Source organism: Tenrec ecaudatus, chromosome 4 (genome assembly GCF_050624435.1).
Source record: "Tenrec ecaudatus isolate mTenEca1 chromosome 4, mTenEca1.hap1, whole genome shotgun sequence".
Lineage (NCBI taxonomy): Eukaryota > Metazoa > Chordata > Mammalia > Afrosoricida > Tenrecidae > Tenrec > Tenrec ecaudatus.
In genome coordinates this window covers 20,767,464-20,839,552 of record NC_134533.1, presented here as the reverse complement: position 1 = coordinate 20,839,552, position 72,089 = coordinate 20,767,464, and the positions used below count along the sequence as shown (strand labels likewise).

Here is a 72,089-nt window from a genome sequence, read left to right as displayed (position 1 = left end):
TCTCGGGGTCCACAGCACATGCTCTGCTCCTGACTCTGGCCACTAGTAAAATCTCTCTCTGCTTCTCTCTTATATGTGGAAATATAGAAATCAAGAAATCTATATTTGTCCACATTCCAAGGAAAGGTGACCCAATAGAAAGCTCAAAGTATAAAACAATATAAGTGATATCATATTCATGCGAAAATTTGCTGAAGTTTATTCAACAATGGTCCAACAATGGCTGCAGCAGTACATTGACAGGAAGCTGCTAGAGCTTCAGGCTGGATTTGGGAGAGGTCGTGGGTCAAAGTATAACATGGGTAATGTCAGATGAATCATGGCTGAAAGGAGAGAATACTAGAAAATGTTTACTTGTATTGTGTTGACACTGCCACGGCATTGAACTTTGAGGAGCATAACAAATTATGGATAGCTTTGAATAGAATGAGATTTCTAGAATACTTCAAGGAAAGAAGAAGATAAATTAATGAATTTGCACTATGGTGTTAGCGAAGAATTCTCAGTACCATGGTCTGCCAAATGAACAAACAAAACTGCATTGCAAAAAGTACTGTTGAACATCTCCAAAGAAGCAAGGATGTAAGACTTGGCCTCATGTAATTTGAACATGTTGTCAACAGGGTCCATCCAGCCCCTGGAAAAGGACATCATGCTTGGTAAAGTAGAAGGGCATTGAAAGAGACTAAGTCCCTCAACAAGGAGTTACACAGTCACTGCGGTGGTGGTTATAATTTATATCAACTTGAATTTGTAGGAAAGTGTAGGGGTGTGGGTGCAACCTGTCAGTCAGGTCAAAGCCTGATGATGCCTATTGGGAGATTTTGCCTTTTTCACAAGGAGACACTGAGGCCTGCTCCCTTCTCTTGCGGTCCCTTCACATTTCTCATGCTAGGGCTTCTGGTATTGTCTCCAAGGGCAGTTCCATGTGACTGCCTCATCCTGACAGCTGTAAGCACCCTGACATGTTCACACCCACCTGGGACCCATGGCACTCTGCACCCCCTACCGTGTGATCCTCCTGCAACCAGATTCACCTTGTTGCACCATAGGCTTGCAGCTACACGAGTACAAAGGGAGCTCCAGCCACACTGGACCGATGAACTGAAGTTGAGCTAAGCTAGGATGCCTTACTTATAGAAGAATCCTTCTGATAGAAAGCTCTTTCTTAGACTTATGTGTTTGTGAGGATGGTGCTGTGTGTTGATGTTTGTAGGGCCACAGTGTGTCAGAACTGACACAATGGCACCTAACAACCAAAACAGAATCATTTGAAAAGTATGTGCCCAATGTAAGGACACAATTATTTATCCTGTACATGCATTTGGTAATCTAAGAGGTAAATGTTAGTCTCTCCATGTCTGAAGGAAATATAATTGACATAATTAAAGACACATGGAAAATATTAGTCCAACAGTCTAATGGAGTAAGCCAAAGTAAGTCCCCTTGGTTCTTTGTTACCATCACCAAGTTCTCGGGGGAATAGAAATCTTATTAGAAGGAACTCTACGGGAATGAACATGAGAATTCTGGTGATTGAATGTACCTGAAAGCAAATAAATAAAAATAATGTCATATAATACACTGAGCATTCAGGGGGTGATAGAGTCGGGGAGGCAGAGGACAAAGGGATAAAGGGAAGCTGATATCAAGGAGTTCAAGAATAAAAGAAAATTTATTGAAAATGAGCATGGCAGCAATTCTTGGAATTATGCTTGATTTAATGGAACAATTGATTGTAATAATATGTGTAATAACTCCCCATAAAATGTTTAGTAAATCAATAATAAAGACTATTATACTTTTTATAAACGAAGTCTTGGATATATTGGGGAAAATGTTGAACAAACGGCAATATCATTTTCCCCCAACATATAGCTTTATTAGGGAAGCTCCTGAACAAAGTTCCGTGACCTAGGCCAATAGTTCAGGGAAGTCATTCTCTTCCTTCACTGCCCCATATCCCTCCAGAGACAACACTGCAGAAACAGTGTGGGAATTGCACCCGATCTGACCCCACCACACCGAGGCAAAACACTAAGGGCGCGCAGCAGAACAGCAAGGGGACCAGAGCAAGGTATTCTGGAAGGAGTATGACCAAATATAGACTTTGGGGCCATGTGGCACCCCATCACACTCGATCGGGAGACACTCCTAAAGGTCAGCAAACAGACCTTAAACTATTTACAGGCTTTTCTGGGATTTTTCTGTCATAGTTTTTGTTTTGCTCTGTCTTGTTTTGGGGTATATATTATTACCTCTGCAGGAATATCTAGGTAAGATAGGCTGGGTAAACAATCTGGAACAGAAAACAACAGGACCGATGGTTCCAAGGGGACATGGCAAAGGGGAGGTGGGGGGAAAGATGTGGTGTTAAACAACCCAGGGACAAGGGAACAACAAGTTATCCAAATCAGTTGTGAGGAGGGTGTAAGAGGCCTGGTAGGGATTGATCAAGGGCGATATAACCAAGAGGAATGACTGAAACCCAAATGAAGGCTGAGCATGATAGTGAGACAAGACAAAAGTAAAAGGAAATAGAGGAATGAACTAAGAGGTAAAGGGAATTCATAGAAGTGTAAATATAGGCATGTACATATGTAAATATATTTACATATAATGGTGGGTAAATAGATCTATGCACATATATATAAATATAAAATATATTTATATTTTGTATTTATATATAAATATATTATATATTTATATTTAGTATTAAGGTAGCAGATGGACATTGGGCCTCCACTCAAGTACTCATTCAATGGAAGAACACTTTGTTCCATTAAACTGGCATTGAATGATTCCTGCCTTCCCGAAAGAGTCACTGAAGACAAATGTGTGCATAGCAAATGTGGTGAAGAAAGCTGATGGTGCCCATCTATAGCGTCAGGGATCTTAAATACTTGAAGGTAAACAAGTGGCCATCTAACTCAGAAGAAATAAAACCCACATGGAAGAAGCACACCAGCTTTGTGATCATGAGGTGTTGAAAGAATCAGATATCAGGCATCAAGAACAAAAAAATCATACCATTTTGAATGAAGGGGTGTGCAGATTGGGGGCCCAATGCCCACCTGTAGGCAACTGGACATCCCCTAACAGAAAGGTCACAAGGAGGAGATGAGCCAGTCAGGATGCACTGTAGCAAGGATGAAACATACAACTTTCTGTAGTTCTTTAATGCTTCTCCGACCACCCTCCCCAATATGATCCCAATTCTACCTTACAAATCCAGCTAGATCAGAGAATGTACACTTGTACAGATATTAACTGGAAACAGAGACTCCAGGAGAGATGATTCCTTCAGGACCATTGGTGAGAGTGGCAATACATGGAGGATGGAGGTAAGCTGGAGTAGTAAGTGGGAACCAATTACAAGGATCTACATATAATCCCGCCTTTGGTGAACAGACAACAGAAAATTGGGTGAAGGGAGATGTCAGACACTGTACAATATGACAAAATAATTATAATTTATATATTATCAAGGGCTCATGAGGGAGGGGGAGCAGGGTGGGAGGGGATAAATGGGGAGCTGATATCAAGGGCTCAAGTAGAAAGCAAATATTTTGAGAATGATGAGGGCAACAAATGTACAAATGTTTTTGACATGCAATGTATGAATTGTGATAAGCTTTGTATAAACCCCCAATGCAATTATTTAAACAACAAAACACAAAATCATGGAATGACCAGGTTATTTGTTGATAGAGACTGGCAGACTCACCAATACTGTGGGCCTTAGCCACCTTTGGGGCCTAGATATGAATTCTCTCAGTTATTTTTCAGTCAAACAATAAACATTCTATATTAAGAACAATAGCCCTAGGAAAATATGTACCACCTAGAATATTCAAATATTTGAAATTAAAAGTGCCTCTTGCAATTAACGGTTGAACACATACCAAACGATTCCAGCAGGGTAAAAACACACACACACACACCCGTAAGTGCATACCTGAGCATTATGTGTATACGCATAAGTGTATGGGCACATAGAGAGCTATATACACACTGCAGGCTTCAGAGAATTCATGGGAAAATATAGACTTTCTATCTCCTGGTATAATAGCATAATGGTATATGCAAAAACTTCAAGATCAGCAGTTAGAACTAATACATGATCTATGGAATAAGATAAAGCTATCTGCTCCCTGAAAGATTGTAGCCTGGAAAACGTATGTATGGTTTCAATGAGTCAGTATCAACTCTGAGACAGTAGGCATATATTAACACACACACACATATATTGTGTGTCACATGTAATCACTGGTTCTGGTTCTACAGAATACCGATGGAAGTTAGACTGAGCCTATTACTTTTAAAGGAAGATCATAATGATAAATGGCCATGGTTGTCTCATTAAATGAAGGGTGCATACTATCAATATGAGTTATTGTTGTGGACGCTAACCTTAACACCTGAGAGAGGGAGTTTACCAGGTTGTTCCACTACAGTCACTATGTGAACTCCGTTTCCATAGCACCAGGTACAGCCTACACTCAGGACAGAAACTACGCTCTGCCTCCCAGAGGACGGAGTAGCTAATAGTGCAGGTACATTTTTAGAAAGGAACTTTGCTTCTCCTTTCTCTTTGATTGTTATATTCCATCACTCATTTACATCAGCTTGAACTTAAGTATATTCATTTCCTGCATACTCAAAAATCAATGCTATTAACTGATGCCAATTAATAGGCACACTATAGACAGGAGAGAACTGCCCCATGAATTTCTAAAATCATAACTCGTTACAGGAATAGAAAGTCCTATCTTTCTCCCTCAGAGTTATTGGTGGGTTGAAACTTCTGACCTTGCAGTTTGCAGCCCAATATGTAAACACTAAGCCAATAGGGCATCTCTTGATATCCTATTAATAACAAAGACAAGTAAACCCTCGCCATGGAGTTGACAGTTACTATAGCGACTGTAGTTGACATTTACTCACAGAGTAGAAATGCCTCTGTAGTTTTTGAAAGTCATTTTGATAGGGAGTGAAAGTGCCGTCTTTCTCCCTCAGAGCCGGGGATGTTTCCTGTAGTGTGGCTCTCCATCACTACTCTGTTATTTACTGACTTGTCTAAAGCTTTCCAATGACAACCAAGAGTTCCTTCCAGTAGTTCCTCTATCTTGCTGCCCTGATCACAGTGAATAAAAGAAGTATTTATTTTAAATCATAAAAAACAACCCAACCGTTTCTCCAAAAATGATGGTTCTAATATGAGAATGGTATTGGGAACCAAGATAGAGAATCTAGAAATCCATCATTTTAATAATAAACCATTTGTGGCCAAAATACCTTTAATTTTAATATTAAGACACATGCCACACCCAATCCCTCCATAATCTAAGAAGACAAACTGTAGATAAGTTCTGTATCACATCTGGCTCATGCTTCTTAATTGGGAGGAAAGGACACTTCAGGCATGATTTTCCCCAGATGCCTATATTTTGCATCATTCAGGTTAAATACTCCTCCAGGGAAGACAAAAGAGCAGCATTTCACAGTCAATTTCTTGCGTGTGTTTGGGTTTCAGAGCGTGTGGGATGACATTGTGACCAATGTAGATTGGCTGCTCGTGACCAGATGAGAACATACGCATCTGAGATTAAAAAAAAGATACTGGATTCAGAACAATCCAAAGTTGAGAAGCTCATCTTTTTCTTTTTATTGTTGTTCCTCATTTGGGTGTGTCTTCCACGTAAATATGGCAAGAAAAGGAGCAACTGTGCATTACACGTACCTCTACATGAAGTCTGGTGAGGTTTACTGTAGAACGATTTAGTTGTGCTTACTACGTGGAGAAAACTCATCTGTTCCATGCCATTAAAATAACTTACAGTATATAGAAGGTGCATATGGAAGGACGACAGTGCAGGGACTTTACTAGATGGGATCCATAATCTAAAGTAGCAGGTGGAAATAAAAGATGGCATGATTCTTCCATTTTACTGTTTGGTTAACAGAAGCTAATAAATCATTAAATATGATGTGGAAGAAGGCGTGGGCACTACAAGGTAAGGGACACTGGTAGATGGAGGTGAAGTAGAAACAAATAGAAGATTTGAGTGTTCAGAAGCACTGCAAACGGGATGATTTTGTCATGGGTAAAGTAGGCTACAGGCTTCGCATCCCAAGGCAACTGAGCGCACTATCTTATGGGGCGAGGTAGAACTGTAAATGTGGCAAATGCCTCTGAATTCTTTTACTCATTCAATACATTTTAATAAATATATATTTAGTGCTCGCTTTGGCGGCACATAAAATAAGTGCGTATTCATTACCTACTACTGTTTTCTAGGCAAGCAATTTCTTTATGAGCAGACAAAAATCACTGTTTTTGTGTTGTTTTATTTAATGTATATCACTTGGGTATACATCAGTTACATTAATTAGGAAATATGTGTGCATCTCCTAACCTGTGTGTTCATATATTGCTATTTAGGTTGCTAGTTCCCATTGGATCGATTCCTACCAGTGCATTCACATACGTACAGATTAGAACTGTGTTCCACAGAGTTTGCAAGGCTAGTATTAGAATGATTAGTGCTTAACCCTCAGCGCTACCCAATGGCCTATTTACATATGGCAAGTTATCAAGGATTTCATTTCACTTAGCTATATAATTAACACTTGTATATGGAAACAGCAGTCAATGCATCAGCCAATGTATTGCATGGGAAAATCTGCTGCATGAGATCACTAGATAAAAAAAACTTTAAAATACGCCAACGTGTCTCCTAAGGACTGAAATATGCCTACCCGATGGCGTTGCATTTTCAATTGCTGAAAATGAATAAAGAAGAATTGGTGTCTTTTGACTTATGTCGTATTACGAAGAATCCTGAAGGTAGCAGAAGATGAAAGTAATCTGTCTTGGGAAAGACTAGCCACTGCTCTCCTTATAGGCTTAGAAGTAAGGATGGCAAGACTTGGGCTCAAGAGTTTGGACATTATGAGAAGAGATCAGCCCCTGGAAAAATAAATCATCTCTGATACAGTACGGAACCAGCAAATCAGAAGAAGGTGCTGGGCTAGATGGATTAACAGCTGCAACAATGTGCTCGAACATACTGTGAGGATGTGCAGGATGGACCGGTGCTTTGCAATGTACCTAAGGTAACTGGGAGTTTGAACTTGCTCAAAAGCACCAAAGAATAACGCCTATATAGCTCATCTCACTGCAGTTAACTTCCCCTTTCAATCATATCAACACTATAGAGGATTTCTGAAGCTCTACATCTTTACTGCTGTGAATTGACTCATCTTTTTCCAGCAGAGGCTGGTGGGTAGGAACTCCCAGCTAGCAGTTAGCAGTCTGTTTACTAGAGAGTGTCACCGGGGACTTATTTATGTATACATGTACGAGGCACTTGAAAAAGTTTGTAGAAAAATATTACTAAATATTATGCAACTTTTCCATATACTACTGGAAGCCCCCTTCTGTGTGTGTATGTGTGTGTAAGCCCCCTTCTGTGTGTGTGTGTAAGCCCCCTTCTCTCTCTCTCTCTCTCTCTCTCTCTCTCTCTCTCTCTCTCTCTCTCTCTCTCTCTCTCTCTCTCTGTGTGTGTGTGTCTGTAAGCATTAAGAACTTGGCTGTTCACTGAAAAGTTGGAGTTTGGAACTCATCAAACTTCTCTGAAGTAGAAAGGACTGGGTGACCTTCCCCATAAAGTTGACAGCCTTGCAATCCCCATGGAAAAGTTCTGTTCTACCTTTACTCTTTAGAGGGCTATGAATTAAAATACATGTGAGGGTATATAAGAACAATGTGTATAGGATATGCCTATATAGAGAAATAGAACTCAAAATATTAGATTATATGTATATAACATACAGTGACACATATACATAACATATGGAAAGGCATAGTCTCATTTTTATCTCTTAACTGTTAGAAACTACAAACAAATTTTAATTTCTGCCTACCTCAGAACAGTTATTGCTGAGTGATTTGCAATTGTAAATAAATTAATCATATTATCTATCTCCTATGGTAGAATTTTCAAAAAATTTCTTCTATAATCTCAACCATACTTAAGGCATATTTTCAAATATCACCAACAGATATATCTTTTAAATTACTCTACTTCTGTCACTGATGGCTAGAATGCAGTTTCTTTCTCTAGAACCAACAATTACTATTCCTTGGCACTCTTGAAAATAATTTACATAAAAGCTCACATGGATGATAGACATTGTCCTTATTTTGCTATGGATATTTTTATTCTAAGTTTATGCATATGTCTTCAGACGGTTTGTTTCACAGTATATTTTAAAGAGACTTGCCTCTATGTCTGCTTTTTAACAATTCCCAATTCCATGAAAGTTAGGCTTACTGCATTCATCAGCCTTCTAATGAGAATTTATGTTTTTCTCATTTTTGACTATTACAGAAAAGGCCATGATACTCTGTATTTAGAAGTAAATGTAAAGGAAATTGAACCAGTGACTGACAGAGATATAATATGTTGTCTGTGACACTCTCAGAGATTATACTTACTTAAACTGCTACCCACAAAGGCATTTATTTGATGATACTCCATGATGAGCAAGCACTATATGTTAATGATTATTGATTTTAGTTGTTCTTGAAGTCTATAATATATCCAATATTCTTCAACAACACCCTAGTTAAAATGCCTCAAGTCTTCTTTAGTCTACCGAATTTATTTTCCTGTGTATTCTTTGTCCATGCATATGAGGCATTTTAAATATCTTGCCCTGAGTCAGGCATGTAGTTTGATAAAACGAATAGTACAAGTTTCCTTTTTAGGTCTACTTCTCTTAATTAAAGTTAGGTTATAAGAAATAAAGAATAAATGCTACAAGAATTACACTGAGAATAAAAACAAAAAACAAAACAAAAAAAAGAATTACACTGAGAATCGTCTGCTATAATTTAGAGCTTTTTGAGATCCTCACTGTAGAAGCTGTGAATTTAAAATACCAAAAGATGCCCTGGTGTGTACCTAACACTCCTCTCCTTTTCCTTTCACTTCATCCATAGTGTTTTCCTCTTTCCTAAGAAAAGATATTAAAGGACCCAGGAAAACTATGACTAAAGAGAACACTATTTGAGAACATGGTAGGATCAAATTTTGTAATTGGACTATGAGGCTCAAACTATGAAAGAGGCTCGAAGTAAGTCACATTCAAATTTTCTCTATTTTTTTCCAGCACACGGACTCCGCAAGATGCTTGTGGGAAACTGAAAATACACATCACACTCGGGAAATGATCCACTCATGTCAAATACTTAATATTAATATTGATTGTTGATAGAGTCGTTTTCTTTTTCATGATTTTCCTATTACAAACTCTTTGTAGCAACTTAGATATAGAAGTATTAGGAGGTTCACTTTATTCACAAATGAGAAACAAACATGTAAGCAATTACCTCAAAGTAAGTGGCAGTTCCCTCATGAGGCACAGGGATTCGAACTACATGCACAGTATTCATTGCACAAAACTCTGTATGTCTTCCTTTCAGATGAAGGCTTCCTCACAACTACATCTCCTGAAACAATGCATCAGAACAAAAGCATCACTGAATTCATACTGCTAGGACTGACACAGGATCCTGTGAAGCAGAAAGTGGTGTTCATAATTGTCTTGATTTACTACACTGGAAGTATGGTGGGAAATTTGCTCATTATTACGACCATCAAGTTCAGTCGATCTCTAGGGAGTCCTATGTATTTCTTTCTCTTTTACTTATCCTTTGCTGATATGTGCTTAACAACTAGCACCGCCCCGAGACTACTTGCAGATGCTCTGTCTGCAAAGAAAGCCATGTCCTACAATGAGTGCATGACGCAGGTCTTTACGATGCATGTATTTGGCGCCATGGAGATCTTTGTCCTCATCTTCATGGCTGCTGATCGCTATGTGGCCATCTGTAAGCCTCTGCACTACTTAACCATTATGAGAAGACAGGTTTGCATCATCTTGATTATTCTTGCCTGGGTTTGTTCTTTTATCCATTCTACAGTTCAGATTTCCCTGGTCTTGAAACTGCCTTTCTGTGGACCCAATCTGATCGATCATTACTGTTGTGATTTGCAGCCCTTGTTGAAACTTGCCTGTATGGACACTTATGAGATCAGCCTCTTATTGGTGTTCAATAGTGGGGCTCTTTGTTCGACTAGTTTCTTGCTTCTGATAATCTCATACTTTGTCATCTTGCATTCACTGAGAAACCACAGTGCAGAAGGCAGGAAGAAGGCACTTTCCACCTGCACCTCTCACATCATTGTAGTCGTCATATCATTTGGCCCATGTATATTCGTCTATACACGTCCAGCAACCACTTTCTCTGTGGACAAAATGGTGACTCTCTTTTATACCATCGGGACACCTTTACTCAACCCTCTCATCTACACATTAAGGAATGCAGAAGTAAAGAGTGCCATGCGAAAGCTGTGGAGAATCAAATTTACCTCACAAAACAAATGATGAATGAGAGTATGATGACGTATTCAGTAATAGAACATTCTGTACAGACGTCAAATACAATGATACTTATTATTGTATAATGGTAATGATGTATACGGGTGTGAGTAATTGAGCATTCTTTCTACTTACCACATAATATGAATGTCTATCCTAATTTTTGGTATTTCAACCAGAAACAATGTCAGAATGATTTAGATACATATGGATAAGTTTGCCTCAGTCTTTCATGGAAAGTTCAATTCTGTCCCGCTGGCCGTGAACTAGACATACTAGCTCTGAGTCTTCACTCCCACACAATCACAGCTGTACCACCTTGTGAAAATCTGCAAATGTATTGCAATCAACTCTCTTTGGTCTTAAATTCTACTTAAAAAATCATTTTATTAGGGGCTCATAGAACTCTTATCACCATCCAAATACATTCCATTTGATTCTTCCAGGTCAATTGAATTCCCTCTATCAGATCATCCATTCTATGTAGCTTCTGTTCTATCTAGACCTGTTGTATTCTATCTAGAATATAGATCTATTCTCTCTAGATCGTCCATTCTATCATCCATTCTATCTAATTCATGTTTGAAGAGGCCCATGTTTCTGATTCAGAAGTTGTGCTTTTTTGTAGTGCTTGTTTTCATTCTGATAATCTAAGCTAATTCTGATGTTAGTTATCATTGTTTCCAATGGATATTGAGATAATTAGAGAGATAGTAGATAATAGATAAACTGCAAATTTGTCCCTTTAAATATAGCTGTTTGAGGCCATTCCTACAGGTACTGACTGGGGAAGTTCATTGTTTGCTGACCTTCTGGTTTACCAGCCATGATTTGCTTCTCCAGGGACTAATCCAAGATATATGATATACAATCTTACTATCCTCACTGGCATAATGGTATTCTGAGTAACAAAATTTTTCAGAAATTCTTGAAAATTAGAACATGTATATTTAATCATAAGGATAACCTGTTTCACGTGTATATCCGAAGGAAATGTCATTAGGCATAGCAGAATATAAATATATGTGACAATGTAAAAATGAGTGGGTCTTTGAACAGTCCATAAGGGGTCAAATTGACTGAAGCAGCTTCAAAGATGAAGTAGGAAATTTAGGAGGTAGTAGATCTATGTTAATGGTAGAAGAACAATTAGGTAAAGGAAGCTAAGAACAGTTGCACAAATTGTAACTGAATAACACATGTAAATATTCTCAATTGTAATTGAATCATACATGTAAAAATCTTTAATCAGTTTGTGTTATGTTATTCATATTCTCAACAAAATAATTCAAATAAACTACTAAAAAAGTAATTAATACGTGTGTCAATTTCACAAAAACCGTATTCCCTGATGTCTTTTTGTAGAGATCGTTACCGGATGATACCAATTTTCTATCTATCTTAATGGTCCTGGTGCTTCTGAGATATTTCACCCTCAGCGTTCCTTTTTATCTTGGCATTTGCCTAATTCATGTGCTATTAACTGATGAACAGTAGAAAAACTTGTTAACCTGCATTAGTTTTATGTCAACTATCAGGAAACTTAAGATGGACAAAAAGCAACATAGACAGGCATTTACAGTCAAAATACACATCCCTGTCCAGAGTGACATACGTGTGTAGAAGTAGGTAACAAAAGGAAATAGGTGACTTGTAAGTTCATGATTGTTGTGTTAGTAGGTGCTGTTGAGTTGTATGGAGCCTATGTATCTAAAAAAGAAATAATGCCCAGTCTTGTCCCATCCTCAACTGCTCTTTTGTTTGAGACCTTCGAAGAAGCTGCCTCCTCAATCCAACTTGTCAAAGGCCTTCTTCTATTGTGCTGCCCCGCCATGATAGTTATTAAAGAAACAAGCTCCCCACTTTTACATGCAACTTAAATATTCACTGTCATGTGCTGAATGAATAAAGCATGGCATTGTTGAATAACGAAAATAGCACTATATTTGCATATATAACATTTCTTTTCAAAAGATGTGATTTGATGGGAAATGGCAGAGAAACACACACATTGAATCCATCTCTAAAAGGATCCTCCAGACCCCTGCGGTTCCTATCATGTTGCTGCCTCCCTTTTTAAACCAACAATGGTGTTCCAAGACCTTCTCATGCTTAAAATCTCTTTGACCTCCCTGAAATCCTGAGAGAAAAATAAAGAGTAGGTCTGAGTGGCACAGGGGTTGCCTATCCTAGACTTCAATTTTATCACATCCAGATTCCTAATCTTGCTTTCTTTGTGACCAGAGATGGACTAGCCACAGCATCCCCTTACCATGATTTTGAGGTACTACAGGTCAAAAGGCCTCCATGAGCCTTTTCATATCTTCTAGTTCACTCAAGGACATGACTTAACAGCATCTTGAGGCATCCTCATAAGGAAGCTTCTTGAGCCCTTTTCTAGAGGTTGATGCTGACAAAGAGGTAGATTCTGTGGTGCATTATTGGGGTCCAAACATGCTCACTGGCTTTCCCACCAAGCTTGCCTAATAATATAATCCACGTCCTTGACAGTGATTTATATGGGCTATTTTAAAAAGATGAGAAAATGAGTCAAAAGAATGCCATTTAAGAAAGATAAACCAAGAGAATGCTCAAATTATGGTACAACATAATTAATATCCCATGCAAGTAAAATTTCACAGAAGATCATTCACCAATCGTTACAACAGAACATTTACAGGGAGCTACCAGTTTCAGCTGGAGTGAGAAGCTATGGGACAAGTGATACCATGGCTGAGGCCAGATCGATTTTGGCTGAAAGCGGGGAATACCAGAATAATGTTTATTTGTGTTTCACTGACTATGCAAAAGTATCTGACTGTGTAGATGATAACAATATATGAGCAGCCTTCAAAAGGATGGGTATTACAAAATACTCATGCAGACCTTGTACATGGATCATGAGGCAGTTGTATGAACAGAACATGGGAATACTGCATGGTTTAAAATCAGAAAACGTGTGCGTCAGATTTATCCTATCACTATATTTATGACGGGCAGATAATCAGAGAAACTGGATGATATGAAGAAGAAAGCTGCGTTAGATTGTAGAAAGGCTTCTTAAGAACTTGCAATATGGAGATGACATAACTTTGTTGGCCCCAAGTGAGGAGAACCTGAAGCACTTGCTGATGGAGATCAAGGATGGCAGCCTTCTGGAAGGATTAGAACTCAAAATAAATAACTCCAAACTTCTCATAACAGGGCCAGTAAGTAACATCAAGATAAATGGAGAACATTTGAAAATCATCAAAGATTTTGTCTTGCTTGAATCCATAAGCAATACTCAAAGAAGGATCAATCAAGAGAACCAAGGATGCAGTGGATATTTCTGCTTCACAAAATCTCCTTAATGCGTTGACAAGCAAGAAGGTTACTTTGGAGACTAAGGTGTGTCTGGTTCAAATTACAGTATCTTCAATCTCTTCGTATGCATACTAAAGTTGGACATTGACTAATGATGCATTTAAATTGTGGTGGTGTTTAAGAATAAGGAAGGTACTATGGACTGCCAAAAGAACAAACAAATCAGTCTTGGAAGAAGTACAGCCAGAATGTTCTTTAAAGGTGAGAATAATGAGGCTTTGTCTCATGTACTTTGACTGTTACCAGGAGAGCACAATCTCTGTAGAAGGACACATGCTTGGTAAAGTAGAGGAACATCTTGGACAAGATGGATTGACACAGTGGCTGCCACAATAGGCTCAAACATGAGAACAATTGTGAAGATGTGGCAGGATTGGCGGATGATTATTTTCTGTTTTATATGAAGTGATTGTGAGTCAAAACAAAATTGATGGTACCTGATTAAAACAACTCTATATTTATTTGGGGTTTTTTTTTTTTTTTTGCTTCGTCTTCATGTTGATGCCAATTTGAGCTTTGTCTTCTTCTCCTCTACTTGGAAGAAACCAGTGTTTTGGCCACAAATTGACCAGCGAAAGAAAAGCTAATGGATACATTTCCTGTCTTCTATCTACAATTATTAGGAAAGGCAATGTTTTCATTTAAAAGGTCCAGTGAGGTTCAGGGGGATAAGTATGGTTACTATCAAACAGAGGGTACCTCAACACATCCCCCGCTAATATTTACACTCTTTCCTCCTTGTCTAGTTCTGACTTAGGCCTGCACTCCCCAAACCATATTAGTGTGTACTTTTGCTAAGTATTTTCTAGACATTTTTCTAAAGAACCAGGGTCATCTTAAGTACATACTGTTTTGATTCATTTTGATCACCTATAAAAGCAGGTAAAACCAAGCAACGCTGTTAGAACAGAGGATAAAGTTTACATGTGAGTGTGGCTAGGTAGAAGTGACCACGAAAGAGCACAAGGTCAATTTTGGGAGTTGCTGAAAATTTTTTATTCTTTATTCAAATATCTGTGAAAATTCACACACTATAAGTATTTCCTTGCATGTGCTGTATGTTACAAAGCTATTGTTCTTGCTCTTACCTGTTGCTAATTTTGGTTTTGACTCATGGCAACATTATGTGTAACAAAAACAAACTTTGTCCAAACCTGGACCATCTCATGACCATTGGTCTGTTGAAGTCACTGGTTGATCCAGGTGAATTGACTCCTGGAAGTTGAATGGGTTAAACATTGGACTGCTGCCTCACCAGCTAGCCAGTAGTAGAGCTTGGCAGTCTCTATTCATGAAGACTTACCATCTCAGAAACACTAGGGACTTCAAAGAAAATAATTCCAATTCTTTCATTTTTCCCATAATTCTGAGGACAATGGCATGCAAATAAATTAAAGGTACTAACAGAGAAAAAATGGATTAGATAGACATTTTCTAATTTGTCCTTAAGGTGTTCTGAGTTGTAATCAACTCAAGGATATTGAATAGCCTTAGTTACTCATAAGAGTTCTTTAAAGCTGAAGAGGGAGGTGGATGAGGTCAAATAAGAGAGATTTCAAGGTGCTGTGCTCTGATTCATCCCCCAAAGCTGGAGAAGTCAAAGACAAGTGACTTTACATTGAGCAAAGATATTATTTTACAAATGTTCTTTAAGAGGTGTAAAGATATCTAGAGATTAAAGCTCATTCAGTTTGTGTTACAGTCTTAATTGTAAAGGAAACTGAGGTTGTTAGTTTATTGTGCCAACCTGGCCAATAAACACATGTGGGATTAATTGAAGGGCGGAGAGATAAATGGCTCGATGGCCTGAACAACCTAGCCGTCCTGTCTCTTGCTCTTTGATCATTGGACCAGTGTGTGGCTGCCTTGCTTGTTCTGTGCATCAATTTTCACTTTACACTACCTGCAGGAGAACTAACCAGTGGACTGTGGCACTGTAATTTGAGGCTCCTTCAAGTCCTACTTTGCTACACCATTGAAATTTACTTCTCCTGATCAGGGGAGTGTCAGACCCTTTCATCTGACTGACTTGGTGACCTGCCTTGCTGTTTGCTGCCTGTGCTGGGAGAGCCCGAATTGCTCTAGAGAGGACTACCTGGAGGCCCTCAAGACTTGGCGGGCTGCCAGTGTCTCACAACTGTCTCACGAGAATGAGTTGCACTGATACATTTGTACTGCTTTGTAATTTAATAAGCTATTTATTTCTTATGTTATATATTTATCTGTATAAATATATATACAATTATTAGCATTTCAGTTGTGTTTTTCCAGAGAACCCTGTCTAACACATGATTACAATGTTGACTAAAATGCAGATCTTGAGCCTTGTCTGCTACAAAAGTTAGGGCATGGATAGGAAAAAGTTGGGACCCTAAATTAAGGTATGGGAACTTATGGACTGCTGATCCAGAAGAGGAGTATATTGAGCCCCAAGATACAATTGACCCGCCCCAGTCAATATTTCCGACTTTTCCAGCTAAAGGTATTAATTTATTATCAATAAAACAATCCACACCTGAGCAGATTAGCCAAACTCTTCAAACTGAAATTCCATATGGGGCTGAATCCGTAACATTGCCTGAGGGAGATGCCTTATAAGATATTGCTGAGAGCACACGGGAAATACCTTCACCATGCATTATTTCCTCTACATCTGTAACTAAAATTAAGTCTCAGAAAGCTCATCAAGGTGAGGTTGAGATAATTACCCAAGAAGAAGTGCACTATACTCACAAAGATCTGCTCGAGTTTTCAAATAAGTACAAGAAGCAGAAGCCTGGGGAATATCTCTAGGAATGGTTACTAAGAGTGTGAGATACTGGTACATGAAATGTAATATAAGACCGGTCTAAGTTTCTGGCTATGTGATGCCTAAGGTCAGATTCTTCTTTCAATGTCTCTGCGAGAGAGGTTAAAAGAGGATCTAATTCTTTATTTGGTTAGTTCGCTGAGGCATGGACTGCCAGATAGCCTAGAGTAGACCAACTTGAAGTACCTGAACTGCCTTGATACACTGTAGAAGAAGGCATCCAAAAGCCTAGGGAAATAGGTATGTTGGAATGGGTCTGTCAGGATGTTCCCGTAGACCCCAAAAGAAGGTGTCCTAAGGATACACCCTTTACCAAACCATAGGGAACCAGTTTCTGAAGTGATCCCCAGCATCTCTTAAGACTCCTGTAATTGCTATTTTATGTGCACGAGAATTAACAGTGGAAACTGCCCTGAGCAAACACCAACATTTGACTACAATGTGACTGATTGGGCTCCAGGATGGTAGAGGGCCGGTGTCAGCACTGAATCGACAGAGACAGGGTGGGTGTAGTTATAATAGACAACAAGGTTTCCATAGTAATCAAGGCAACCTGTCTCATGTGGAATTATGGCACTGGCTACTTAGCCACATTGTCCATAGGAATGAAATAGATGGGACCCTACTAAATATTTACATGATCTATACAGGCACAAGACTGGTAGATCAGGTGAATAGCAAAATAGACAGTCATGATCACTCAATCAATTTCCAGACCTGAGCCAGTTTAGAGACCCACAACCCTTGAATAGGGAGAAGCAGGTAAGGCCCCTTTGAGGAAGGACCCTGCTACATCAGCGAATGTCTATACTGTTAGTCTTTCTCTTAGCCTTCACCAAACGGACATGTGACCTTTTACAAGAGTGACTGTTCATTGGGGAAAAGGAAATAATCAAACTTTTGGGGGATTACTGGACAATGGCTCAAAACTGACAATAATTCCAGGATACCCAAAGTGTTTTGAAGGCATGCCAGTCAGAGTGGGGGCTTATGGAAGTCAAGTTATCAATGGAGTTTTAGCTCAGGTATGCCTCACTGTGGCTGCAGTGGGCCCCTGGACCCATCCTGTGGTTATTTGCCCAGTTCCACAATGCATCATTGGCACAGACATACTTAGTAACTGGAAGAACCCCCATATCAGATCCCTGAAATGTAGGAATAAGGGCTATCATTGTAGGAAAGTCCAAGTAGACACCATTAGAACTGCCATTGCCTAGGAAAATAGTAAATAAAAAGTAGTATCGCATTCCTGGGAGGATTGCAGAGATCAGTGCCACCATCAAAGACTTGAAAAATTCAGGGGTGGTATGTTAGTCTGGGTACTTTGGGAAACAAATCCACAGCAACTCATGTATAAGAGAGAGTTTTAGATAAAGCTTAAGTACACATAAAGAAAACATCCCAACCCTGTGCTGCCCAAGCCCACAGTCCAACATTAAACCATTAACCCATATGTCCAACACAAACCACAGAAGCCTCCTCCATTTCACAAAACAGGTACAATGATGCCAAATGCAGGAGGAAAGCCAAGTCAGTGAATGTGTAAACATCTCAGTGCTGGCAGGGGTCTCCACATGACTGCTCCAGCATCCAGGACTATATCAGGGTAGGTCCATGTGGTTTCTACTTGTGGATGTCTTGCAGGAAGTGTGCCTTGCCAGCTGAAGCAGGGAACTGGCTAAGGCAAATGCACCCTGGTCCAACTATCAGAAAGCAAGAGACCTGAGAGCTAGACAGGCGAGGCTTACTGAACCATTTATCCCTCCACCCTTCAATTAACACCAGATGTGTTTATCGGCCAGGTTGGCACAATAAACTTTAAATGTATCAGGTGGTGATTCCTACCTCATCCTTGTTTAACTCAACTATTTGGCCTGTAGAGAAGACAGATGGACCTTGGAGAATGACAGTGGATTATCATAAACTTAACCAGGTGGTGACTCCAATTGCAGTGGCTGTTCCAGATGTGATTTCATTGCTTGAGCGAATTGATACTTCTCCTGGTACTTGGAATAAAGCTATTTATCTGGCTAATCCCTTCTTCTCCAAACCAGTGTCGAAGGATCACCAGAAGAATGTGGCCTTCAGCTGGCAGGGGCAAGAATACACGTTCACAATTCTCCCCCAGAGATATATCGACTCTCTGCCCTGGGCCATAACTTACTCCGAAGGGTACTTTATTGCCTGTCTCTACCATAAAATGTCACACTGGTCCATTTTATTGATGATATTATGCTGACTGGACCCACTGTGGAGGATCTATCAAAGACTATAGATTCATTGGCACAACATCTATGTACAAAAGGTTGGGAAATTAACCCAGCAAAGATTCAGGCACGCTCCACCTCACTACAAATTTTTGGGGTCCATTTGTGCAGAGCATGTTGAAATATTCCTACTAAAGTGAAGAATAAGCTATTACATTTCACCCTCCCCCCCTGCCGCCAGTGTGTATAAAGGAGGCACAGCATCTAGTGGTCCTCTCTACAATGTTGGAGGCAACATATCCCTCAATTAGGTGTTCCACTTTGACCTATTTATCAAGTGACAGGCAAATCCTCCAATTTTGAGTGGGTCCCAGAACAAGAAAAGACTTTTCAACAGGTTCAGCCTGCCATGCAAGCTGCTTAGCCACTGGGACTATATGATCCAGCTGGCCCAATAGTGTTAGAGGTGTCCGTTATAGATAAAGATGTAGTGTGGAGTCTTGGGCAGACCTCTATAGGTGAATCACAGTGTAGGCTGTTGGAATGTTGGAGTAAAGTCCTGCCATCCTCTGCAAATAACCACTCCCCTTTGAAAAGCAGCTGTTCGCCTGTTACTGGGCCTTGGTGGAAATTGAACACCTCATTATGTGCCAACAAGTCACCATGAGACCTGAACTATCCATCATGAACTGGGTATTGTCTGACCCACAGAATCATAAAGTTGGATATGCGCAGCAACACTCCATTGTTAAATGGAAGTGGGATGTACGAGGTCAGGCCAAAGAATAACCTAAAGGAACAAGTAAGCTGCATGAAGAAGTGGCCCAAATGCTCACAATCTCCACTCCTGTCACATTACCTGCTTTCTCCCAGTTTGTACCTATGACCTCCTGGGGAGTCCCTTACCATACGTTAACTGAAGACCAAAGAAGTCATGCTTGGTTTATGGATAACTCTGCACAATATTCAGGTGCTACTCATAAGTAGAGAGCAGCAGCACTACAGCCCGTTTCTTGGATCCCCCTAAAGGGCAGAGGTGAAGGGAAATCCTCCCAGTGGGTAGAATTTTCAGCAGTGCTCCTGGCCGTCCAGTTTGCCTACAAGGTAAAATGGCCAGATGAGAGACTGTATACTGATTCATGGACTGTGGCTAATGGCTTGGCTGGATGGTCAGAAATTGGAAGGAACATGATTGGAAAATTGGTGACAAGGAGGTGTGGGAAAGAGGTATGTGATGTACCTTTCTGAATGGGCCATGAAAGTAAAGGTAATTGTATCTCATGTGAACGCTCGCCAAAGGTTATCTCTGAAGAGGAGGACTTTAACAATCAAGGTGATGAAAGGACACTCACTGTGGAGACAGGTCGTCCTCTTTCCTCTGCCGCTCCTGTTATCACCCAATGGGTACATGAATATAGTAGAGATGGTGGCAGGGATGGAGGTTATGCATGGGTGCAGCAACATGGACTCCCACTCACCAAGACTGACATGGCTACTTTCACTGTTCAGTGCCCATTTTCCAGCAGCATAAACCAACATTAAGTGCAAGATGTGGGACCATTCCTTGGGGAGAGAAATTGGCAACTTGATGGAGGGCACAGCATTTTGTTCTTACTGGAATAGACACCTACTCTGGATATGGATTTGCCTGGCCTGTACACAATGCTTCTATCAAAACTACCATTTGTGGCTTTACAGAATGCCTCATCCACCAGCATGGCATCCCACATTGCATTGCTTCAGATCAAGGAACTCACTTTACAGCAAATGCAGTGAGGCAATGGGCCCATGCCCATGGAATGCTCTGGTCATATCATGTTTCTCGTCATCCTGTAGCTGCTGACTTGATAGAACGATGTAATGGACTCCCAAAGACACAATTACTGCACCAACTAGGTGGTAACAACTTTCGTGGCTGGGAAATGTTCTCCAGGAAGCTGTATGTACCTGAAACCAGCACCCAATATATGGTGCTTTGTCTCCAATAGTCAGAATTCATGGATCCAGGAACCAGGGGGTGGAAGCTGGAGTGGCACCACTCACTATTACTCCTACTGATCCACTTGCAGCATTTCTGCTTCCTGTCCCAGCAACCCTGTGTTCCTCAGGCCTGGAGGTCCTGGTCCCGAAGGAAGGAACTCTTCCACCTGGAAACACAGCACAGATTCCACTGAACTGGCAGCTGAGAGTGCCCCTAGCCGCTTTGGACTTCTCATGCCTTTGGATGAACAGGTCAGGAAGGGTATCACTGTACTGAGTGGTGTGATTGATCCAGAAAATGGACTGGTGCTACATAGAGGAAGAAAAGAAGAATATGTCTGGAATCCAGGAGATCCCGTAGGCCAACGCTTAGTGCTGCCATGCCCTGTGATTAAAGTAAATTGTAAATTACAGCAATCCAATCCTGACAGGACATATAATGACCCAAACCTCTCAGGAATGAACATCTTGGTTACCCTAACAGGCAAAAAACCACAGCCAGCTGAGGTGCTTGCCGAGGGCAAAGGTAATACAGAATGGGTAGTAGAAGAAGGTAGTTCTATGAGCAGTTACAACCACATGATCAATTACAAAAGTAAGATTTGAAATTGTCAGTGTATTTTCTTTATATGTGCTTATTGAATATCTTTCCTTTGTTTCTATATGATATATCCGATAAAATGGATTCAGTGTGTTTTCATTTATATGTATGATGGATGTTTGATGTTAAGTATAGGTGTGATTTCATTTTTTTTGGAAGTTATATAAGGCTAAAGAATTGTGTACAGGGGCCAAGTTGATAAGAGGTAGATTGACGTAGTTAGATTATTATGCCAACCTAGTGGATAAAACACATGTGAGATTAATTGAAGGATGGAGTGATAAATGGATCTGTGAACCTTGCATTTCTTATCTCTTGCTCTTTGATCATTAGATCAGCATGGAGCTGCCTTGCTTGTTCTGTGCCACCATTTGTAAGCTAAACTACCTGTGGGACACCTAATCCATGTATTTTGTCACTGTAATATGAGGTTCCTTCAAGACTTGCTTTGCCACACTATTGAAATTTACATCTCATGATCTGGGAGTGTCGGGCCCTGTCATTAAACTGACTGTTGGTGACCTGCCTTGCTGCTTGCTGCCTGTACTGAGATAGCCTGAATTGCTCTACAGAGGACTACCCAGTGGCCCTCAAGACTTGAAGGACTTCCAGTGTCTCACAATTGTCTCATGGGAGTGAGTTACAGTGAGCCATATGTACTGCTTTATAATTTAAATAACTTTATTTCTTATGTTATATATCTATCTATACAAATGTATATAAAATTATCAGTTTTCAGGTTTTGTTTCTCTCGAGAACCTGGTCTAACACAGAAACTTTGGGGAAAGGGTTTCTGAAATGTCATTAAACATTTGCATCTCCTTTAAAATATGCTATAAAGGAAAGAAAAGAGTATTTGTCATGAAAGATCTTGTGCCATGGTTGATTCTGAGAGTGACAGATCCGTATAGACTGACTTCTCTCAGCCATTGAGTTTATGAGGCCAGAGACTCTCTAGCACTATTTATTCCTAAGGAAGCTGCTCTCAAATTTTCTCAAGAAGAGATAGAAAAAGGAAAGCAAAACACAGACATACTGGTGAGATTTCTTTTTCTTTTAAAAACAATTGATCTATATAGAAACTCAGTGGAAGATAAGAATTCAATCAAATTTCTCTACTTCAAGGCACCATTGATATATTTGAATGTCATTTTTCTATGAGTTGGCATCAACTTGAGGGCAGTGAGTTAGGTTTAGTTTCGTCTTGGATTCTCCAAAGTATGGGAATAATTCAAGAATTAAGACACTGATTCATGACTATGAAATATGGTAGTATGATTAAGGAGGAGTTCATCCAAACATTAGCATTTCAAAAGGAAGTGAGTGATCCTTTTGTTTGAAAAGCACAGGAAGCAACAAAAGAACCCCTCCCCCATGGGTTTTGATCCCAGGAGAAAGCTGGAATCTGCTAAGACTTTTTGGTTTGGACAATGGCTACCTGATTCAGGCTTCACATAAATGCCCAGTGTTGGATGCAACGATGCAAAGAACATACTTCATAATAGTCAAAACTGCTATGATTTGACCTCCCACAAATCAGGCTCTCTCACGGAGAATCTGTCTCTTGCCATCAAGTAGATTCTGACTCGTCGCAGCCAGATCTGCCAGGATAGAGCTGCCCCTGTTGATTTCTGACACTGTAACCAGAAGCCCTTTCAGGGAGAATAGTAATTATTACTACTGAACTATTATTATCCTTTACTCAGAATAAAAAGAAAAAGATATCCGACATACAAAAGCAGGGGGAATTAGTAGAGCACGGAATCTGAATTATAATATTATTATTTTTATTATGTGTATCATCTTGTACTTCACACCTATAATAACTATTCCAACAATTTGACCTTGTACACAGCCTCATACTTTTCTAAGAATGGGTGGTCCAGGTGCTAGACTTACCACTTAGAAATAGCCTACACACTGTATGCATGGATCTTAGTGGAGGCTTCAGAAGTGACCTCATTCAGGTAAAATAGTGCTCCTAAATATTATCTAAGGAACTGGTTAAACCTGTAAGTAGAGGAATCATTTACAACTATGGTTTCATTTGAGGAAACATGGTAACAATCCTGTTACTCAAAATGATCCTATATAACCCTTTATGCCCTATCACCCCTGGGGACGCCCTAGAATGAAATTCCACCTTTGAAGATGCATCATTTATATTTAATATCCTCCTCCTCCAAAGCCCATAAATCCTCTTTCATTGCAGAGTTCTTCTTAAATATTGATTCTTCACTATTATTTGGACTCAACTTGATGGCGGTGAGTGAGTAGGACACAATGGTGCTATCACTCATACAAGGAGAACCAACATAAATATGATGAAAACGAAGAGTTATAAGAATATTTTAGAGGTGAATGTGATGTACGGGTGTATCTATATTCAGAAGGTAAATTGTAAGCTTTTGTTAAACCGTAGGTGAACTTCTCTCAATATATCCATGTGACTGTCAATATGCCTCCAAACACAGACCAACCAGTTGCCATACAGCTTATTTCAAAGTATGTGAGTCAGAGGGCAATTGTCATCCAAAGGATATTCTTTGCTTTTCATCTTACTGATTTTGTTTTTACTGTGGTTGCAATATATGCAGCAAAGCAAACACTAGCTCAAAACACATACTAGTAGAATGCTTGGAGTTGTGAGTCAATTTCCTAGTAAACAGGTACAGTCTCAGAAACTCACAAGGGAAGTTCTACCCTTTTCTATAGGATCACTAGGAGTCAGTGTCCATGGACTTGATGGCAATGAGAGTTTTTCTTCAGAATTGCTCCTCCTCTATTAACATAAAGTCACGGTACCCTGCGATTCCTATCTGATCTTTGAGTTGTTGTTTTCAATTCGATCCCATGATTATTAGTAGAGCATAATGCTCAAAGTAAATTTTTTAATCATTTTATTGGGGGCTCATACAATTCTTATCACAATCCATACATACATCCATTGTGTCAAGAACATATGTACATTTGTTGCCATCGTCATTCTCATAACATTTGCCTTCTACTTGAGCCCGTAATATCTGCTATTCATTTCCCCCTCCTTCCCACACCCCCTAGCTCATGAACTCTTCATCATTCATATATTATTATCATTTTGTCATATATTACACTGTCTGACGTCTCCCTCCCCCTCTTCTCTGCTGTCCCTCCCCCAGGGAGGAGACTATACGTAGATTCCTGTAATCAGTTCCCCTTTCTATCCTACACTCTCCACCCTCCAGGCATCGCCATTCTCATCACTGGTCCCGGAGGAGTCATATGTCCTGGATTCCCTGTGTTTCCAGTTGCTATCTGTACCAATATGCATCCTCTGGTCTAGTCAGATTTGCAGGGTAGAATTGGGATCATGATAGTGGGGGGAGGAAGTATTTAAGAACCAGAGGAAAGTTATATATTTCATCGTTGCTACCCTCCACATTGCCTGGTTCATCTCCCCACAACCAACCCCTCAGCAAGGGGTGTCCAGTGGCTAGCAGTGGGCTTTGAGTCTCCACTCTGCACTCACCCATATTTTCAATGATATGATTTTTTGTTCCTTGATGCTTGATACCTGATCCCTTCGACAGCTCTTGGTCATACAGGCTGGTGTGTTTCTTCCATGTGGGCTTTGATGCTTCTCAGCTAGATGGCCACTTGTTTATCTTCAAGCCTTTAAGACCCAGCTGCTATATCTTTTGATAGCCGGGCACCATTAGCTTTCTTCACCACATTTACTTATGCACACGTTTGTCTTCAGTGGTTGTGTCAGGAAGGTGGAAACCCACTGATATGGTTTTTAGCTCTTTGATGTCTGATAACCGGTCTCTTCTACACCTCTTGGTCAGCCAAGCTGGTGTGCTTCTTCCATGTGGGCTTTGATGTTTCTCAGCTAGATGGCCTCTTGTTTATCTTCAAACCTTTAAGATCCCAGATGCTATATCTTTTGGTAGCTGGACACTGTCAGCTTTCTTCACCACATTTGCTGATGCACACATTTTTCTTCAGCAATACTGTCGGGAAAGTGTGCATCCTGGAATGCCAATTTATTAAAACAAGGTGTTCTTTAATTGAGTAAGTGCTTGAGTGGAGACCCAATGTCCATCTGCTGCCATAATAATAAACCTCTAAATATATGCACATAGATCTGTTTCCCCACACTCATATAAATATATTTACATATGTACATTACAGTCTTGGACCTCTATAAATACCCTTTGTTCCCTAGTTCTTTCCTCTATTTCCTTTTACTTTCCTCTTGTCCCACTATCATGCTCAGACTTCATTTGGGTTTCAGTAATTTCTCTCGGTTTCTTTGCCCTTGCTGAATCCCTACCAGGCCACTCACACCACACTTGCTACTGATTTTGGATCACTTATTGTTCCCCTGTCCTTGGGTCGGTCAGCACTACCTCCCTGCCCCCTCATCCCCTTCTCCCATGTCCCCCCAGAACCATTGGTCCCATTGTTTTATCCTCCAGAGTATTTATTCAGTCCATCTTATCTAGATAGATCTGTAGATATAATAATGTGCACCAAAAATCAAGTCAATGCAAGATAGGCAATGAGAGAGAACACAGCTATGACAGTAAAAAGGGAAACCAATTACTCATAGAATAATAAATTAATTAAAATTTAAAAAGAAAGAAAAACCTGTAAATAGATAAAAGTATAATTATTTTATCTCTAGGCGTGTTCTTCAGTCAGGTCCAATGGGGTACCATGCTTTGGCCCCAGAGTTTCTCCTTTGTACTCCCTCGGTGGCTCCCAGCTCTGCTCCCACAGTTGTTGTGTGGCACACTTTTAGTGCATTGCCTCAATGTCACAGGGTCAACTGGGCCAGTCCTGGCCCTGAGTCTTCAGTGTTGTCCCCATTATGGCCCTGAGCCATCAAAGGATGATGTGTCTCCTAATGGGATCAGCCATATTGTCCACTCTGTTCATTGGCTGTTCAAAGCAGGGATATCATTCTCCAGGCTTGATGGGCCAGGGTGTGCTCCACTCCCTCTTCATTTCCCTTCTTTTGCTCCCATTTGTGCTCATCTGACATGCCCCTCTCCCCTAGATGGAGCTTCAGTGCTGTCCTCTCAAGTAAATTCTTCTGGGGTGAGGGCAGTTACCAGAAACATTTTTCCTAAAGATTTTCTGTATTCGTTTTTTAAGGACTTCCTCCCAAGGCACTTAAGGGTGGGTTTCTGTATTGCAACTGAGTATATTAACTCTTTGTAGTGTCTAATAAGCCCTAAGAGAGAACTTGTTCAAAAGCAGAGCTAGTACTTATATGGAATAAGAACTAAGCAAATGTTTAAAATCGAACACATAAATAACTCTTTTAAAATGGCAAGAGATATGGAATCATTGGCTTGATGTTTGGTTTAAGGGATTTGTCTGAACTCTTGGGACTATGGTGCCCCATCTGCAATGGATTGCTGGACGGTGATAAGTTTGTCAGAATGTATTTATTTGACTATGCATGCCAAACAGCAGTATGCATTTATTTTGAAGTACTATGATTATAAATTCTTTCCCTAAAATAGAAATACTGTTGCTGGTGCATTTTATATTTTTCAGCCAAATTAATTCTCTTTGGAGCTTGAACTGCTAAGCTAATTCCATGGTAAAAAGAAGCAATGTAACTGTCTTCATTTTCTTGGGACTTTCTCAAACCCAGTGGTAGGAGAAATTTGTTTTGTGAGTTTTTCTTTTTCCTATGCAATTATTCATCTGGGAAACTTTCTTATCATGCTGACAGTATGTGTGGGCAACCTTTTCACACCTCCAATGTATTTCTTTCTCACTATTTGTCTTTTGTGGACATTTGCTTCTCCTCCGTTATAATTCCCAACATGATTGTTGACTTCTTAGCAAAGACTAAAACAATCTCCTATGTGGGGTGAATGTATCAACTCTTTAGGGTACATTTCTTTGGCTGTACTGAGGTCTTCATCTTCATTGTCATGGCCTATGATAGTTATGTGGCCATTTGTAAACCTTTACACTATATGAGCATACTGGACCAAGGCAGATGTAATAAACTGTTACTGGGGACATGGGTAGGTGGGTTCTTACACTCCATTATTCAGGTGGCTTTGATGATCCAGCTACCTTTTGTGGACCCAATGGGATTGACCACTAGTTTTATGATATCCATCCTGTCTTGAAACTTGCCTACACAGATAGTTACATTGTTGGTATTGCTATGACAGCCAACACTGAGACCATTCTTCTGGGGAGCTTTATTGCCTTGTTAATCTCCTGCACTCTCATCCTGGTATCTCTCAGAAAGCAGTCAACTAGGACAAGTGCAAAGCCCTCTCCACTTGTGGCTCTCACATTGCTGTCGTCATCATCTTTTTTGGTCATTGTACTTTCATGTACATGTGCCCCGATACAACCTTTCCTGAGGATAAGATGGTGGCTGTATTTTACACCATCATCCCCCCCATGTTAATCCCCCTAATTTATACACTTAGAAATGCAGAAGTGAAAAGTGCAATGAAGAAACTGTGGGGTAGGAGGGTTTTCTGGAACATAATGGCAAGTAGTATGAAATAAAAATAGTTTTAATGGATGATTTTAATTGTTTTGTAAATTCAACTATGAGACGATGGAACCAATATCGTCCTTACAGGTGGTTGGGAGAAAGAACTGAAACACTAACTCACTCTACAGAAGTGCACATTAGTTATCATCATTAAATGTATTCCAATATTTCATTTTCAGTTGATTTATGATTATGGCTAGGCCAGAGAATTCTTATGAAACTAAAAATGCAATCATAATAATATTCAACATTGTTGTATTCTCCTCTACAGCTGTGCCTATTTTTCTTAAATAGTAAAAATAGTAAAAATCTATGTAGTGTTTAGAACTGTGATGCTCTATGAACAGCAAAAGTAATACTATAAGAAAATTAGTAAAGTTTTAAGATATAGCAGGCTGATAAAAATTCCATTAAAATTAATACTCTTGTGAAAACTAAACCTAGAATGCAAGGAATGGGAAGGGAATGGCACGGAGAATGAAAAAATGATCAAACACAAGTATAAAAATATGTGCTTTGGGCCTCTGCTTTTGGGGAGAAAAAAAAAGAACCAACACTTAATTTCTGTCAGACTCATTTTTTTTGCCGAAGCACTAATAATATTAGAGTAGTTTTTACATTTTATATAAGCCCTTCAATATACTGCTGCTAACTAATTCTAATTTTTACCTAAAATCTATAGCCAAGAATCCTAGTTAATATGACATAACTTAAAAGATCTGAAGGAGTTGAATAAAAATACACCATCTTTGGTTTTCAAGATGGTAATTTTCTTATTCAGTTACCATTTATTCATTGTCATCAATTTAGTCAATCAATAGGTGGATGTGATGCATCCTACAGGGGAAAACCATTATTTTAGGAATTCACACATTTTTCCATGTGACACAGCAACTTTACAGAAAGCAATGAGTCTTTTACCGCTACATTCTTGATTTAACTAACCAGATTCCCTCTGGAATTCCCTCTGGTCACCATTCTGAACAAACAAATAAATAGCTTGCTAAGGTGAGCAGGTAATTGGTCTTGGTTCATTATTTCTTTCTTCAGCTTGTACTGCATGGTAGAGGTTGTATATTATTTTTCTATTGCAAGTAAACATACCATTGACTATCTCTCTATTATTGTTTCATCTCCTTTTCCACAATTATGGTTATCCAGTTATTATATGTCTTATGCATACCCTTTTGACTATTTATGGTTGTAATATTTATGTGCACACATAAATATTTGTCATACATGGACCATATATTGTGAGTGTTTAAAAAAATCCTTGATGAACTATCCCTAAATATCAATGGACTGAACTCTGTTATTAAAAGGTAGAGGCTATCAAACTGGCTTAGAAAGCAACCCATTAATCTGATGCCTGCAGGAGACACATATCAAGCTTGCAGACAAAAACAGGTTCAGAATGAAAAGTTGGAAAAAAATATACCAAGAAAATTTCAAAGCAAAATAAGAAGAGGTAGCAATCTTAATCTCTAAGCAAATTGATCTCAAGATAAATGCCATATAAAGAGACAAGGACAGGCACTATATAATGCTCAAAGGAACAATAGAGCAAGAATCAGTGAGCATAATAAATATATATGCGCCCAATGAGAGACCTGCAAATTCGTAAATCAAGCACTCCAAAGATGGAGAAAGAAATCAAAGGCTCAGTAATTATAGTAGGTGACTTTATTAAATCACTCTCTGAAAAAGACAGATCGCAGAGAAATAAACTCAACAAGGAAGTTACACATCTAAACATCACAATTGAACGACTTGACCTGATATTCAGAGCTTTCCACCAAAATGAAATAAATTCACATTCTTTTCAAGTTCACATGGCACCTTCTCAAAGATAGGCCACATGCTGGAACATAACTCTAATCAGAGTAAATCCAAGCACAATGAGATTATACAGACATCATTTTCAGATTACTGTGCCATAACGCTGGAAATAAACAGAATAACAATAAAAAACAAGGGTAAAGAACTGGAGCATGAATAGTTCTCTATTACAAAAGTAGTGGGTAATGGCACAAACCAGAGATGAAATCAGGAACATCCCCAAAACCAATGAGAATGAAAATGGGAAACCCCAAACCTTTGGGAGGCAACCAAGCCATTTAGCAGAGTTGATAGTAATATAAGCACACATGAAAAGGGAAGAGAGATCTGTGGTGGATAGGCTGGCAAAAAAAATACACTAATTAGAGCAGAGTCAACAGAACAATCTCCCTAAAAGCAAAAGGAAAGTAGTAATAACAATCAGAGCTGTGATACTGGAGACGGAAAACAAGAAAACTAAGGGAAAAAATAATGCAGCTAAAGGTTGATTCATTGAATGGATTAACAGAATTCATAGACCATTGGCAAATGTAACCTAAGAAAGGAAGGAAGAAATTTCAAAAGTAAAGATGAGGGATGAAACAGGGGACATTACAATGGACCCTAATGAATTCAAAAGTATAAATGCACAGTACTATGAAGGCCTGCTCTCTAATGATTTCAACAACTCAGAAGACACGGACAAATACTTGGAAACAATCCCTCCCTAGACTATCCCAGATGAATGTCAAGAACCTCAACTGACCCATAGCAATGGAAGAAATAGACAAGGTTATCAAGGAATTACCAAAAAAATTCCCCAGGTCAGATGTCTTCACAGGAGAATTCTACCAAGCATTCAGGGAAGAACTGACATCTATCCTATACATACTATTACAGAACATAGAAAAAGATGGAAAACTCCCAGTCTTTCTATGAAGCTACTCTAATGCTTATGCCTAAATCGGACAAGGATCCCACAATGAATGAGAACTATAGATCAATATTCCTAAAAAGCATTGATGCAAAAATTCTTAACAAAATAATATACAATTGAATAAAAAAGCATATAAAAAGTTCACCATGACCAAATCAGATTCATACCAGGGATGCACGATTCATGCCGGGGAGTTCAAACCAGGGATCAACTTTATGAAAGACCATTGGTATTCTGTAGTAAATTAGTCTAATTTTCTGTATGTTTTTGGACTATGTAGCAGATGCTTGCTGAAAACTGAAGATGCCCATTCGGCTGGGGAAATATCCACTCATGCTCCATACCTAACAGTGATGCATAGTCAGTCACACGACTCTGATTCTGTCTCACCAGCACCAGACCATTTCAGTGCACTAACACCATTTCATCTTTCACAAGTTCCAGTTTTCAGAAACTCATGCTTCACAGCTCACAATTTTCAATTATCTATACATGTTTGTGATCATTTCTTCCCATGTTAGCTCCTCATCAGCAAATGATGGTCTCAATGTGTTTACACAGGCTTTACTCCATCCCCATCTTTATGCTCGACTCTCATTTGAGAAGGCAGCTCTTCCTCAGTCATATTTTGATATAAGGGCCTCATCCAGGACGATGTCTGATGATGGTATGTTGTTATTCTTCAGGTGGTCAGTGGCTTATTTGTAGAAGTGGATAGCTGATTACTTCTTGCTCTATGCTGTCTGGCAGCGTGGCTGAAACCCGTTCACGTTGCGTGACTCTCCTGGCCTTTCAAATATCAGTGAAATAGTTTCCAGCACCATTGCGACATAGAAGTCACCACAGTACAACAAAGTAACAGACATATGGTGTTTCTTATGTAACAAATGCATTTTATGTATTCAAGTATGAACGTAAAAAACACTTTGTCACAAGAAAATATATTAAGTTACTTTTTCAGTTAAAACTTTGAAAAATGGCATAAGTAAAAGAAGCAAACTATAATCACTAAAATAAAATAAAGAGAAATATTTAGAGTGCATGTTTTCATGTATTTCTTCATTTTTGTGTGTGTCTTATGTCTTTATGTTCAGTAGTTTTTTTGGTTTTTTTTGCATATATATCACTGCATAGTTGAATCACATCAAACAGAATCATGCAATTGATATAACATTCAGTCTCAAATATTCTTTTTCTTCATGGACTCCTTGATATCATCTCCCCTTCACCCTGCATCCACCACTGAATTCCCTCCCCACACCGCAAACCCTTAGCCTACTTGCTGTCTCTATAGGTTCATCAATCCTGGATTCTTATATTGAAAAACAGAAACACATGATAACAACTTCAAGAGGGTGACCTCCAGTGGCATGACACTTTTGAGAGACACATCCTGATATGGTCACTCAAAAGCCCAACACAGCAATACAAACCAAAGACATAGACCATTTAGGAAACCAGGTCAGGCACAGCGTGCATTGTAGGGGTGGTCTATTGACAAAGGTTTAACTGTACCAGCCAGATCTGTGCCTTTGACCATCTATCTTCATCTCACCAAAGCTCTCTGTTTAGCAACCATAACCCTTTCATGAGTAAAGATAGTGTGCTTCTTCCATGGGGACTTATTTGACATCTCACTTAGATGGCTGCTTGTTAGAAACAAACATTTAAGACTCCAAATACTATTTTATCTGCTACATATCTGTCTATTTTTTGTTAGTGATTATAGCCTGTAGGTCGAACGACCCTTTCACAGAGGTTGCCCAATTCAAAACGGTAGCAAATTATAGTTATGAAGTGGCAATGAAAATAATTTTGTGGTTGGGGTTGTGTCACCACAACATGAGGAATTTTATTAAAGGACCATGGCTTTAGGAAGGTTGAGAATCACTGAGTTAGAGCTAGGATTTAGTGCAAGCCCCAAATCCATTTCTGAATATATGGTTTTTGTTTTCCTTTTAATTTCTTATTACTTGGGGTTAATGCATATGGCATATTATCCCATAGTTCAATCTTGTCAAACAGAACTGTATAATTGCTTCCATAATCAGTTTCCCAACATACTTTTCCTTCCTGGTCTCCCTGATGTAATCTTCTTTTACCTCTCCCACCACAGGTACTAACTCCTCCCTCCCCTCCCCATACCAACCCACCTTGTCCATGTTCTGTTTGCAGTCCTGATAGACTCATCAATCCTGGATTTCATTTACTGAAAAACAAATAACAACTTCTATAGGGTGAAACCCATGACATAACACCTCTGAAATACATGCACTATCAACAGAAAATAATGAAATTGAATATCCATAACCTGTTTGCCAGAATGATACATATCTTAATATAGCATGTAGGGGGTTGATAAAGCGGGGCCTTGATAGTCCGGCTATCAACAGTTCTCAGCTGTTGGGACAGCTGTCTTCTGCTTCCTCAGACACCATGTATGTTCCAAGTAACTCCTCAGGTCACAAATGTGTCTGAGTCCATTTCATCCAGTGGAGTTTCTTGCTGAGATCCCACTGGCACACACCTCTGAAGCATGCTGTATGCACAGCAGATCCAGGCACCCAGCTTCCTTCTCCAGGACTCCCGAGATCAATGTAGCCCATTCGTTGCATACCACCAAAGTCACCCTCCCCCCTGGTGTCCCCAGAAGCATTTAAAATCATGCTTCCCCCTACATTCTTCCTACCAGCAGACATGCCTTGTCTTCCCCTAGACCAGTGGTTTTCAACCTGAGGGTCGTGACCCCTTTGGAGGTCGAATGAGCCTTTCACAGGGGTTTCCTGATTCATAACCGAAGCAAAATTACAGTTATGAAGTGGCAACAAAAATACTTTTATGGTTGGGTGGTCACCACAACATGAGGAAGTGTATGAAAGGGTTGTGGCACTGGGAAGGTTGAGAACCACGGCCCTACATGTTTTTTCTCCCTTTCTCTGAAGAGTCGTCTTCCCCATCTGTGTATCTTATCCCTCTGACAGGGCTTTCTACATGGGGTGGGGGCGGTATAGTGGCTTATCATAGATTTACATGACACCATTCATTAAAGAGGGTATCTGCTTCCTATTTAATGCTTTTGGGGGCTTTGTAAAAAAACAATTATCGGTATGCAGAAGTTTCCATTTCTGGGTTTTTCTGCCGTGATCCATTGGTTCTGTGTCTATCATTATATCAGTGCAGTTCGAGGCTACTCTGGCATCTGTGGCTTCAGCACAGGTTTTGAGGTCAGGTAGTGCACCACCACTTACTTTCTCCTTCTTCTCCAGGTGCTCTTGGCCCATCCTGGGCTTCTTTTCTCTCCACATGAAGTACATAATCATTTTTTTTTCCATTTCTTTGAAGAACATTGGTGGGATTTGGATTACACTGCTCCGGGAACATGAAATATTCTTCCATGTGTGTATTTCCCATGTGATTTCTTGTAGGAAGTTTCAGTAGATTTCTTCATACAGGTCTTTTGGGTTTCTTTGGTTAGGTTTTTTCCTTGGTATTTCAGTTTTTGCATGGCTTTTCTGAATGGGAATGTTTACTTGATATATTTTTTGAGTATTCCTGTCCCTGGTATATAAGGATTCCATTGATTTCTGCTTATTAGTCTTGTGTCCTGCTACTCCATGAAACTCCAGCCATCCAAGTGTGGACACCTAAGGGTTCTCCACATATAAAGTCATATCACCTGAAAATAGCACGTGCCCCTTTTTCTTTACCCACTTGTATTCCCTTGATTCTTTCTGTTGTCATAACGTACTGCCTAGGACTTCCAACACAATATTGAATAAGAGTGGGAATAGGGGACATCCTTGTAGGGGTACTTTGTTAAATGAGATGTTTTCAGTTTTTCTCCATTGAGTGTAATTTTGGCTATTGTTTTTTTTTGCAGATGGCCTTTAATGTACTCAGGAGTTCCCCTTCCAGGGCAGTCTTCTTGAGAGTTTTTATTATGGATGTTGGATGTTATCAAAAGCTTTCTATTCACAAATTTCTATGTTCATATGGTTCTTATCTTTTTCTTTTTAACATGGTGCATTATCTTAATTGTTTTTAAAAAGTTAACCATCTCTGCACAAATACAGGAACTCCAAATGGCCATGATGTTTCTGTTTGCTTTTTTCTGATATGTTGTTGGATTCTATTGGCCAAGATTTCGTTGAAGGACTTAGCATCTATGCTAATGTGAGATATCAGTGTGCAGGTCACTATCCTTGTGGGGTCTTTTCTCAGTTTGGAGATCAGGTTGATGCTGGTTTCATAGAATGAGTGTGGTCATTTGCTGTCTCTATGTCAGAGATTGTCAACATGTGGGCCACAGCCCCTTTGGGGGTCAACAACCATTTCACAGGGTTCACCTAACACCATTGGAAAACACAAATTTCCAATGATCTTAGGAACCAAGACACTGCTCCTCTATCTATCTACAAACATTTCTGCTCACATGCAGACATGCCCACATATGAGTACCTGGTGTGAAGACTGTTACTCATGTTACACCATGCTTTAAGATAAAATTTCATTTATTTGTAACTAGGAATAATACTTTACAATCTATAATTACATGTGGTTTTTGTGATTAATCACTATGCTTTAAGTATGTTAAATTTGTAACAATGAAAATACACCCCACAAATCAGGTAGTTACATGACTATTCATAGTTAAGAAATAGCAATGAAAATAATTTTATGGTTGGGGTCACCACTGCATGAAGAACTATATTAAAGAGTCATGGCATTAGGAAGGTTGAGATCCACTGCTCTATGTTCTAGAAGAGTTTGTGTAGGATTGGTGTTAGCTCTTATCTGAATGTTTGGTAGAATCCTCTTATGACACTATCTGGACTGGAGCTTTGACTTGGAATTCCTTGATGACCTGACCTATTTCTTCTACTGTTAGGGCTCTATTTAAGTTCTTAATGTCATTATGAGTTATTTTGGGAAATTGCTTTTCTAGGTATTTGTCCATGTCCTCCAAATTATTAATTTGTTGGAATATAGTCTTTCATTGTAATACATCATTACTCTTTTTATTTCATTAGAGTCTCTTTTTATTTCCCCTGTTTCATCCCTAATTTTATATAGTGACATCTGCTTCTTCCTTTCCTTTGTTAGGTTTGCTAGCCGTATGTTGGTTTTGTTGAGTGTGTTAAAGAACCAACATTGTGGTTTGTTCATTTTTCCCGATGTACTTCTCTATTTAGTTCATTTATTTCCATCCTAATTTTTATTATTTCTTTTCTTTTCCTGTTGAAAGGATTGTGCTGTGGACTCTGTTCTTGTTCTTGGAGATGCTGTGCTAATGTGCTGAACACAGTTATCTCCTCTTTTCTCATGTGTGCAGTTATTGCTATAAAATGATCTTTAATAGCTGCCTTTGCTGCATCCCCTTGTTGGGTATGTTTTGTTGTCATTGTCATTGGTTTCAAGGAACTTCCTGATTTCCTCTCTAATTTGGGTTACTCCCCAGTCTTTTTTGAGTAGTGTGCTTTTGAGTCTTCAAGTGTTTGTGATTGTTTTCTCCTTTCTATTGTTGATTTTCCAGTTTTATGATACTGTGACCAGAGAAGATGACTTGAATAAGTTCTGTGTTTGAATTTTCTCAAGCTTGATTTATGGCCCAGCAGGTGGTCTATTTTTGAATATGAGTCGTGTGCATGCAGAAGAATGTGTGTTTTGTTGTTGTTGTTGCTGTTGGTTGGAGAGCCCTGTAAATACCCCTCAGTTCAAAATTTTTTATTGTGCTGGTTTGCTTTTCCTTTTTTTGATTGAGTTTCTTACATGTTGATCTGTTTTTCTTTGAACTTGTGTATTGAAGTAATCTATAAATGTTGTTGATCTGTTGATCTCTTTTCATCTCTTTCAGTATTTGATTGATGAATTTTGATGGTTTTTCATTGGGTGCATATATCTTTATTATGTTTATGATTACTAGGTCTATTAATTCCTTGAGCATTTTGTAATGCACATTATTATCTCTGGTCTATAGGACAGGCAGAACCTCTGTGGGTTTCCTAGACTATAGCTGTTGCGAAAGTTTAAGGGGAAAAAGTCTCCGCTTTCTCCCCACAAAGCAGCTAGTGGTTTAGAACTTCAGAGTTTGCAAATCACAGGGCCATGTGTAATCACTGCACCACCAGTTACTACCAAGGCCATTAAAATAACAGCCAGGCACAAAGCCTCCCTTACTCTGAGGCTTAAGGAAATGGTGGTCTGGTAAGGCCAGGCCTGAACATGTCCTCCAATTATAGATAAACAGGATGCATGGGGCTTTAGGAGAGGTGATCTAATGGGTCCTTGAGAAATGCATGTGTAAATAAATCCCTAATAAACATTGAAAAACCTGCCTTTCAGAGTATGCATAGTATCCTGTGGTCATGGTGAAAATCTGCTAATCCCTTCCTGTGACATTGTAAAAGCCTGGGAATCCCTTCCTGTGCTTATTACAAACATCTGTTTCAATCACATAGTTTAATATATGTCTCTCTTTGTATACAACTTTCCTGACTTTTACTGGAGTATTTAAGCAATTTGGTGGTAGCAAACCCTATTTTTTTTTTCATTCTGTCTCAAACATCAGAAGAATCAACGTGATCTAGGTCTTTGATTGTAACAGTGACAGGAGTTTCTGGACCTTGTTTCCTGGTATCATGAACCCCTGGCATCATAGAGCAGACATCTATGGACCACAGTGAAAGGCCCAGATCCATGTGCACTACCCCTATGTGTATTAATCCAAGGCTAAATACCTTATGACTGTTAATTAGGGATCACAACAGTCTTGCTTCATGCAGAGTCCATTGGAAAATGAATATCCTCTTCTCCCTCTCCAACCACTCCAGAGAGGTGCAATCTTACTTAGAATATGCCTGCGTGTGTCCTTGATTATCCCATGGTTACCATCTTGGGGTGAGGTGTGGGTCATAGAGTCATGAGTCATACCTTAGTAGTCCTATTCTGACTTCCTTGATTAGAAAGCCCTGGACCAATCTGGTAAGCTCTTCTAACATTATTCATGTGTCCCCACCAAGATCACATTCCTGTTGCTATAGTCCTACCTATAACACTGATGTACTGATATGCCACTCTGTTAGACTGGACTGACTGGAGAAACAAATCCAGAGACACAAATATATGTGAAAGAAAGAGCTTTATATCAATAACCAATTATAAATCAAGATAACATCCCAGCAAGTCTAACTGAAATCCATAAAAACAACACTAGTTCCACTTCACACTCATGCAGCCACAGGTAAGGATGCAAAAGGCAGGAAGATCACAGCCTGGTGGGTGCAAAGTAACATGGATCGAAGTTCAGTGCAAACATGGCAGCTCTCAGGATCAGCAAGCAGGAAGGTGAAGGCAGAGATAAAGCAGGAAGTTTCCTGAGCCTCTCTTATGAGAAGGCCACACCCTCAAAGAGGTATTATCAGTTATGATCTGGTTGACAGTTTGGATATGACCCTACACCTTTATATATATTTAAGTTGACATAAAATGATCTAATAATTATAGACACCAGTCATGGTAACTATAATTTTGGTTAATTTCCTTTGTGTTCTGTCAGGGGAAGCCAGCCCCTACCACATCATTACGAGTCTGGTAGGCGCAATTGTACAGCGATAAGTAAAGATCATAGTAAAGGTACTGAGAGCATGAGAGATAGAAGTGAAGTATTGAAATAAATGGGAGTCAGACACATTTCATGGTAGCATGCTCACCTCTGCCCCACTAGATGGTCCACATGGAGGGAGAGAGAGACTTTAATGGTAGCCCCAGCCCCTTTTATATTCTCTGGGGACAAGCAAGCCCCCTAATTACAGGTAAGGACATTCGTCACTGGAAGGGACTGTCCTGTAGGTAATACAGTAATGAGAGGGGCATGGTCTAGGGACATACACGCAATAGGAAGGGGAGGGATTGGGGTTATACATGTGACAAGATGGGTGGACCCTAGATTCAAGATGGAGACCTAACCTTGATCATCCTTGGGTGGGTTTGACCTCTCAGGGGTCTCCTACAAGAAAACAGACAACCATTATCCTTATCAGAAGGGAGTGGGCCCTATTTATTGTGGTATAAACAGCGGTGACTACTTGCTCTAGATGGCTGATAGCTCTCAGGGAAAATAACCCCTGGCCTACTTCTGATGACCTCCAAGTATAGTCATTCTGAAGCAGCTGTCTGGCATATATTTGGGGGAGACAGCTTGGGAGAAATCCTTCTGTACCCCATAGTGTTCCATGCTTTATTTAAGGAAATGCCTCACTGCAAAACCTTGGGCAATATTATGACCCCATGCTGCAGGCTATCTTGATAATGTGTCTCTTCTTTGCCTTGCCTTTGAGCGAAGGTGCGCCAATGGTATAAAACACTGAACCCTTTGGAACTTAATAAATGCTCTCTTTAAATTATATGGAAGTTTTGTATCTCCTTTTTAACCCTAAAATAACTTTGCGGTTATTTCTCCTATGTCATTGAGTATTGATAGGTGTTTTTGTCATACATTGTCAAATTGCACACATTGAGCATTAATTACCTCTTCCCTTTAATACAAAACCTAGATCATTTTTAGATTTATGAAATCATATTATTATTTTAAAAAATCAGAATCACTTTAAAATTCATGTGCTCTTTCTAAGGGCTATATTATTGATCCTGCTATAACACATATGGTAATCTAAAGTGCAACTATTTTTCATTGTCCAGAGATAAGATGCAATTGAAGACAAGTAAAATCAATTAATTAAATGTGCTACTGGATTTTGAGGCTTAATCATTTTGCTTACAAGACTGATGCAAAGATCAGCTCTTTGAATTAGCTGATACAAGTGCAATACTTTTGTTTTTAGTATATTTTGTTTGTTTATTAATCCTCAGGAACCCTCGTGAGATAAGATATCACTTTCTCAGAGAGAGAAAAATGGGGCTTTCTAGTCCTGTAAAGAGTTACATTCTCAAAAACGCACAGGGGCTGTTCTATCCTGTCCTATGGGGTCTCTATGAGTCAGCATCAACTCTGCCAGTGAGTTTAATTATTATTAGTAGTATTATTTTATTGGAATAAACATATACTTCTAGGAACTTTCACATTACATGATGTTTTTTAAAATAGTAGTTTATATATTTATGGCTCTGAGTGCTTCTATACTTCCTAGCACTAACATAATATAAATTTCCATTCCTACCCCAACCTTAAAAGCAACAACCATTTCTCCAAGACCTTCTGGGTTATTTTAGTGGAAAATAGTATTATGAATCAAGATTTGACTCTAGATGATCATCACTTTGATTCTAATAAAAACTGTCATTTATGACCCAAATATGTCTAATTTCAACAATAGGCTACAACCCCCACTGTCCCATATAAAAAGATAAAGTGTAGATAAAAACTGTAGTACATCTGGCTCAGGCTTCTTAATTAAGAGGAAAGGGACACTTAGGGAATGATCTTCCCCAGACTCCTACATTTTGCATCATTCAGGTTAAATACTCCTCAAGGGACGGCAAAATAAATGCATCACAGTCAAAATTGTGTGAGTGTTTGGGGTTCAGAGCGTGTGGGATGATACTCTGACCACTTTAGTTTGCCTTCTAGTGAACAGAGGAGAAGCTAAGCTTCTTTGTGAATGAAATGTGAAATGGAAAAGGCCCTGGTTCCGGAATCATCAGAGGTTTACAAGAGCATCTTTCTGTTATTGTTGTTCCTCATTTGAGTGTGGGGCTTCCAAGTGGCTGTGGCAAGAAAAGAGAACACCTGAACATTCCAGCCATTGCACAGAAGTAGGTAAGGTTTATTGGAAAATAATTCAGTTGTTCTTAGTACTTGGCAAACTACTTTCTGGAATGTTAATACAATAACTCTGATCTAGTCCCTAAAGCTTACAGTCTAGTAAACCTTATGACACTTGGATTGCTATGAATTGGAATCAGCTTGAATATACAGCATAGTAACATCTATAATATGTTTCTGTATATAGTAATATAAATATGAATATTGTGCAATATTAATGAGTGATATTTTTAAAAAAACAAAATCCTCACTGAGCCAGTGCTAACTCATAGCAATCATATAGGGCAGTGTATAACTACCCTGTGAGTTTCTGAGACTGACTGGTGGTTTTGAACTGTAGACCTTACTGTTAAACCAAAGCATAGCCACTGTGCTGCCAGGACGCCAGTAGTCATATGTGGTAAGACACTCTCATTCACATCACTTTCTAGATACAAACTGAAAATACATGTCGTTGACCTACATTACTAAGTTACACTCAGAAAAACAATATGAAATGATAGTACGTACACTATGCGTATGTAAGCAGTATATGCTAATTTTAATTAATTTTTTTAAAAAACTTAACTTGTATTTGAAAACAAAATGTGGTTGGCATTTTTATTTTGTCTTGAAATATGATGAAATCAAATATATTTTTAAATGTTTAATTCTTTAAATAGAAAAACATAATTTATTTTTTAATTTTATAAATAAATAAATATATCTTTTTTCTTCTGTATTGATTTTAAAATAAAAGATATTGAAACACCATGACCTGGATCAGACACCTACACAGATGTATATGAATAGCAGAAATTACCTTTTTACTTAAACTTCTGTCACTTAAAAATAAGATTTAAGAAAATCATAAACACACACAACAAAAACTACATTGAAAAATTCCCACTATGACTTGGAACTTCTTGAGCTCTTTTCCAGACCCTTACTGTGTAAGCTGTGAACTTGACATTTTGAAAATATATTCAGTAATGTGGTTGATGTTCTTCTCCTTTTTCTTAACTGTAGTCTAATGGTTATCATGCTTCGTAAGAAACTACTTTCAAGGAGTCCCAAAATCATGAATTAGGAGAGGAATGTAATTTTTGTTAATGTGGCATGATGAAACTCTGTAACTGGACCATGAGTTTTAACCATTATGTACATACTTTAAAGTATGTCACATTCACAATCTGTCTCTCGATCTATCTCTCTCACTCTTTGTGCAACAGGCTAATTCTGATAAATGCTCGCTGAAAACTGAAGGAAAAGATTTAGCTCAGTGAACTATCCACTGATAGCAAACCCTTTACATCTATGTTAATAATTTTAATGAACACTTATATTGTTATAATTTTGCTATCAAAACTTTAAGCAGCAATTTCAATATTTAAGAGTTTTGTATTTTAAATAGTTAATAAAAAACAATAAACAGAGATGCAATTACTCCCAGGTAAGTGGAACTTCCATGATCTGGCACAGGCATTTGAACTCCAAATGCAGTATTCATTTTACAAACTACTTAATTTCTCATTTCAGATAAATTATTCCTAACATCTGCTTCCCCACGTCTACTGAAACAATGCATCAAAATAAGAGTGTTACTGAGTTCATACTGTTAGGATTGGCCCAGGATCCTATGAAGCAGAAAATTGTGTTCATAATATTCTCAATTTTCTACACTGGAACTGTGGTGGGAAATTTGCTCATTATTGTGACCATCAAGTTCAGTCGATCTCTAGGGAGTCCCATGTATTTCTTTCTATTTTATTTATCCTTGTCTGATACCTGCTTTTCAACTTCCACCGCCCCGAGACTACTCGCAGATGCTCTGTCTGCAAAGAAAGTCATATCATACAATGAGTGCCTGACACAAGTCTTTACACTGCATTTATTTGGTGCCATGGAGATCTTTGTCCTTGTCCTCATGGCTGCTGATCGTTATGTGGCCATCTGTAAGCCTCTGCGTTACCCGGTCATCATGAGAAGACAGGTCTGCATCATCTTGATTGTTGTTGCCTGGATAGGATCATGTGTACATTCTATTGCTCAGATTATCCTGGCCTTGAAACTGCCCTTCTGTGGACCCAATTTGATTGATCATTATTGCTGTGACCTCCAGCCCTTGTTGAAACTTGCCTGTATGGACACTTATGTGATCAACCTCCAATTAGTGACCAACAGTGGGGTCATTTGCACAAGCAGTTTCTTTCTTCTGATGATGTCATACATTGTCATCCTGCACTCCCTGCGAAATCACAGTGCGGAAGGTAGGAAGAAAGCCCTCTCCACCCTCACCTCTCATATCACTGTGGTCATCTTATTTTTTGGTCCTTGTATATTCATATACACACGTCCACCAACCACTTTTCCTGTGGACAAAATGGTGGCAGTGTTTTATACCATTGGCACACCTTTTCTCAACCCCCTCATCTATACCTTACGGAATGCGGAAGTAAAGAATGCCATGAAAAAGCTGTGGCGCATCAAAATTGCCTCGGAGAGCAAATGATGACATGAGGATATGATGACATATTCAACAATAGAATTAAGTCTGGACAGACATCAAATATACGTGTGTGTATTATTGTACAACAGTCAATCAATATAAAATGGTAATTGTCTTAATTGTAGACAATATACATGTCTTGCATTTTATGTCAGAGTTAGATACACTGCCAGAATAAGTGAGATCATCATGGACCAATGTTACATCACCTTGACTCAGTCTTTTCCTGAAACCTCAATTCTGCCATTGCTGGCCGTGAACAGTAAATCATAACTCCGACTCTATCCTCTGTGATAAGTAGTATTTTATTAGTTACAGTCAGGCAAACTTGGGAGAATCCATTAATTAGGGCATCCAATTCTCTATAATCATTCATTCTTTTAAAAGTACATTTAAAAACAATCTATTTTGACACCTGTAGGTCAATTGAACTCAGTGTATTAGATTTTCATTTCTATTTTATCACAGTTTTATGATAGTATATTTTCATGTTTGTGAATCAGAGACATTTTTGCACAATTTTCTAAATTAATTATTTCTCACTGTTACTTTTAGATATTAAAATAAATAAAGGATGTTGAATGTAAATGTATTTTAGAAATAGCTCTGACTCAAAGATAAACAAGAATATTTATGATCATTTTAAAAATTCCTTAGACTAGAACGCATTTCTTCTTAGATGTCATCTTCCTATTTAGAAGGAAAAGTCATTGTGAAGAGCACAATTTTAACTTTATGACAAATGTTAATAGATCTGTGAACTATCTATATGGAACCAAATTAAGAAGAGCCACTAGAAAGGGTGCATCAGAAATTTCGGGTCCACTGGGATTAGGAGTGTCGTGGAAGGACACTTAGGAAAGCAGAATGATAATGGTTGCATGATTTAAAGACTAGAACAGTGTATGCATGCATGATTCTGCAATCAGTATGTGGTTGACTGTGTACCCATATTCTCAACAATTACAAAGCAACATATAATGAATCAATGCCTTTGGTGCTCAAATGAATCATTCCCACCACGTATTTCTAAGCATATCTCTAGCACATGTCACTAGTCTTCTGTCCATAATAATGGTCTAGTGCATTTAAGAATGTTTACAGGAGCAGACAGCCTCTTCTTTCTCCCTAGAAATGACGGGGACAGACTACTGACTTTCTGTGCAGTTACCAGCAGCAGCTCAAGCTTACTCCACTGTGCGCCCAGGGCTCCTGATCCAAGCCTATGTGCTTCTTTTACTGGGTTTCCATGTGCTCGACTCCAATGAAGAAGTTTAAAGTCCAAGGCCTTTGTTGTCATCTGGTATAGCTCCCAGCCTTGAAAGCAGGTGTGTCCAATGGTCCTTGTGATACAGAAATGATAGTTTTTGGCACATTTATAATGAAATTATCAGAGCACAAAATAAAATAAAAGTATAAGTGTAATTTTAGATAAAATGTGTCTGTGTGATTTTTAGTGCAATCAAATGTATCTGGGAAAATATTATATTTGGGTAGAGAAAAATGGAATGTCTATTTGAAATAGATGATCCTTGGAAATATCTGGGGTGTGTTATGACCTTCTCACAGGTAACTCTCAGATTTTAAAGTAGATACAAAGAAAGCCTAAGCACAGTGAAACAAATCCAAAGTCATCGAGCTGACGCACAATGACTGTAGGACAGAAGAGAGCTGCCCCAGAGTGTCTCTGAGAGAGTGAATCCTTACAGAAGGGAATGCCACTCATCTTGTGTCCTTTTATGCCACAAGGGCTCCTCAGAGTCTCTAAATTGTTCCCTATCTGGAATTGCCCAGACCTAGATGCAGAGCTGAAGAAATGGGTCAAGGAAAGCAGCATCACTGATCTATGAAGTCATGTGGAAGAACTCTCCCACCCGCAATCTAATATGACCTTCAACCTCTCCTGCTGTCTTCACTCATGGCTTCTACACTTCCTCCAGCCGGTGATTACCTACCATCCTGCAATTCCAATGATGAGCCTATCCATATGCATTTTCATAGGGTATATCACAGTATTCTTTTATAAAAATGTTATTCCTTTAGTAAGTTTCTGTTTCTAATAACATCGTGTACTAAGGAACAGAATTTAAATTACACATTATACTCACTAGCTGAGCAAAACAACAGATCGCTTCTTTCATACATTTATTAAAAATATATATCTACAGCTGAGGCACTGTGCTAAAAGAATACTAGAAAGAAATCCTAGCAAGTTGTCTTGTTCAAAGATTTTCTTTATTGAAACAATATATAATTTCATCATATTTTATGCATATGCATAAATTAAATTTATGTCCTCTTCTAAATAAAATTCAATAGAAATGAAAAGCATGATGATTCTGCTGGGTGGCATTCGCTGATGTAATTGATTCCTTTCTTAACCTCTCCTCTAGATCTCCAAGTCCCCCAACCTTAATAATTACTAATCACCCTCTCCCCGCATACACAAAAATCATGCTTCTTTTATTTAAATAAAAGTATGACACAGTGCTTATTACCTCAATGACTCATGCAAATCTTTCTCTTTTTTGATTAATTATTTTATAGGGAGGCTCTTACAACTCTTATAACAACCCAGCATTCACTTGTACATATGTTGACATCAATATTTCCAAAACATATTTTTCGACTCTTGAGTACTTGGTATCAGCTTCTCTTTCTCTTCCTCCCTCCCCTACCTCCCCACCAGGTTGGAATGATGCGCATTGTGTATTTCATTGGTGCTATACTGCACCCTGGTTCAATCATCCCTTCCTTGTAACCATTCTATGGGGAAATGTCCAATTGTCTATGGATGGGCTTTGTGTCTCCACTCCAATCCTCCTCATTTATATCAATATCATTGTTTGTTGGGGATCTTTTGATACTGGTTTCTGTCAATACCTCATGATCACACAGGCTGATGTGCTTTCTCTATGTGGGCTTATTTGCTTCCCTGTTATGTGGCCAGTTTTTTTTTTCATGCCTCTTAGACAACAGACACTATATCTTTTGAGGGTCAGGCACTATATGCTTTCCTCACCACATTTGCTTAAGCATGCATTTTGTCTTGTGTGATCATGTTGGGAAGGTCCTCATGGGAAATGTCATCTCCACTTTCTCTGGGAATAGATTAGATTCTATAATAGATTAGCTTTCTCATGGGTCTGATCCCACTATAAAACAGATATTTTCTTAATCTTGTTCTCACGTCCAGCAGGGAGAACCAAAGTATAGATGAGTCACAAAAATAAAACCACAATTCTATGTGAGAACTACAGGTCAAGCTAGCTGTCTATTGCCTGACTAAGTAGTGGGTCCTAATGGTACACAGTAAGTATGTAAGAATTCATAGAACAACACCAAACACAACTGCCACCCTCCTGGAATTGGCAATAAGCTAATAACAGCAGCTATAACCCATTGTAGCTACACAATGAGCTCAAATATAACAATTGTGAAGATGATTAGCACCAAATAGTAGTTCTTTCCTTTGTACACAAGGTCAGTGTGAGTCAGAATTAACTTGGCATCATTTAATAATAAGACATTGACAATGTGACTACCTTTGCACATCACATAAAAAAGAGGGGACACCTTGTATATGCAGCAGGTTACTTTAATAGAGCTGCAGAAAGGTAAATGGAGAGTCATGAGCAAGAGATTACCAAAATCTTTCTCCCTGACCTCTGTGACCTGCATGGTCTACCTGTGATGGTTCTTGAGGACCATGTAAATAATGCTTGCTGATATGCAGCACAGCTGTCAGATGTCATGAACGCCAAAATACCATTTCCCCCTTACTAGTGAATGGGAGTGAGGACCTGCAGACAGTTGTTACAGGGGATATTTTCCTCTATCAGTAAGACCACTGATCAGTCAGAGGACCACAGAGATAGATTGGCACAAGTCTTTCAGGGAGAAGTGGCAGAAAATATAGCACATTTGTTGCTCAATTAAATGGTTGCAAATGATTATGAGTAAAATAATGAAGTTCCCCATTAAGTGAAACAACAGAGCTGGAAGAAGGCCAAGTGGAATAGCTCTATTCACTATTTTCTCTATCGGCCCCAAAATGCAAATTAATTTACCTTGTTCTGATTTTCCGTGGGGTTGAGTCCAGATTACATAGGAGAAATCTAATCCATCTGAAAGGTCACAGGACACAAAGCTATTTTTTTAAAATTCTGGGGATATTTAAAAATTGCACAACAACAGAGATCCTAGCACATTCATGAGCTTAAGCTTTTTTTCCCTTTAAATGGAAAGGTAGTTTATTATTTCATGAAGTTAATATTTTAATAAGTGCTATTAAAGAGGTACACAAACTAGAGTGTAAGAAATAGATTTAAGATATTAATAATCAAAGATTGAATAATACCTGACCAAAAGAAACTCAAAAAACAAAAACAAATTAACACAAACCTATTATTTAAAGTATACCTATATTACTTCTTCCTATTTTTAAAGCATTTTATTGGGGTTCTTACATATCTTATCACAATCCATACATTCATCTGTATGACTAGCACATTTGTACATATTTTGCCATCATCATTTTCAAAGCATTTTCCTTCAACTTTGGCCTTTTATATCATCTCATTTGCCACCTCCCCAACCCTCATATATGGTTGATAATTTAAAAATCCAAACCTGCCATGTCTTCATTCAACCACTTTTCTGTTGTTCATCCACTTAGGAATGGGTATATAAAGATTATTGTGATCAGTGGCCCCTTTCCCTGCTCACCTTCCCCTTCCGTTCCTGGTATCTCTATACTCATGATTGGTCCTGAGGGGTTATCTGTTCTGGATTCCCTGTGTGGCAGGCTTTTATATGTATCAGTGTACATGCTCTGGTCTAGTCAGATTTGTAAGGTAAAATTGAGGTCATTATAGTTGGAGGGGAGAAAATATGAAAGAACTAGATGAAAGTTTTATGTTTCATTGGTGCTGTTCTGCACCCTGACTGGATCATTTCCGCCTTGCAACCATTATGTAAGGGGATGTCCAATTGACTAAAAATGGGCTTTGGATCTCCACTTGGTGCACCCCTTCATTCACAATGATATGATTTATGGTTCTTTGTTGCCTGATACCTGATCCTGTCAACACCTAATGATCACACAGGTTGCTGTCCTTCTGCCATGTGGGTTTTATTGCTTCTCAGCTTGATGGCTGCTTGTTTGTCTTCAAGACATTAAAACTCCAGATGCTAAATCTTTTGACAGCTGGGCACCATCAGCTTTCTTCTTCCCATTTACTTATACACTCATTTTGTCATCATAGATCGTGTCGGGAAGGTGAGCATCACAGAATGCTGGATTATTACAACAAAGTGTGCTTGCATTGATGGAGTACTTGAATTGAGACCCAATGTCCATCTGTAATCAATCTTAATACTTAACATATAAATATAAGTACATAAATATATCCCTATTGTTATATAAAATATATTTAAATATGTACATGCCTGTATTTAGACCTCTAGAAATGTCCTTTGCCTCCTAATTCTTTACTCTATTTCCTATAAGTTTAATCTTTGGAAAGATTTTACAAGCTTGATTTTTAATACCATTATTACATTTCCACCACTGTCAAGTCAAATCCTTCCCATGACAACTTGGTAAGAGAGAATGGAACAGTCCTATAAGAATTTCCAGTCTGTAAATCTTTACAGTTGCAGATTGCCAGACCTTTCTTTCTTCCACCTAATAGTGGGTGCATTCAAACTGCTGACCTTCTTGTTTAGCAAGCAAGCAATCTTACCACTAGGTTGCCAGCACACCTGTGATTAGTGTAAGGGTCTTATTTTCCTCTCATCATTCTCAAAACATTTGCTTTCTACTTGAGCCCTTAATATCAGCTCCTCATTTTTCCTCTCCCTCCCTGCTCCCCCTCCCTCACGAGCCCTTGATATTTTGTAAATTATTATCATTCTGTCATATGTACACTGTCAGACATCTCCCTTTACCCACTTTTCTGTTGACCAGCCCCCAGGGAGGGGATTATATGCAGACCCTTATAATTGGTTCCCCCATTCTACCCCACCTTCCCTCCACCCTCCCTGTATCACCACTCTCAGCACTGGTCCTGAAGTGCTCATCTGTCCTGGATTCTCTGTGTTTCCAATTCCGATATGTACCAGTGTACTTTCTCTGGTCTATCTGGATTTGTAAGGGAGAATTGGGATCACATTGGGGGGAGTGCGGGCGAAGCATTTAAGAACTAGAGGAAATTTGTATGATTTATCCTTGCTATCCTGAACCCAGATTGGATTGTCTCCTCCCCACGACCATTCTGTAAGGGGATGTCCAATTGCCTACAGATGGGCTTTGGGTCCTCCATCTGCACTCCCCTTCATTCACAATGATATGATTTTCTGTTCTTTGAAGCCTGATACTTGATCCCTTCAACATCTCATGATCACACAGGCTGGTGTGTTCTTCCATGTGGGCTTTGTTGCTTGTTAGCTAGATGGCACTTTTTTACCTTCGAGCCTTTAAGACCCAGACACTGTATCTTTTGATGCACCATCACCTTTCTTCTCTTAATTTGCTTATTCACCCATTTGTTTTCAGTGATTCTGTCGGCCAGGTGAGCATCATGCAATGCCAATTTAAAAGAATAAAGCATTCTTCCATTGCGGGAGTACTTGAGCAGAACCCAATGTCCATCTGCTACCTTAATACTAAACCTATAAATATATGCACATAGATCTATTTACCCACCATAATATGTAAATATATTTACATATGTACCTCCTTGTACTTAGAACTCTATAAATGCCCTTTGCCTCCTAGTTCTTTCCTCTGTTTCCTTTAATTTTCCTCTCATCCCACTATCATTCTCAGCTTTCATTTTGGTTCCTCCCCGTTACATTGCCCTTGATAAAGGCCTCTTTCACCCTCCATGCCACTTATTTTGGTTCAGTTGCTGTTCCCTTGTCCCTGCGTTGGTTAGCACCACTTTATTTCTCCCACCTCCTACACCCAATTTCTTCCTGGAACCATTGCTCCTGTTGTCTTCTCCTCCAGATTGTTTATCCAGCTTACCTTACCTCGATAGACCTGCAGAGATAATAATATACACACAAAAACAAGACAGAGAAAAACAAAGTGACAAAAGAAAACAAAACAACAACATCAAAAACGCCAATAACAACAACAAAATTTAGAAAAGCATGTAAATAGTCCAGGTCTGTTTGTCTACTTTTAGGAGTGTTTTCTGGTCAAGAGTTATGGGGCATCCCACTCTGCCCCAAAGTCTGTTTTTGGTACTCCTTCGGGGCTTCCTTGCTTTGTTCCCCTTCCCGTTCTTTTGCACGCCCTTAGTGTTTTGCCTCAGTGTTGTGGGGTCAGATTGGGCACAATTTCCACACTGTTTCTCCAATGTTGTCCCCTGTAGGGATATGGGTCAGTGAGGAAGTAGCAAAACTTCCCTGACCTATTGACCTAAGTCACAGAGCATCATCTGGGAGCGCCCGCTAATAAGCTATTTCTGGGGAAAAAATGATACTGCATTTTGTTCAACATTTTTCTCGCAATCTATCCAAGACTTTGTTTAAAAAAATTACAGTAGCCCTTATTGTTTATTTATTTAGCATTTTATTGGGAGCTCTTACACATATTATTACAATCAATAGTTCCATTAGATCAAGCATAATTCGACAATTGCTGCCATCATCATTTTCAATAAATTTTCTTTTATTTTTGAAATCTTTGATATCAGCTCCTTTACCCCTTCATCCTCTGGCTCCCTGAATAAACCACCACCCGATTCCATATTACATTATATTATATTAATTATATTATATATTAATTATATTATATTAATTTATTTGCTGTAAGTTGCACCATCCCACTTATCCAATCACCAGAATTTTGATGTTTGTTTCCTGTGAGTTCCTTCTAATAAGATTTTTTTTTTACCCTAGAATTTGCTGTTCATAACCAAGAATTATGGGGACTTACTTTGGCTTGTTGGACTAATACTTCCCATGTGTCTTTCATTATGTAATCACTCTTTCCTTCAGACATGAGAGAAAAAGGTTTACCACTTAGATTATCATATACATATACAGGATAAATAAATGTGCCCTTACAATGGGCATATGCTTTTTAAATGATTCTGTTTGGGTTGTTAGGTGTCATAGTGTCAGTTCTGACACACAGCAAACAAACATCTACACAATGTACCATCCTCACAAACATATAAGTCTAATAAAGAGCTTTATATCAGGAAGGACTCTTCTATAACTAAGGCATCCTGAGCTAGTGCAACTTCAGTTCATCGGTCCAGTGCTAGTTGAAGCTCCCTTTGTACTCATGTAGCTGCAAGCCTATGGGGCAACAAGGTGAATCCGGATGCAGGACGATCACATGCTAGGGGGTGCAGAGTGCCATGGATCATCCAAGGTTGATGTGAACATGTCAGGGTGCTGACAGCTGTCAGGGTGAGGCAGCCACATGGAACTGCCCTTGGAGACAGGCCCAGAAGCCCAGCACGAGAAATGTGAAGGGACAGTGAGAGAGGAGAGCAGACCTCAGTGTCTCCTTGTGAAAAAGGCCAAATCTCTGAGTGACAGGTTGGATCCCACCCTTACACTTTCTTACAAACTCAAGTTGATATAAATTATAACCACCACCACAGTTACTGTGTAACTCCTTGTTGAGGGACTTAGTCCCTTTCAATGCCCTTCTACCTTACCAAGCACAATGTCTTTTCCAGGGACTGGATGGCCTCCGTTAACCACATGTTCAAATGACATGAGGCCGTCTTACATCCTTGCTTCTTTGGAGTAGTTCAGCAGTTCTTTTTGCAAGGCAGTTTTGTTGGTTCACTTGGCAGGCCATGGTACTGAGAATTCTTCACTAGCACCATAATTCAAATTCATCAATTTATCTTCTTTCTTCCTCGAAGGGTTCTGGAATTCCCATTCTACTCAAAGCTGTCCATAGTTTGTTATGATCCTCTCATTTGAATGCCTTGGCACAGGCAACACAGCACAGTAAACCTTTTCTAGTATTCTCTCCTTTCAGCCAAGATCCATCTGACATTTCCCATGATATACGTTGACCCACGTGCTCTCCCAAATCCAGCCTGAAGCTCTGGCAGCTTCCTGTCAATGTACTGCTGCAATAAACTTCAGCAAATTTTTTACCTGTATGTGATATCACTTATATTGTTTTATAATTTGAGATTTCTATTGGCTCGCTTTCTTTGGAAAGAACACAAAATGGATCTCTTGATTTTCATCTTTCCACATAGAATATGAGCCCTCTTAGAGAAGCACAGGGGGATTTTGTTAGTAGCAAGAGTCAGGAGCAGAGCGTGTGCTGTGGACCCCGAGATCCTGCACAATGAAGGCCCTTGAGCTAGGGAAAAGAGCGTTGCCACAGAAGGTGTGATCAATGAGCAGCAATAGCAGAACCAGGAAGCAGAGCAGGAAGACCGAGGAGTGGATGCCCTAGCCAGCAGAGAAGTGAAGCTGTGTGCTTCCTGGAGTGAGACTGACTAGTGGAGTTGGGTACCTGGGCAATTAATTGGGGAAGCTGGGCTTGCAGAAAGAGAGCTTAAGCTGAATGCATTTTGGTGGAGACTACTGGAATTGGGTGCATCTGTCACTTTATTCAAGGAGCTGGGGTCACTGACCCGGGGAGCTGAGTGACTTCAAGTTGAGCTTCCAGCAGGACAGTATGCCTTCCAGCACTTCTTATGAGCCCGAAACGATCTTTATAATATGTCTTGACTGAACAGCTCTATCTTAAACATTCCCTTCTGGATTATAGCTTTTTAACTGTCATAATAAACTCTCTAATCATGAGTATTGTCAATGTATTTTGTGTGGCTATTGCAATTATTCATAGACACTATAAGAATAGCCTGCTGTGGGAGAAAGAACTAGAAAAGCAGACAGTCTTGCTTGAGCCAGAACAGTCTCTATTTGCATAACAGAACTAATAATTACTCTGTCCAACTATGAATCCTAAATTATTCTATGCATACTAAATTATGGTACACATTTAAATCAATAAATATTTACTTAAAATATTCTTGTGGTTATTATTTTTAATTTTTGGTAGATTTATCAGAACTGAAAACGTAATGCTAAAAATTATTTATTGAAATTTTATATATGTGAGAAAATACTTATTACTTGAATTTGTTGTAAAGTATGCATATATTGGAATGAGCCTATACCTCATATAAAAATTCAGTGACAGAGGAAAAAGAAGTGAAAATTCGTACATTTGGAGTGATGATTTTCTCCATTTCTTCAATTTTTCTTTTACTTAATAATTAGTGGTAAATAATAATTAGTTGTTTAATAAGTATATTACTGATTATTAATAAGTATACCAATTAATATTAGTATAATACTTAATAATTAGTAGTTTACTCAAAATGTGGGGCAAATGAATTAATTCTGTTTACTTAACTGTTCATTTGTCAATGGTTTCCCATCCCCCTATTTCAGCAATGGTAGGTCCTGGCCACAAATCATGATCTGTGGGTCAGTAGTTTCAATGGTCTAGTTCTAAGCGCCTAGATTAATAATAAGAGAGTAAGTTCTAGACTCTAAATTCTTGTCTATTTTTCTCTTTACCTTAGTTGAGTACAGAATCAGAAAGATTTCCAGAAGTATTATCTGTCTGTCTATACGGTTTTGAGAGTTCTAGAGAAACAGTGCCTCCCCCAGTAAAGCTAAGGCAAAGATAGGCAGCAAAGTTAGGACTAGAAAATGCCCAGAGGTATCATTATGGTGGACGAGCCAGGCAGTGCCGTTTGGCAAGGACATGGTTAGAAAAGCTTCTGGGAATAGGATTACTTCCAGCGACCAAAGAGCTGTTCATTCTCATGCCGCCTCCTCAGTTTATATTCTGCTCCTCGCGTGCGATTGCCTCTGACACAGGCAGGGATGACGTTTAGGATTTAAATCTGTGTGTTAGTTTTTTATTGTTGATTTTTAAGAGCTTCAAACTCTTCGTGATTAAGTTTTAAGATGTTAAAACACTATTCAAAAAAAATCCCAGCTTGGCATTTTTGGGGAATTAAGATCCACTTTTCTTTGCTTAAAAGTACTAGTGTCACAGCAGCTAAAGCATTGAGCTGGAAATCACAAGGTTGGCAGCTCACACCCACCAGCTGGCGGCTGGGAAAGCACGGTGTGTGTCTCCTGAAAAGAGAACAGCCTGGGAAACTCCACTGGGCAGTTCTGCTCTGTCCCTTCTGGTCACTGGGAGTTGAAATCCACTCTATGCAAGAATGACGTGTGTCTGTGCATCCCTGATGCTTTAGCAGATGTGTAACGTCCTCGACCCTCGCAAACCTGCAGGAAGTTCTAAGGGTTTTGAGATGCTATAATTTTTTTCATTATAAAGGTAGCCTAGTTGTTTTTGAACTGTTTGTTTATAATTCCTTCTCTTTTATTTCAGAATCAGCTGCTGCAGAAGAGTTAGCGCAGTGAGTATTTAAGGAAGCAATTTGTCCTGAGGCTTAAGGCTTCCTAAATGGGTCTTTGATGATCTGTGAATGTTGTTTGGTTTGGGGAAATCCCATCAACTGCATTTACATGGAGGATTTGCTATTTGTCTATGTTTCATCTATTTCTTTCTTAAAGCGGTACATTTCTTGCATTCTATGAATATATATAGTTTTAAAATACTAGAATTCACTTTAGACTAAGTGTACACAAACAGAATTCCTGCTGAGAACAGTTGCTGAAGTTAATTAAATCTTCATCTGTAAGTTAACTGTCCTGAGAGTCAGTCTAGTACTAATCATTCTTCTATCATAATTCTAATGGAATAATCTTATTCATGCTTGAGTAACTCTAATAATGGTGTTCCCAAATTTCAGTGGTCATTTCACCCCAAAATAGACTGCCGTCATCTGTATAAATTTTAGTACTTTTTAGAATTAGACATTCTCAATCTTGTATGAAAAAACTTGAGTTTGTGGAAAAAACTGTACTTGAACTGTAACAACATCTGTTCGCATTAAACTAGGCACCTACGGAAAAGGATACACATAATTTGTTCTAAACTGTCTCAGAACTGATCACTTGACTATATGGTTCTATCAAGGAAATGATAAAACATCTCTACAAAGCTCACGTTACTGTCTATAGTGAAGAGATACTCTAGAATAGTCATCCTGCCATTACACACAGATTTCCAAATGCGTTTTAATTAAAGGGCTGCCAATTTGAATGGCAGTAAACTATGATTGATTCTTAGTCAGGGGGTTTCTGAGCATGCGCATCTTTACAGGAGGAGACAGCCTCTTCTATCTCCCCCCAAGATTCAGAAGGGGTCAATTTAGTTACAGCTCTCCATGCTTATTCCTGTCTCTGTGTGCACATGTCTTTTTTCTCTTACAAAGTAGCTGCACAATATTTCTTTCCTTTCATCAATTTTGATTTCACTCTTCTCCTAAGGGTTTCTTTCCTTTCATGCAATAAGAAATATTTCGTAATTTTATGTAATTTGTATGCAGTTTTATGCAATTTTATAATTATTTCTCATCTGACTGTATTCATAGTTTCACATACCTTTGATAGCAGTAGTGATCATTAAACATGCCTCATAGAGAAGGGTGTTTTAAGGGATATTTTACATTATATACAATGTGGAAAACAGGAAAGTATCATGACCTACTGAATTTTCATTTTGGTGAAACTAAGAAAATTATTTCAAAAAGAATTAAAATCAGAAATTTGACCAAGTCTATTTGGGTGAACATAGAACACGTTAACATAAATATTACATGACAATAATGTCCCTCACTCCTTCATACTCTGCTCTTAATCATGGATGCAGCACCATGCAAAGTGAGATATGGGACAGCAGGCTTCTAGTTAAGGAACCTGAGTGGGGGAGTGGGTTATGCCCTGGGCTGCTCATCTTAAGTTCAGCAGTTCAAAACCACCAGCTACTCCTACTCCTGTAAAGATGTCCAGTCTTGGAAACCCACCAGGCCAATTCTACTCTGTGCTATAGGGTTGCTATGAGTCCTACTTAATGGAATGAGTTTGGTTTGGAGTTTGATGATCCACAGAATCCTATTTTCTAATCCGAAGAAATTACTTAGAGCCTCTTGATCATCTTGCTGTTCTTGAAAACAAAAAACAGGATTTCAGTTAATTCGATAATTTCTATTTTAAATTATTAATCAGCTTACTTGTATACTAATAATCTTTAATTGCTTCCAATAAATATATATATTTGAAATTTTAATATGTCATCTTATAAAAAATCAACATTAGTTCTATGATTAAAAATAGTTACTCATTGCCAAAATATTAAATTTGTCTAATTACTTTTAAGGCATGAACATTTTGAGCCTGAGAAATATTCTTAGTTTGTTCAAATATTTATATACATATATTATTTGTGGATTAAGTGCCAATAAAATTATTTTTCAAATTTATGATCCAAAATGTTAACTCCAATCTAATTTTGCACTAGAAAATAAAAAAGAGAAAATGCAATGAAAAACAAAAAATATGTCTATCTATTATCCATGGTTAGATAGATAAATATGAAGGTACAGAAGGCTTAAACTGAATAAAGAGCAGAAATCTGAGATTTTATCCTGTATGAAAGGAAATTTTGAATATCAACTAAAAATAGAATTAGTTTTTCTACAGTATTGCTCTTTTTCTTAGCACTGTCCCAATTGCTAGCTGTTTACCATAAACACTCTGAAAGCTATAGGCAGAGGCTATTAGAGATACATTCTTAAGAGGATATGTTGCATTCTAAAAACTCTCCCTACAAAAACTCAACATTGTAAAACATGGAGAGTCAATTGACTATTAAATCAGTTCCTAAAGCACAAGGAATTCTATGATTTTTGTAGTTCTATTGGGTACATTGTGATTTCTCATGACTGAATAAAATAGCCATTAGAAATGTATTGTGTCCATTCTGCATTCTAATTTCCCCAGTGTAAATCTCTTTAGATGTATCAAAAGCTATATGAAATTCATGACATTTTCATATATTATTTATTTAACAGAAAAGCATAACAGAAGATCAAGTTTGTCTTTGTTGTATTTGGATCACTTTGTGTTGGCATTTCCTGTGTAAGGAGTACATAATATCATTAGATTGTAGCAGAAGCACTAAAATAGGCAAAATTCAAGCATATTTGAGTAATTCAACTATTTTATCTTTCCTTTGGCCTCCAGACTTGAATGGCAAGCAGTATGCTGAAAGTATTTTTTAATCAGTGAGCTATAAATATTAGAAATAAATCAATTTGCTATTTATCTTTCTGGATTCAAATCACGAATTGAAATGCTTTGTCCATGGATACTTTTATGTGTAATCAAACATTTATCAGTCATAATTGCTCACATGCCAAGCAAGACTAGATATTAGACATATTAACGTTCACATGTAATGTGCAAAGACTACATAATAAACATACTTAAGTTGAAGAGTTTCAGAATATTTCTTGAGCAAATATTCTTAGATTATTTAGGAGAGGTAGACCAGCTCAAACATTAAGAAGGAAAGGAGATCTTAAAGATAAGGCACACAAGCATTTAAAAATAAGTCAAATATAGTTTTAAAGATCTTAATTATTTTTATAAACATCATGTAACTAAACTGTGTTTTATAATGGAATACATTTAAAATATTATTGAAACTTAATACTATGTTGTATAAAATGCTTATACCTATTATAATATAATTTCATACTTCACTTTTTAATAAGATTAAGTTAACAAACATCTTAATTGTATATATATATGCACAATAATGTATGCTAATACTATTGCATGCTATTTTTGTATATTTTATGTAATTATTAATAAACTGATAAATTTTAGTTCATGCTCCTGTTTTCTTTATTTTCAGGTACACAACCCACTTGTTTACAATTTAAACCAAATGAAAACAAATATGGAAAGCCAAAGAAACATCTCAGAATTCATTCTTTTGGGATTTTCTTATGACGCAAAGATACAGCTGTCTTTTTCTGCGCTATTTTATTCTGTTATATATCCCTCTTGGTAGGAAACCTTTTGATACTTCTTTCCATTCGATGCAGTTCCCTTTTCCACCAACCAATGTACTATTTCCTTAGTCACTTGTCTTCCATAGACATCTGCTATACTTCAAGTGTCACACCCAAATTGATTGGTGACCTACTAGTAGAGAAAAAATCCATCTCTTATGGAAATTGCATGTTGCAGGTCTTTACCATGCACTTCTTTGGAGGCATTGAGATCTTCATTCTTACTGCCATGGCCTTTGATCGCTATGTTGCCATCTGCAAACCTCTCCACTACATGATCATCATGAACAGAACAAGGTGCCATCTTATTGTCTTAGCTGCCTGGGCCGGTGGGGCTGTCCATGCCTTTCCACAATTGTTTATGACAATCTCATTACCCTTTTGTGGTTCTATTGAAATTGATCATTATTTTTGTGACATCTTTCCTTTGTTAAAAGTTGCCTGTACTGATACTTATATCATAGGGGTTCTTGTGGTTGCCAATTCAGGGATGGTAACCTTAGTAACGTTTGTTGTCCTAGTTGGTTCTTATGTGATTATATTATACACCTTAAGGAATCACTCAGCAGAGGGCAGGCGCAAAGCCCTGTCTACCTGTGGCTCTCATGTCACGGTGGTGCTCTTATTTTTTGCTCCAGCAATATTTGTCTACCTTAGACCTCCTACCTCATTCCATGAGGACAAAATATTTGCTCTGTTTTACACTATCATTGCCCCTATGTTCAATCCTTTAATCTATACTCTGAGAAATACAGAGATGAAAAATGCCATGAGAAAAGTTTGGTGTCAAAATAATTTTCAAAAGAAGCATGTAATTAATTTCCAGAAGAATAATAGATAAATTCCTTAACATAATGTCTAATTATGAAAAACAAATGTTAATAACCAAGTCAAACTTTATCTTTCTATTTCAACATGATAGTGTTAACTAATAGAAATGAAATTAATAGATTAGAAGAACATTAATAAAATACTAATCTATATGTGTATGAATACTAATCTATGAGTACAAAACATTTGATTGGGGGAGGCACTAAGGTGGTGCAGCGAGAGTGAATTGCATTAAATGACTTTTGGGATATTCCCATTAATACGGTGTTATACTGAGAAGACATGTATAAAGAAAACACTCTTTCAAATTAGTTTCTCTACTTTTAACTATTTCACAGACCTACAAATTACAGAGCATCCATTTCAATATTTTAATCATGTTCAACATAATGTAATCAAGATCTCAACAAGCGTTTACTTAGATAGCAACAAGAAGGTTCTTTGAGTTACATAAAAAGACACATGAACTAGAACAGTTACCCAAAACTTAAAACATACATTTCAGAACACAGACCACCCAGTTTGAAAGCTAATATAGAGTTCTAATTATCAATAATTAATAGAAAACCCAGAAAGAAATGATACAGTCCATCTATATTTATGACAAAGATGTAAATATAATAGAAAAAAAGCTCAGCCTTTTCCCCACAGTGTCTTAGAACAATTGGATATACAAATATAAAAAATAAACATACCGGGATACATGCCTCACACTTAGCAGAAAACAAAAGAAATAAACAAACTCACTGCCATCAAGTCAATTCTGAATCATACTGAACCAATAGGACAGAGGAAAATTGCTCCTGTGAGTTTCTGAGAATATAAATGTTGTGACATAGAAAGCTTCCTCTGAACCTAAGTTATAAACACAAGGTATTTTTTCAAATTTTTCTGAAGAGATCAGTAAAATAATTTATATACAAATATTTTATGTGTAGGGAAAAGAGATGCCATTGAGTAGATGAAATTTTTGAGTAAACGGCTAGTGCTAGAAAACATCAATCTGTTAGAAAACAGCAGGCAAATATGTGGGATGTTATGGGGGAAATTTTAAGTTAAGAAGAAGATGCCTAACACAAGATTTGGGGAAGCATTTGACAGGAAAAGAGGGAAACTTTGAAAAATTAAAAGTTCAATTGGATTGTAGGTAATAGACTGATTATGCATAGATCTTCCTTAATCCTTTGGTAACAAGTCATTTGAAGACAGGGCATTCATAGTCTGTGTTCATTTCCAGTGTCTTGGACTTTGGCCTTAAATTAGTGTCTTGGTTTTTTAGGGCTGCTCTAACAAATTCTGACAAATCAGGTGGCTTTGAAGAACAGAAAACGTATTGTTTCACTGTTCTGGAGGCTACTGATGTGAATTCAGGGCATCAGAAGCACCATGCTACCTACATCTGCTCCTGAAGAAATGTACCCCAAAGAGTTGCAACTCATGGCTAATAGGTCAGCGATCATCTTGGGAGCTGTTACTGAGGAATAACAGATTTCGACAAAAGACAAATAGTGGACAAAGAAACACATTGGAGATGTTAAATTTTTCCCAAATGTACTGTCAGCATGATGAGAAGGTTTCCCAGAAGAATAATTGCAGAGAAGAAAGAAAACACCGCAAAACAAACTTCTTCTATCACTGGGTTCTGAGAAAGTCCCCAGAAAATGAACACAGTGACATTGTTTAGTTTTTCCATAGAATTAGTCTAATAAGTAGAGTTCCCAGGAGGCAATTTGTCTGAAAAGGATAAAAAAGACCAATAGCATTATTGCAGGGAAATGCATCATCATAATGGAAATGAGTACTTACTACTCTTTGAGACCCACAGTCAAGGGAAATACATTCTGACCACTGTCCCAGCACCACCCGTCCACTCACCACTGCGGACGGGTTCTCAATGCCCAGCGAGATCAAGCAAATCCTCTAAATCACCCAGCATGCTAAGGGGTTCATCTCTCTTGCCCTTTTAAAAGGTTTCTTTATCTCTTTGCTTGTAACCATGTATCCTCATGTATTTGAAATGATGTCCCTGTTTGGGGCTTTTCCTGGTTCAGACCATGAACAGGGTCAGATGCTAACCTTAAAGTCAGAGATAATTTACATCTATGTGTCTTCGGAGGAAGATCTCCGAATCTATTTTTGCAATATCAGCTATTAAAACCCTCAACCAATAAACCTATGCCTACCTTGGGCTTTGGGCTCTTTAAAAAATTGTGAGATCAAATGGGTGATAATAATTGGAACAACTGGCTAGAACGCTCGGGCAAAGTAAGTTTATGTCAATGAGGAAGGAGCAACCCCGAAAAGGTGGGTGAAAATCATTCCACAATTCAAAACTATATTCCATGTCATGGAATTATACACATGAAAGCTTATGTTGGTGTGTTTGTGTGTGCATATAAAAGAGCAGTAGCAACAGGATAAGCAGAATTAAATACAACTAAAATATCCGTTGAGCACAGTTAGACTCTGACATGCGTGGGGTCACCATCTATTGGAATCAACGCAATGGCACCTGGGTGGTCTGTGTTTGAGGGCATAGTAGCATTTCTACATCCGGAGAAGTCGACCTTCATTTTGACACAGATTCAAAGACATAAGTCTACAATTTGTCTTTTGACTCTCAACATGCCGGGACACTGCCGTCACCGGGGAGCTCAATGAAGGCCAGTTGGATGGTCACCTCCATATGGAACTTGAATGTCTTTATGCTTGCCAAGGTTATCTTAAAATTGATGCATTTGAATTATGTTGCTGGCAAAGCCTGTGAAAGTTTCACGGTCTGCCAGATGAACAGACAAATCTGGGTTGGTCGAAGTCCAGACAGAATGCTCCTTAGAGGTAAGGAGGGTGAGCCTGCATTAACGTGGAGTGTTAATATCATTGGACACGGAATCAGGAGAAACCAATTCCTGGGAAAAGGACAAAATTCTTGGAAAACTAGAAGGTCAGTACAAAAGAGGAAGAACTTAGACCCGGGGGCTTGATACAGTGGCCGCAACAATTGGCTCCAGCAGAGCAACTGTGAGGATGGCACAGGACTGGACAGGGTTTTGCTCTGTGGTTCTTAGGGCTGCTCTGTGTCTGACTGGAATCGACGGCCTCTGACACCGAATTGTCGCCACGTTCCGCAGAGTTAGGATATGGTGTGACGTAATAGAAAGAGAAACAAAACAAAACCCACCCAACGCTTAGATCAGGGTGCTATTGTTACTGTTGTCTTAGATAACACCAAGTGGGGTTTCAACCGATAGTGACCCCACATCCCGAGGGACTTTGAACTACACGGTGCTTTCAGAACTTGGACAAATCATTTCAGTCGGAGCGACATTGGTTTCCCTTTTGGTGAAATGAGAATGTTTCCATTTCACGTTCCTCTCTGTCATTGTGAAGGGAAATCACTCTGCCAGCTTGGAGTCGTCACTAAACCCTCCGGGAGGGAGTGCTAGGAAAGGAAACAGAGCGAGGTCTCACGTGCTTCCTGCTCTTCAAACTCAGGCTTCCCTGCGCTTGAGTTTCGGTGAGTGTTTTTATCTCATCCAGTGACCAAGGGGGTAGTGTTTTATAATTATGACAAGAGAAGTGCCTACATGCTTCTGAAACCCTCTTGTAGAAACACCAAAACGAAAGAAAATCATTTTGGCCCAGGAAAGGCACCTGGAGCAGACAGGAGTATCACCAGAGAGTGGGGGGTTTATTTGGGAAGTTACCAGACATAGTTCTTGGTAATGGCAGTGCAATAGAAAAGATGACTGTTTCTATTCTTAAGCAGCCTGGGTAACTTATTGATATTGTCATGTCACACTAGAAGCTTACAAATCAATGAACGTTGTCATATAATATTATGATTTACCTATAGATTAATCAATTTTCAGTTAGCAACAATATTTTCATGATTTAGGTACTCAACACATATTTGTTGTTTTTTAAAATTCTGTGCAGCATACCACTCACATGACATTGAATGTTTTCTCCGGTCCTCTCTAATAGGACTCTGGACGGCCTGGGAGAAGTGCCCTGTGGATTCCCGGGATTGACAAGCTTTCCAGGAGTAGAAAGCCTCCTTTCCCTCTGACGGAGAGGCTTGTGCCGACCTTGCAGTCAGCAGCCAGCACTTGACCCCTCACCAAGGCAGCGAGAGACGCAGAGACAGTTCTTTCTTATTTTGTCTTTATTTAGTTCTTTGATTCTGACGTTGACTTTGTGTTTGTCTGCATTTAAAGTTTCTCATGAAGACGATGGTGAGAGAAAGGCTGCTTTCTGCTCCTGTAAACAGGTCGCCTCAGAAACGCAAAGGGATTGCGTTGAGTCAGCACTGACTTGATGTCAGTGAGTTTGGTTTTTTGGAGTGTAGGCCATATAGGACATTGGGGGAAATTGAAGATTAAAACGCATTTGAAAAGCAGCTGTGCTTTTCAAGGAAACAATATATAGTTAAATCATGCATCAGTATTATTTTATATCATGAAATTTGATTATTTTTTATATTGGTAGTACTGCCTCACTACCATTTCTTCATTATACAGAAAGACTCTGTTACAAGGAAGTGTTCTTAAGTAATTCAATAACAGAATTACTAAATTTAAAATTTATTGTTAAGTATATGGTCCACCATGTACACATTGGCCTGGAACTCTGTTCTAATGATGGTCCAAGTCTCCCATCTGCCACTGTGTTAGCTTCTTCAATTGATTTAATAAATATTACACTTAACTAATCACTATCATTTAATGCTTCTGTATGCATGTTTATATATGTATATATACATGTGTGTACATCCTTAGCTTTAAGTAATCTGTGAACCGTATTTTTATATAGTCATATTAATTTTTTCCTATACACTGGGCATATAAATTAATGAGAAAAAGTATAAAATTTAGAAAATATTAATAATTTATCTTTGAAAAATTTTAGTAGCTTAAATAGAAGACCAGGTAAGAAAACAGTTATTTCTTGAATATCAAATATAATTTGACAGAGAATCTAGATTTTAATACTTTTAAGAATTATCATTATCTGATGTGATCATGTAAGTAATATGAAGTTCAATGATATGTGCTTTTTTTGGCTTGTTCAAATAGCTAGGGGATAAGAATGGAAGGATTTGAACACCTAAACATATAAGACCAAATTACATGATTTTTATATTCCTTCTTTTTGTTCAAGGAGCAGTGTAGGCGCTGTTGGTTAACCATTGAACTACTAACCACAAAGTCTGGAGTTCAAACTCACAGGCTGCTCTATGGTAGAAACATAGGTCTATTTCCTCCAGTAAAGATTTACAACCTAAAAAACCTTACATAAGACTCCTATGAGTCAGATTAGGCTTTATGGCAGTGGTTTTATGAGTTAAAGACTCCGGCAAGAGCCAGAGATGACTTCCTGTGTTTCCCCACTGCCACAAAAACAAACAAACAAACTCACTGCCATCAAGTCAATTCTGACACAAGGACTAAGTAAAGTTTGTTTGCCTCCAACCTGTATCCTTCTTCACCTACTCTCATAGGAAATGTTCCTCCTACAACTCTGTGTATCTGGGTTCAATCATGGGTTACACCTCCCACACAGAAATCATAGACAATACTCACCACTGTGAAGATTCATTAAGAAAGTTATCAAGTTGCTACAAGTTAGGATGAGAAAACTTTAAGGAAAAAGTCTTTTGTCCGCAGTAGTATCTCTTCTCAACTGACAGCTCCAACTCTCTCCGGTCTTCAGCCTCTCAGCCAGAGAGGCTCTTGAGTGTTGCCTGGTCCTGTGGGTCAGGAAACCTGTCACTTGCATCATGAACTTGACATTTCTGAGCTCTGCCTCATAGCTAGTGCAGATCTTTTGCTTTGTCTCATGGTTTCCGTGTAGCAAGATCTCTGGTGGCATTGCTGCCTCCTCCACTTCCGCAGTAATCTTGCTGGTTCTTGGCTATGCTTTCTTAATGATCTTGGGTTTGTTGGCTCCTGCTCTGAGATGACTGTCTTAGACCAAAAGTAATGGCAAAGTCCACTAATCACCTCTACTAGTGCTTCACATACCCCTTGGCATGGTCCCTCCGAATCACTTGGTGGGAGTCACAAAGACCTGGACAGGTGAGCCATATTTTAGTTGGAAATTTCACCTCACCCAAAAGATATGATGACATGAACATAAGACCCTTACTCTAAAATTAGGAGTGCTGGTGGCCCAGTGGTAGATTTGCTTGATGGCTATCCAAGAAGGCCAGCAGTTTGAATGCACACGCTGTTAGGTGGGAGAGGGATGTAGCAATCTACATCTAAAAGATTTACAGGCTGGAAAATGCTATAGGACAGTTCCAATCTCTCTGACCACGTTGCTGTGGGTTGGATTTCAGTTGACAGTGGAGAAATGTAACAATGTTATCAAAAATAAAGCTTACAACAGGTTTTAAAAAAAGATAAAGCTTATAAATCCACTGGGATCTCTGTTGTTTTAATTATCACCAAATTAAAAAAAATGTCCTGTGTCCTGTACCCTTTCAAGTGGATTAGGTTCCTCTTCTGTGTTTTGTACTCAACTCCACAGGAAATCAGGACAACCTCACTGTGAGTCTGCATCAGCTCAATGGCATTGTTTCCGGTTTTCTCTATTCTTAGGATTTCTGTGTATTTTCCTTAAGATCTGAGACTTTCCTATCACATGATCATACTGCAGATAGTTCAAGGGAATATCTAATTTAAATAGACATTGTTCTCTAATGAAACATATTTTCCTAAATATATTTGATTGTACTAAAAGTCTCTTAGATATATATTTATCTGAAATTACACAATAGTCTTATTTTATTTTGTATTCACATAATTTAATTATGATTGTGCCATAAGCTATACTTCATGTGCCAAAGGGACCTTTGGAAACAACTGTTTTCAAAGACTGGGGGCTTTACCAGATAGCAGCCAAACCTTTGGAATTCAGGCTTCCCCCTTTCAGTCAGGCACATAGAAACTGAATAAAAGAAGCACACATGCTTGGATCAGGAGCCCTGGTGGCATAGGGGTTGACCTTGAACGGCTGCTAACTGCAAAGAAGTCCAGTAGTTTGTAACCACCAGTCAATCTTGGAGAAAATATGAGGCTCCTACTCCTGTAAAACGTCTTAAACATACTAGACCATTATTATGGACAGAAGACTAGTGACACGTGGTAAAAATAAGTTTAATAATACATCAGGGGAAATGATTCATTGGACATCAAAGACAAATTTTGTGATGGTTAGGCATATACACACACTACATATTGATACCAAAATTTCACATAAATAATTAAATTACACTGACTATATTTATTAAATTATGCATCCATTCTCACTCTCTTTTTCCTAATTGTTTTTCACCATTCTCACAAACACACTGGGCCCTAAACTTCCTTTGCAAACGTCCTAGTTGCTGTTCTTAATTTGGTCCCACATAGGTGGTTCAGTGACCTATTAACTCTTGTCACAAAAGTTTCCATTGTGCTCTCACAACGACATTTTCTGCACATATATGGATGTGACAGATGATACCTAAGATAAAATACACGTTATGTTTTGCAGAACTTAAACATATTCTTACTCATCATTTAGTCGGAGCTATTTATAGGATGATGCATTTACATTCAACATATTTTCTTTATTTACATATTGAAAGATAAGGTGAAACATAAGTAGTTTAGAATATAAATATGCAAAAATACAACAAACTAAAAAAGTCTCTGATTCAAAACAAAAATGGACGTATTCAAGCATAAGCCAGTGATCAAAACTATGGAGTTTTGGATGCACTGCATTTATGGATTCTCCCTAGTTTGCAAGGTTGTGACTTGAAACGTCCTTGCTTATCAAAAGAATGCAGATTCTGAATTATGATTCATTGTTCATATGCAGCAATGGAAGAATTGAGCTTTCAGGAAAAGCTTGACTCAAGTTGATGTAGCATTGGTCCACATTGATCTTATTTATTCTGGCTTTGTGTCTAACTGTATCAGAAAATGCTATACATTTACATCATATTGTTAACTATAAAAACAATGACCTTTTACATCTGATTGACTATTTTACAATAATATACACAATTATATTTGATGTCTGTCCACATAGAATTCTATTATAAACCTGTCATCATATCCTCATTGCATCATTTGCTTTATGAGATAATTTTGGCGCTCCATAGCTTCCTCATGGCATTCTTTACTTCCGCATTCCGTAAGGTGTAGATGAGGGGGTTGAGAAAAGGTGTGCCAATGGTATAAAACACTGCCACCAACTTGTCCACAGGAAAAGTGGTTGGTGGACGTGTGTATATGAATATACAAGGACCAAAGAATAAGATGACCACAATGATGTGAGAGGTGCAGGTAGAAAGGGCTTTTCTCCTTGATTTTGCATTATGATTTCGCAGTGAATGCAAGATGACAAAGTATGAGATCATCAGAAGAAAGAAACTAGTCAAACAAACAGCCCCACTATTAGACACAAATTGGAGGTTGATCACATAAGTGTCCATACAGGCAAGTTTCAACAAGGGCTGGAGGTCACAGCAATAATGATCAATCAAATTCGGTCCACAGAAGGGCAGTTTCAAGGCCAGGAAAATCTGAGTAATAGAGTGTATAAAAGATCCTATCCAGGCAAGAATAATCAAGATGATGCAGACCTGTCTTCTCATGATGACTGGATAACGCAAAGGCTTACAGATGGCCACATAGCGATCAGCAGCCATGAGGATAAGGACAAAGACCTCCATGCACCCAAATAAATGCAGGGCAAAGACTTGTATCATGCACTCATTGTAGGATATGACTTTCTTTGCAGAGAGAGCATCTGCGAGTAGTCTCGGGGCCGTACTACTTGAAAAGCAGGTATCAGCCAAGGATAAATAAAATAGAAAGAAATACATGGGACTCCCTAGAGATCGACTGAACTTGATGGTCACAACAATGACAGAATTTCCCACCACCGTTCCAGAGTAGAAAACTAAGAAGATTATGAACACCACTTTCTGCTTCTCAGGATCCTGTGTCAATCCTAACAGTATGAACTCAGTAACACTCTTATTTTGATGCATTGTTTCGGTACACATGGGGAAGTGGACATTCGGAATAATTAATCTGGAAGGAGAAATTAAATAGTTTGCAAAATGAACATTGCATTTGTAGTTCAAATACCTGTGTCAGATCATTGAGTTCTTCTTAACTGTGACTTATTCCCTCTCTTTTTATTGATTTTTATGAACAAAGTGAAATAAAAATACTTAGATATTTAAATTGTTGCTTGAAGTTTTGACTGGACGATCATGAAAAAATAAGTGGTTCATTAAAAACAATTTAACATAAATGTAATCATTTACTATCAGTGGATAATTAAGTGAGCTAAGTATTTACCTTCAGTTTTCAGCAAGGATTTATCAGAAGTAGCCTGTTGCACACAGAGAGAGAGAGAGAGAGGGAGGAGAGAAAGAGACAGAGAGACAGAGAACATGAGTGTGACATACTTTAAAGAACATACATCATGTTTAAACCTGATAATCCGGTTATAAAGTTTTATCATACTATATTAACAAAAGCATTCTTCTGCCAGTTCATGACTTTTGGGTTCCTTTGAACATAGTTTCTTGAGAAACAGGATAGGCCTTAGGCTATAGTTAAGAAAAAGGAGGAGAACATCAACCATATATGTGTTAGGGTTCTCTAGAGAGACAAAACCAGATTGCTAGTAATTATATATAAATGTATTTATAAAGATAGATATTCAACACAAGAAATGAACTGATAAATTATATACAGATAGATAATATAAGAAATTAACAGTTACATTATAAATTATAAAGCAGTGAGTCACTAGCAGTTCTTTAAGGCTTGAGAGCCACCAGTCCCTTTTCTGTAGAGAGAGCTGGCTGTATATACCCAGGCAGCAAGCAGTAAGGCAGGTCACCAACTGTCACCAACTGTTGGTCCTCAGCTCCAGAGATGAACATTCTAATCAAGTGGTCTTAAAGGGACCTTAACTTACAGCGACACAGTCCACAGGCTAGGCATCCCACAGGTAGTGTACCCTTTAAATCGAATCACAGAGCTAGCAAGGCGAGGCTCACCGAGCCATTTATCTCTCCACCCGTCAATTAATCCTACTTGTGTTTATCAGCCAGGCTGGCACAATAACCTATCGCAATATATCTGAACATCTTTTCAAAATTCCATGCTCCCAGCTTACGCAATAAGGATCTAGAAAACAGTTAAAAAGTTTCCAAGTCAAAGTAGACATTTTTCAATGTGGTTTTTGTTATGTAGGTCCATGGTTTTGTTAGATCTTAATTTTAAGAAAGAGAAGTTAAAGTAAAAATGTAGTTTCTGCTATTCATGTACATCTAACTATATGCCTGATCCAGGTCATGGCGTTGCAATATCTTTTATTTTTAAATCAAAGCAGAAAAACAAAGGATATATTTATTTATTTATAAAATTAATTAATAAAAGTTTTTCAGATGCCATTTTCCTACCTAAAGAATTAAATATTTGAAAATATTTGATTTCCTTTTAATTTAAGACATTAAAATTCAAATACCAGGTAGATTTTGCTTTCAAATTCATGTAAAGATTTTCTTTTATTAAATGTGAGTCTGGGAAATGAATAAAATACACTGAAAAGACCTGAAGCATTTGACTTATGATGTCAGTGAAGAAAATCGAACCTTCCTTCGATGGTGAAAAGAACAATAAAGATTCCTTGGAATAAATACTAATAAAATTCTCCTTAGAAACAAGAATGTTGTGACTTCATCTCAGTTACTATGGACATGTCAGTAAGAAGGACTAATCCCTGTAGATGAACATAATGCTTGGTAGAGAGTCAGAGAAAAAGAGGAAGATCCTGAATTTGGTGGATTGCATGGTGACTGCAATAATAGGCCAAAGTATAGCAATGCTTGTTCAGATGGTGTAGGAATGGCTAACATTCCATTCATTCATATTATATAGAGATATGCTATGAAGTACAGCCAGTTCAGCAATGCCAAATAACAGTAAAGGACAGAAATTCTGCAACTACTTTTATGCATTTTATCACATTACTCCACCCTCCCGCCCAGTGGCATAATCAAAAACAAAATTAGTACCAAACAGGTAAATTACATTTGTAACACATTTGTAGGCATAGTTTTTTTTAAAATAAAAAATAGATTTCAGCAATCCTTTATTTTTAAATCAATGCAGAAGAATAGTGGGCAAAAATTAAGATAATAAATAAGTAAAAATTGAGAAGTTATTTTCTTATCTGAAGAATTAAACATTTGAAAAGATATTTGATTTCATTGTAATTTAAGACATTGAAATTAAAATACCAGCTAGATTTTGTTTTCAAAGGCAAGTAAATTTTTTTTTAGAAAATCAATTAAAATTAGCCTATAGTACTTGCAAAGGCAAAGACTACTACCCATTTCACATTGTTTTTATGAGCTTAAGTTGGTGATGTATGTAGATAAAATGCATTTGCAGTTTCTATCTAGAGAGTGATAAGTATGAGAGTGTCTTACCACATATGACTACTGGGGTCCTGGCAGCACAGTGACTATGCACTGGTATAACTACAGGGTCTACAGTTCAAAACCACCAGTCAGTCTCAGACACTCACAGGGGAGTTCTACACTGTCCTATATGATTGCTATGAGTTGTCACTGACTCAGTGAGGATTTTGTTTTTAAATATATACATATATACACACATACATATATCACTCATTATATATTGCACAATATTCATATTTATATCACTATATATGGACACATATTATAGATGTTACTATTCTGTATCCTCAAGTTGATTCCAATTCATTGCAATCCAACTACCTTAAGAGTATATGATTTATGAGGTTACATCAGAGTTATTGTAATAACTATCAGCAAAATAGTTTTGCCAGGTACTAAAGACAACTGAATGGTTTTCCAATAAGACCTTACCAACTTCTATGCAGAACCTGGAATATGCGCTTGTTCTCCTTTCCTGCCACAGTCTCTTGGATGCCACACACTCAAATGAGGAAAAGCAACCACAAAAAGATGAGCTTCTAAACCTCTGATTGTTCTGCAGCAAGGCCTTTTCCATTTCACATTTCATTCACAAAGAAGCTTGGCTTCTCCTCTGTTCACTAGAAGGCAAACTAAATGTGGTGGCATTATCAACCCACACACTCTGAAACCCAAACACTCACAAGAATTTGACTGTGAAATGCATCTCTTTTGCCTTCCCAGGAGGAGTATTTAACCTGAATGATGCAAAATATAGGAGTCTGGGGAAGATCATTCCCTGAAGTGTCCCTTTCCTCCCAATTAAGAAGCCTGAGTCGGATGTACTACAGTGTTTATCGCCACTTTATCTTCTTATATGGGGCGTAAGTATGGGGGGGTTGAGGGGTTGGGGCCTATTGTTGAAATTAGACATATTTGGGTCATTTATGACAGTTTTTATTAGAATAAAAATGATGATCATCTAGAGTCAAATCTTGATTTGTAATGCTATTTTCCACTAAAATAACCCAGAAGGTCTTGGAGAAATCATTGTTGCTTTTAAGGTTGGGGTAGGAAAGTAAATTAATAATATATTAGTGATGGCAAGGGTAGAAGTACTCAAAGGCATACATATATAAGCTATTGTTTAAAAAATCATGTGTCATGTCAAGTTCATACAAGCATAGGCTTATTCCAATAACAACAACAACAATAATAATAATAACAACTACATTCACTGGCAGAGGTGAGGCTGACCCGTAAAGAACCTTTAGGATGGGGTAGAGCTTCCCCTATAGGTTTCTGAGAATGTAACTTTTTACAGGACTAGAAAGCCCCATCTTTCTCTCTCTGGGAAAGCTTATCTTATGAGGGTGCCTTAAAATTAACAAACAAACAAAATATATTATAAACAGACAGATTGCAACTGGGAGAAGCTAGTTCAGAGAGCTGATCTTTACATCACCCTTTTAAGCAAAATGATTAAGCTTCAAAGTCTATGAGCACATTAAATTAATTGTTTTCACATGCCTTCAATTGCATCTTCCCTGCAAACTTTGAGAAACAGATGCACTTTAGATAACCCTGTGTGTTTTTAAAGGATCAATAATATAGCCCTTAGAAAGAACACATAGATTATAAGGTGATTCTGATTTTAAAAAAATTTTGATTTCATGAAATCAAAAATGCTCAGGGTTTTATATTTAAAAGAGGGATGATTAATGGTCAATCTGTGCAATTTGACAATGTGTGCCCAAACACCTATCAATACTCAATGACATCTGAGAGATACACCAAAAC

At 38.3% G+C, this 72,089-nt stretch overlaps 3 protein-coding genes and 2 pseudogenes across 3 annotated transcripts; 4 read left to right on the top strand and 1 right to left on the bottom strand.

Annotated features, from left to right (window-relative positions):
• The first annotated feature begins 9,528 nt into the window (after positions 1–9,528).
• Positions 9,529–10,458, top strand: LOC142446503 (olfactory receptor 4C11-like). Its single transcript, XM_075548252.1, has one exon. The coding sequence runs from the start codon at positions 9,529–9,531 to the stop codon at positions 10,456–10,458; it is 930 nt and encodes a 309-aa protein (XP_075404367.1).
• A 16,550-nt stretch (positions 10,459–27,008) lies between these two features.
• On the top strand, positions 27,009–27,949 carry LOC142445737 (olfactory receptor 4S2-like; annotated as a pseudogene).
• Positions 27,950–42,035: 14,086 nt separating this feature from the next.
• On the top strand, positions 42,036–42,965 carry LOC142446502 (olfactory receptor 4C11-like). Its single transcript, XM_075548251.1, has one exon. The coding sequence runs from the start codon at positions 42,036–42,038 to the stop codon at positions 42,963–42,965; it is 930 nt and encodes a 309-aa protein (XP_075404366.1).
• A 14,893-nt stretch (positions 42,966–57,858) lies between these two features.
• Positions 57,859–58,814, top strand: LOC142445736 (olfactory receptor 4P4-like; annotated as a pseudogene).
• Positions 58,815–66,935: 8,121 nt separating this feature from the next.
• LOC142446501 (olfactory receptor 4C11-like) lies at positions 66,936–68,611 on the bottom strand. Its single transcript, XM_075548250.1, has 2 exons — positions 68,571–68,611; positions 66,936–67,863 (listed from the first exon to the last, which is right to left on the bottom strand). Exon 2 carries the CDS (start codon positions 67,854–67,856, stop codon positions 66,936–66,938), a length of 921 nt encoding a protein of 306 aa, XP_075404365.1. The 5' UTR covers positions 67,857–67,863; positions 68,571–68,611.
• Between the last annotated feature and the right edge of the window lie 3,478 nt (positions 68,612–72,089).

Bases quoted from the DNA above. Each gene is read 5' to 3' on its own strand.
- LOC142446503 (XM_075548252.1), top strand. From the start codon at position 9,529: ATGCATCAGAACAAAAGCATCACTGAATTCATACTGCTAGGACTGACA.
- LOC142446501 (XM_075548250.1), bottom strand. From the start codon at position 67,856: ATGCATCAAAATAAGAGTGTTACTGAGTTCATACTGTTAGGATTGACA.
- LOC142446502 (XM_075548251.1), top strand. From the start codon at position 42,036: ATGCATCAAAATAAGAGTGTTACTGAGTTCATACTGTTAGGATTGGCC.